We start from the raw sequence: 69,050 nt of genomic DNA, 5'->3' as shown, positions 1-69,050 counted from the left end.
AGAAAAGCATTTATGGAACAAAATTCTGTGAAAGATATTTGGGTCTCTGGGTATGATATAAATTCTTAGAAATTTAAACAAATACTCCTTAAGGCAGAACTGACATGTATTTCCTAAGGATAATGAAAACCAGATCAGTATTTTGTTGAAATAAGACCTATTAAAAAATTGTACTTGGAAGCTTTTCAATAAGTCAGAATCCAGATTCTTTACTAATAGGTAATAAAATTGCTTCTGGAAAGCTTGTCAATGAGGCATAATCCAATTCTTTAGTAGTCAAGTCAGCAGAATTGTAGCTAATATTAGCATTATTGAATAACATTCTTATTGACTCAAGAAATTAATTGGCCCTGGACTTTGGCAGAAAAGCTAATTTGAAGTCAGTCATGAGAATTACATTATCTTTGAGCCAAAGTTTAACAAATGTCAGCTATCAGAATTGGAACTTCACACTAATTTCATTTTATTTTCTATGTCAATAACACTTATTTTAAGGCAGATGGCATATATGTGAATTTATGATCTCATCTTTTGATGCTGACATGTCCCAGGTCCCTATGAAGGAGTATAACGTATTCCATTGAGTGTCTTGTTAGAACTCCTCTAACAATAAATGTGAACCTGCCACAAATTTCCAAAGTATAAACAATCATTTTGTCAAAGTGTTGCCTTAAAATGGGTAACATGAAACTGCCAGTATTTGTTCTAAAGGAAGCAATTTACCCTCTGGAAAATACTGAGATACATCCCAGCAGCTTGAGAGATAAAGTGAGGTATTTGAACATCTACATTAGTTTGGTAGGATACGCATTTGTACTGCAGAGCAGTTTTCTGATGATGAGTCAGAGCGGTAAATGTGTCAGCCAAAACACTGTGGCAAATATTTATATGTAAGAATTAAGTTATTATTTTTACTGAGACTGGATATCTTGCAGTTCCTGCTCTTTCTTTTCCTTGATATCCAAGTAAGCCTGCATTTTGCCAGCATCTAAGTAAGCCCAGTTGGAAAACAGTATCGTGTGAAAGTGAATCTTGAAGGAAAGGGTGAACATGATGACTAGTGAGCATGTGAGAAGGCAGAGCGAGGTGCTAGTTATATTAGATGGACTTGACTTTAAAGAGGATGAGGGCTATTTTTATTAATACTTACTCTATGAGCAGAGCTGTCAAATTGTTAAAGCATGCTGTGCTAGTTGGCTTCACATTAAAAGGCTGATGAAAAGTTAATACACAAACATTGCAAAGTATTTCTATTAACCACTGAATAATGTCTGTATACTCATCAGTCTAGATGAGGGATATATTAAACACCTCTCACTACACTTGGGATTTGTCTACATAAATAGATATCCACCAAATTTGCCCCAGGCATCTATTGAGACAGTGATACAGAGGCATTTAAATTTGTGTCTGTTATCTTTAAATTTTTTTTCATATTTTGATATTTCATATTTTGTCTGTCACTTTTTATGTTATCTACAATTGTCCCTCTTTATTCCTTGCATTTTTCCTAAAATTTTCTTTTGTCTAATATGATATCAGTGGCCTAACTTTTTTGATAAATAATTGTTAGTTTTCTCTAAACCTTTATTTTCAAAATTTCAGTGTGATTATCCCTAGGCAGAAGAAAATTTTTACTAATCCAATCTAATGTTCAAATATAAGTTTAAACAGTTTACAACTAATATGGTTACTCTTTTATCTACATAACTAATACCTACTTAGACAGTTTTTTATTTACCCTAGAATTTCTTTGTCTCTGGCTTTGTCTCCTGTCTATCTGCTTTTGTTTTTCTCTCCATCTCCTCACCTGTCACTGTTTTTCTAATTGTATTGATTTACTTTTCTTACTCGTATTTATTTATTTTCCTGCTTTTTACATTAATCACCATATTTCTCTGCTTTCTGTAATCAGAAGGACCCAGTTAGTTGACTTTTTTTAAACAAACTAAAACATATTTCTATCCCTCTTTAAAAAATTCTTGCATACCTCTTTCATGTTGGGATTTATTTTTCTCTTTGCTAAAAATAAAACTTTTATGCTTCTTTTCCATGGCCTTTTCAAAAGTCTTTAATATTGCCAAATATTAAAGTTGAAAAATGTTATTAAATATTAAACAACTTAGGTAGAATAATATCCTGAGTAGACATTATTTTCATAATTTGCATTTTGCCCTTTCTACCCATTTTTTTCTTCTGGTGTTTCTTATAAATGTATATGAAAGCTTCCAACTTTGAGTTCATCTTTCCTAACTTCTCTTCTATATATGGTCACCAGATATAATACAGGATTACCAATTGCATTATCATTTTAAATAAGCAACAAATAGCATTTAACATAATTTTCAATATTCTAGTAATTTAGTACTATTCTAAATATTGCATGGGACAGGTTTATACTAAAAATAAAATTCTTTGTTATTTGTCAACAAAGTATCAAATTTCTAATTGAAATATGACATTTAAATTCCTGTATTTTCCCCCTACACCTGGCAAACTTACCTTCAGATCTACTTAGGAAATTACTTATTCTTGCTATATTTGTGCTGAATCTACTGTAAAAGAAACAACCAAAAAAAGTTGAGTTCCTTTAGTATATGGTTCATTTTTCAATCACGTATAATTGTCTATTTAAAAAATTTATTTTTGTCCTCCTACCCACCTGTTTTGCTTTTAGATTCCATTTATTCATCTCAGAGAACACCTAAACTACTTATTATGATGACTTTTTTGATTCCATTTTTTATTCTTAAGTGTGACCTTTAAATGTGTCTTCCTTGGCTAACTCTTGGGGCATGGAATATCCATTCATGAATTAGTAATGTTGTCTTTGAGGTGGTAAAGCAATCTTAAATTCTTAAATGTGAAGTTATTCTTAGGGGGGTGCAGTTTTATGTTAATCTTTCCATGTTTTTAAGAACTTAATTGTTCAATCTAGTATTTTATACCAGTTTCTGCTTTTGAGGTAGTTATATATTGTAGACAATATGAAAAATCTAACCTCGGTCTACAATATCACACAGGTCAGCAGTTGAGATACGAATCTTTCCCCTCATGACTTTGAAGGAAAACTTCATTCTGTGTTAGATCGTAGTATCCATGGGCAATGGATTTCCGTATTGACACAAATATTTCAGCTAAATGTCTAAATAACACTTTCTTTCACCAATTATTAGGCAGGGAGCCCAGCCCCATTGGACGCAGAAAGGGTCTCTTTCCTGGGAATATATCCAAATTTACTTCTGAATTAACTATTTCAATGAACTGCAAAGTTTAATCTCAAATTAATAGTATTGGAGTCCAAACCTCAGAGCTGTTTTCTTTCTTGATACCCAGTTTGATTTTTTTAAAAGAAATTTCTTTTATAATCACTTGCTTTCATGAGATTATTTGCAACTGTTCATAAGATTTCATAAGATTATGTTGCAGCTGTTCACTTTGCAACAAAGACCTAGAAATGAGTGCTTGGTTTCTATTAAATCATGTATTACTTAACAAATAAAACCTATGAGAAAGATATTATTACTATATCTCTACTGCAGTTGAAAAATAACATATTTTTGGTTATATTTTCTGGAAGCATTGCTGACATTATTTTTCTCCCAAGTGTATGTCAGGTATTTCATTAGTTCTTCATTGACCAATATTATTTATGTGCTAAAAATCATTGGCTTTTTCACATATATTATAAAGACTTCTTTGAGATTATTTAATTTTAGTGAAGACTTTATTTTATAAAATCACTTCACTGTAGATATATTGTAACATTTCATTCTCTGTAATCATATCTTCCCACATTTTGCTTTACGGGATTTTGTCTGCATGATATTTTAAAAGCCTTCCTCAAACTTTGACTTCCTAGGACTTCCAGTTACAATGCAATACCCCGGTGTTTCCTCGTAACAGCTAAAACACCACAGACATAACAACAAGAAACAAAGACAGACTCTGAAAGGTAGAAAGAGGAAGATAGTTTGTCTAGGGTCTTTAGGAATTCAAGAGTAATACTATGGTAAATTTACTGGGTTTTCTTATTACCTTCAGTGTATCCCAGGTGATGGACTATAGAGGCTTCCAATCCAGAATCTCCATTAGGCACAGACTTCAAGGAAATCCTGTTCTCTCCCAGCCAAAAGACCAGGAGAGGATGACTTAACCACACACAACCACTCAAAACCCTTCTATGGGAATAACCGAGCTATTCCAGACAAACACCACAGAAAAAACTACTACGGCAGTTTCTGTGGAACCATGTACAGAGATGAGCTTCTTCCAGATCAGTGATGCTCTGATTCACTCTAAAGGCAGAGTAGGCAGCTAATCTTCTTTTACCCACCTAGAGTAAACAGAGGGCAGCATTCCAATTCCCTAACCAGGGTCAGCAGAGTCCAGTAGCAAGCTGAGCATCCAGGTCAACCCAACCATACAGTTTTTAAAGAGCCGGAGCTAAGTGGGGTTGATTGCACTGTGCTTCTTACCTGCCCTCCCCACTATCCTGTCACCAGGCTCCAGTGGGGAGTTAAGCATCTACTACCACCCAACCTCCTAGGCACTGAACAGTTGAAGTGAATCTAAACTAGTCAGCACTCTGCCATTTCCCCACAGCACAGGTCAGCAGTATCCCAATTTAGCAACAGTACCATCTACAACTGCTCCAAAGTACATGAAATGCTTTGTAATATATTAAAACAAAACAAAACAGATATGGCATCTGTGTGCTGAAACATATAAAACACTGGTGAAAGAAATCAAAGCAGAAATAAAGGGAGATACACTGTGTTCATGGATGGGAAGACTGAATATATTGTGTTAGTTGTCCCCAGTTTGATCTATATATTTGATGAAATTCCTATCAAAATCTCAGCAAGAATTTTTGTAGACAAAGCAAACTTACATCCTTGGATAGCTAAGACAGTTTTGAAAAAGAAGTATATAGTGGGAGGAATCCATCAGCATTTCAAGGAATTATTGCACAGCTAAATTAATCATGACAGTGGTATTTGCACAGGGATAGATTCATATAAAAATGGAGCCAAAGAGAAGGCCCAGAAATAGAACCACACTGGTATGGTTATGACCAATTGATACATCACAAAGCTGGCAAATACAAGTCAGTGGAAGAAAAATAGCCTTTCAACAAATGGTGCTAGGGCAAGTGAACATCAATAGGTTTAGGGAAAAAAGCCTTAATATAAACCTCATACTACAGAAATTAACTCAAAATGACTTATGAACTTGAATGTAGTATAAAATTATAACACTTTTTATGAAACATTTTAGAAAAATATCATAAAGAAAATTCAAGTATCTTAGATGTAGCAAAGAGTTACTACATTTTATACTAAAGGTATAAGCATAAAAGGAAAACTGATAAACTGGATGAACTCTAAATTAAAAACTTCTGCTTTGTGAAAGAACTTATGAAGAGACTAAAAAGCCAATCTGCTACAGAAAAGTGTACTTTTCCTGCTGATAGCTGGGGACAATGGGAGGACCAGCTGCAGAGAGCAGTACTTTCTCTGCTGAGAGCAGCAGCTACTGCAGAGAGCTTCAGAGACCTGCAGAGACATTTAAATAACTTACCTGCAGAGAGAAGCCACCTTCTCCAGGGCCTTCTCTCTGCTGAAAACTGAATGCTCCATGGGAGGATCTCCCTATAGAGAGGAGCTACCCACTCCTCTGAGCTCTTTTAACGCTAAATAGAACTTTTCTTCTTCTTCACCTTTCACTTGTCTGTGTATCTTGTTCTCCTGCATGCAGGACAAGAACTTAGGCAAATGCACCATGGCCACAGAGGTTTCTGGGCCAAAAATCAACATCTCAGTGATCCTGTAACAATAGCACTGACATTTCTGTGTTGATATTTATCATGTTGTTTCATTGATGTGCAGAGCTTCCTATTTCTTGTCAAGATGAGAGAATTTTTATTTTCAAGTTAAACATTTGGGAGACTACTAGGAGACACTGGGTCTTATTATGGCATTCTGTTTTTCGTTTGTACCTGGCTTTGTCTGAAACCAACATAACAGAGGAAAGGGTATGCTTGTCAACTAGGGGCACAATTTCAATTTCCCTTTTTCTGTTTGACATGCAAGGCAGGGCTCATTACTGATAAATAAATATCCAGATTCTAGCTTCAGAGGTCTGGGGTGCTTCATTACTGCCTGGTAGAATGGATGTTCCCATTTGGACTTTGTTGTCCTGGCTAGGATTTTTATTTTGCTTTGTTTTGTGCTGCGTAGTTTGGCTAAAGTAGGATGGTTATTATAAAAATTATTTTTGTCTTAGTAAAATGTTCCTTTCCTACCCCTTGGCTATAAAAGTTGGGCTTTTAGGGGAAATTTTTGTCTTGGCTTGCCGCAACCTGTGCCTCCTGGGTTCAAGCCATTCTCTGGCTTCAGTCTCCCAATTAGCTTGAATTAAAAGTGCCCACCATTATGCTTGGCTAATTTTTGTATTTTTAGAAGAGATGGGGTTTCACCATGTTGGCCTAGCTGGTCTCAAACTCCTGACCTCAGGTGATTTACCTGCCTGGGCCTCTCAAAGTGCTGGGACTACAATCATGAGTCACCATGTCTGTCCCAAATTTTTATTCTTTTTAACATTCTTCATGTTCAGCGTTTAACCGTGTATATCACAGTACCCTCTGAAAATACAGTTTGAGAAGTAAAATGTGGTATATATCGTAATACCCTGTGGACATAGGTGAAATGACCATTGTCTTGTGTCATGATATGCCAGGATAAAGAGTCAATATTCTCCGTGTACATAATTGATTCTGAACTTTTTCTATTTAGGCACAACTTAAAAATATATGCATATGGCAGGATGGCAGTAGTAGATTTTCAGCCTGAGGAATCTGGCTGTCCAAATCCATACCCCATTCCAACCCCAGCTTTCCCAGAAAACTGAGTGATAAATATTATTAGGCCTTAGCTTGTGACACCAGAAATTGTATAGTAGACCAAATCCACCATGAAGGCTGCTTTTGAAAAGCTGTGCAGCTGGGATCCCCAGTGTAATCCATTTCAGCACCACAGCTGGGAATCTCTGCTGCAAATAAAAGAAAGAGTGATAAGCACACACCTGGTTCTTTCAGGCAAAGACCTGTAAGTCAAAGCAGAAGATGAAAAATAAATTTGAGAAGAAGCAGGGGAAAATCAGAACTAGATCTAAAAAGCAAGCATGATAGAAGTGATAACCAATGACACTAGTTTTAGTAAGTCAAAATTATTACATCTGTAGTGAACAGTACTGTGACCTACCCTTTAAAGAAAAGTTGTGGTGAAGAACAAAGAGTAAAATGTAGCGCCGCAACACCATGAATATTCTTTTTTGACAATAAAAATAGATTCCATGGTTTTGAGTCCACAGTCAACATTGACTAATTCACATACATATGTGTGTGTATAATGTACATACATACAAACACACATACATACATATATCGGGTACTGTGTTACATCAGTGCTGAGTGTCCAAGACAGACAAGAAAACTAATCTGTTAGATAAGAAGCACCTCCTGGAAGGAGTGACGTCTGTGCTACAGGAGCCTTAAGCAGGCAAAGAGGGAGAGAGCTTTTTAACTCCAGGAAAGAAATGGGGCGAAAGCTACCAGATGAGAAAAGGCATGGCTGAAAGTGGAGTTGCCTGAATGTTGCTTCAAATGGACAGTGATGAAACAGAAACACATGAAGTTGAAAGGCAGAAATATATCAGGTCTTGAAAGGATTTGTTTAGTTATGCTGAGGATATAGGTTCAGAATATAGAAAGTATTAAATGCCAACAAAAGAATTTAAATCAGACTTTGGATGGAGCATGAAATCAATGCAATAAAAATGTGCATTTAAAGGCCAGGTGTCATGGCTGAAGCCTGTAATCTCAGCACTTTTGGATGCTGAGGTAGGTGGATCACCTGAGGTGAGGAGTTCAAGACCAGCCAGGCTAACATGGTGAAACCGCATCTCTACTAAAAATACAAAAATTTGCACGGTGTGGGTGCACATCTAATCCCACCCACTCAGGAAGTTAAGGCACAGAATTGCTTGAACTCAGAGGTTGAGGATGAAGCGAGCTGAGATTATGCCATTGCACTCCATCCAGCCTGGGCAACACAGCAAGACTCTGTCTCAATAAAACAGAAGGAAAATGTGCACTAGAAAAGGTGAAAGCTGGACTCTTACAGGAGGTAATTAAAGGCACAAGCCTGTTGGAATGCTCTGTTGGAAGATCAAAAAGGTCTACTGATAATGCCAGCTGTAAAATTCTACCATGTGCCTACAGTGATGCAATCCATGAGCAAAATATCATGTGAAGTTTATTACCCAAGTGATGACACAAATAATTGTGATCATGGTTACTGAGCTCACTAGGTATGAATTGTAATGAAGAAAATCTTTGCCAACTAAAATCGAAGTTTAAAATAACTAAGAAAAGGTAATTGAGAAAATAGTGAAGTATATAGTATGTATTAACCTTTCTCTAGATTTTCTGTGTGTGCACATCTATTCTTTTTTTGCCATTCTAATTTAGGCCATCATTTGATTTATGCCAGACTACTTGGAAGTCAGTTATTACTCTTTTCTAACTCCAATTCCTTCTTTTTCCCTTGCCTGCTGCAATGGTTTTAAATATATAAACATATGTGTGTGAATTAGCCAATGTTGACTGTGGACTTAGAAACCATAAAATCATGACGGTGCACCCTCATGGCTGGATTGATAGATTATCTGAAGAATAGGTTAGTTATTGTGTGAGTGGGCTTTGGAACAAAGGATGAGTTTGGCCCTGATTTTCTTTTTATCACATGTCCTTTACTATATGATACCCTCCTGCCATGTTGCAACATAGAAAGAAGATCTCATCAGATGCAGCCCCTTGGACTTCCCAGTCTTCAGCATAATGAGCAAAATAAGTCATTTTACAAATTACCCAGTCAGTGGTATTGTGTTGTTGCAGCAGCAAATGGACTAAAACACTCTATTATTTCTTCCTCTTTAGATAACTAAATAAACTAACTTACAAAGGGTCATGTCAAAAAGCCCATGTATTTTTTTAGAAATAAAGGGGAAACAACCATAAAGGTCAACATGTAATTTTACTGTTCAGTAAAGAGAATTGCAGGAATTTTTAATGTTTTTGTTAACGTAAATTTCAGTCTCTGTTGTCATGCATACTCTGGTACTCTTTTGGTGGAAGATCAGTTGTAACTAGGGTGATGTTTGTCCAGTAAAGATGGTTGAAGAGTTGGCCTGTAACGAAAGGCAACTGATGTATCAGCTATCGTAGTCATTCACAACCATGGGTTGCCTGCTGGTAGCAGGTTAGAGTAAGGAGCCTCATTGGCTGATAATTCAGGATATCTGTATGGAAAAGTAGGTGGTTTCACTATCAGCCCCGAAAAAGTGAGATACAATGTAGTATTGAGAAGCTGTGGTTGTAACAAAATTCACAGTTTGGCCATTTGCTTACATGTCACTGCTATGAGAATGCATATGAATATGCATCAACTGATTTAAAATAGCATGTTGATCTGTTCTAATTTGTCCTGATTGTCCAATTCAGTTTGAAATGGAAGAGGAGAGAAACCACTTCTAACTGGGTCAGGTGAACCAGCAATTCCCTGATTGACAGAAGATTTCCTTGTTAGAGTGATATTTAAATTCGTAGATGTTGAAAATGAACTTTCTCCACTAGTTTCAGCAGCTAAGACAGAATTATGTTTGTCTTTGTTAGCCCCTGCTCTAATGTGCTTTTTGAAATATTCAGTGAAGTAGATACAAGAGAAGCATTTTTAATCCTAATTCTTCTTGTCTTTCTTATTAAAAGTTGGAGACAGCCACATTTGAAATTTGGATGATAATACAACTTTAAAACCAAGGAGAAGGTAATTCAGTGCCATTTTAAACCAAGAGACAAGTAATAATAACAAACATAACACATAAAATATCACTCAATATCATCAAATAATGAATGAACATTGGTTACTATCTTTAAGAACATGCTTGTTGGGAAAAAAACACTCAAGTTTTGAAGCCCTCAAGTGAAAACATGTTATACATTAATAGTAACATTTCACTAAGTGACTTTGGTATCTTTATTTGGAGTTCACTGGTAAGATTCAAAGAACTCAAACAAATTTACAAGAAAAAAAAAAACAACCCCATCAAAAAGTGGGCAAAGGATATGAACAGACATTTCTCAAAAGAAAACATTCATACAGCCAACAGACACATGAAAAAATGCTCATCATCACTGGCCATCAGAGAAATGCAAATCAAAACCGCAATGAGACACCATCTCACACCAGTTAGAATGGCGATCATTCAAAAGTCAGGAAACAACAGGTGCTGGAGAGCATGTGGAGAAATAGGAACATTTTTACACTGTTGGTGGGATTGTAAACTAGTTCAACCATTATGGAAAACAGTATGACTATTCCTTAAGGATCTAGAACTAGATGTACCATATGACCCAGCCATCCCATTCCTGGGTATATACCCAGAAGATTATAAATCATGCTGCTATAAAGACACATGCACACGTATGTTTATTGCGGCACTATTCACAATAGCAAAGACTTGGAATCAACCCAAATGTCCATCCGTGACAGACTGGATTAAGAAAATGTGGCACATATACACCATGGAATACTATGCAGTCATAAAAAAGGATGAGTTTGTGTCCTTTGTAGGGACATGGATGCAGCTGGAAACCATCATTCTCAGCAAACTATCACAAGAACAGAAAACCAAACACTGCATGTTCTCACTCATAGGTGGGAACTGAACAATGAGATCACTTGGACTCGGGAAGGAGGACATCACACACCAGGGCCTATCATGGGGAGGGGGGAGGGGGGAGGGATTGCATTGGGAGTTATACCTGATGTAAATGATGAGTTGATGGGTGCTGACGAGTTGATGGGTGCAGCACAGCAACATGGCACAAGTATACATATGTAACAAACCTGCACGTTACGCACATGTACCCTAGAACTTAAAGTATAATAATAATAATAATAATAATAAACAAAGTTGTTAGCAAAATTTCTTAAAACACTGAAAGTTTAGTACTCAACCTGCAGTCAATAATTTCAAAAAATTAAATAATTTTTACCTTAATATTTTATGTAATTTTTAAAAGTTGATCTTACTGCATGTATTAACATAGTTACTGATGTACAAAATGAAATTACATATATACTCTATTTAAAGTGGTAACCAAAATATTTTGAATACCTTGCTTAAAACAGAAATTTTTTCTTCTGCCAGAAAGTTGACTAGAAAAGCAGATCTTTGAAAATTCTGTCGAATTGTACTAAATCCATAAAGGTTGAGCTGTAGAACTAAGCTTTTCATACTGTCAGTTTCAAATATTCTGTAAGGGGCCTTTGTTTACAAAATTTCTTTCTTGAAGAGTTCTTCATTAATCACTATACAAGTTTCATTCTTATCCCATGAATTAGACTTGAATTAGTCACTTTCAACTATTTTCCAAAGTTTACTGGGAAAAGTCAGAGAAAGAAAATCATTATCTTTATCTGACTCAGAGTCACAAAGTGTAACGTGGCCTTTTTATCAAGGATCCTTGTGGCAAAACCTGAAAATCATTTCTTCAATCTTTGTGCTTAAGGCTGAGTCCCCAGGGATTATGTGTTCACGCAATGGAGACCTAGTGGAGGCTTCTGAACCAGTTGATTCATCTTTGGGAGAAACATCTTGAGTTTCTGAAGAAACATGTGCCATCTCAAATAAGTAATTATTAGCTACTTTTCCAGCCTGCCTGTGTTTCAAGACTGCAGCTTCAAATGCTGCTTCAGTAGGTCTACTCAGGTAAAGTAATCTAGACCATCACAGGGGTTTCCAACCTGAGTAGCAATGGCATCACAAGAGGACTTTGGTCACCTAGTAACAAACATACAAATTTGGCCAAGAGTGTTTACTTCCCAGTCTTAGAAATGTATCTCGTGAAAATAAAATACAGAATGATTACTTACACAGTATATTCTGCAAAAATTTCATACCTGCAGAATCTTTTAAATTAATAAGGAGGGCCGGACATGGTAGCTCACACCTGTAATCCCAGAACTTTGGGAGGCCGGGGCAGGCAGATCATGAGGTTAGGAGTTCGCAACCAACATGGTGACAACCTGTCTCTGCTAAGAATACAAAACTTAGCTGGGCGTGGTCCATGTTCCTGTAGTCCCAGGTACTTGGGAGGCTAAGGCAGGAGAATTGTTTGAACTCAGGAGGGGGAGTTTGCAATGAGCCAAGGCTGCACCACTGCACTCCAGCCTGGGCAACAGAGTGAGACTCCATCTCAAAAAAATAAAAAATAAATAAGGAAATAAATAATATCCCCAGTCCCTGAAGTAAACATAACTTTCTCTTTGACACACGCAGTCTTACTAGATTGGTGCAAGGAGCCGAGGGCCTGGTAATTGGACAATGCAAAAATAAAAATAAAAATGAAATGATTTTAAAAGCTCTCTGTTTGGTGTGTTGGATTAAAAACTCATGCAGTGTAAAACTGCATTATGCATATGGTAAAAAGACATGGTCATAGAGATAAAAGGTAAGTTAATGGTTGTCAGGGGCTGGGGAATAGAAAGAACTGTTAAGTAGATGTGAGATTTCCTGTTTGATGATAGAAATGTTTGAATAATATAATTTTGAATAACATAATTTTATATTATGTGAAACTTAAAAAATTAAGATAAAATCAAATATGAATAAAACTGATTAGATTTCAGAACAAAAGGTTATTCATGTATATATCTATTCAAAACATTTTTTATTCATATCAGTAGAATAAATAATACTTTCATTTGGTATGTCTGTAAATATCTGACATGTTAATTATGTAAGATTTTGAAAGCAGGTGACCTACTGATAAGGACATCCCGAAGAGTGGGAGATTTTAAAATACAATAATAACAAGAAAGTGTTTTAAGTACATTTGTATGTGTGTCTAAGCAGAAAATTTTATTATTTGGTTCCAAGAGCCAAATATCTATTTTAAAAAGATTTCTTAAGGAATAAACTTTGTGTCCTGCAACATAAAGCTATCATTATAATACAGGACTCGAATTTTTGAAGTAATCTTAGTATTGAATAAAATATTTCTTCTCTTTGAAAAATAATCATGCCCCATTTACAATAAGAATTTTTATATGTTCATGGTTGTGATGTAGTATATTAAAATTCAAACTCCTTGGCTTTGGTAACTGTTGAATATGTATAGCAAAAAGAAATAATGAGTTTGATATTTCTCATACTGTAGGAGGCAGTTCTCTCATACTGGAAAGAGGTGTCATTGTTAGAAGGTTGTCTTAGTTTAATACAATTTAGGTTTTGGGGGTGTTTTTGTTTAGTTCAAAATTTTCCGTATTAATAGTAAGTAACAAAAATGTCCAGATCAAAAAACTCTTTGTGAAAATAAAACAGGTGCTCCTACCAAATGTGGTTCATCAATTTTGACAGTATTTTCATTTAAAAGAATGCAAAATTAAAATATTTTTAATTGTTTGCTTTCTGGGGAATTTTCATTCTGCTCTATCTGAAGGGAGTGCAGATTTCTTTTGTGATGGGAGAGGATGAATGGCTACTGACAGCAGCAAAAGATGGGCCGTGTGTGTGAAGAAAAGAGGGAGTTAATGGGAGAATCAGAAAAAAATCACTTTAAATATAGGACAATCTAAGTCAAATCGTGACTGAGCATTTTGGGGAGCTAAGATGGGTGACTGTGTAGGGAGGAAGAATGCCTTGGTGTTTTCAGGGGGAAGATGGCCCAGCTAGAGCAGTCACCTGACTCCAAACTGAAAGCCTAACTTTAGTCATCAAAAGGCAAGAAAATAAGCAATTTTATCTGAAAAACATAAATATAAAATTGTCTGTATCCACTTGGCTATGTAAAAGAGTAAGATGTCTGTCAGAGCTCTCAGATCTCTTTAGTGGCAGCCTGTGATACACATTATTTTCTTGTTAAATGTGTATGTAATTTCACAATAAATTTGTTTTCCTTTTCTCTCATCTTTGTGAAGAGGTTGTCTGGGTTGGGAGTAGATTTTAGTTTGGATTCTATTTTTCCATGGAGAAGGCTCAGTGGATCTGAGGAAAAAAAGTAGGAAGAACAGGCTGGGCGCAGTGGCTTATGCCTGTAATCCCAGCACTTTGGGAGGTTGAGGTGGGTGGACCACCTGAGGTCAGGAGTTCGAGACCAGCCTGGCTAATATGGTGAAATCCTGTCTCTACTAAAAATACAAAAAAAGCCAGGAGTGGTTGCTCATGCCTGTAATCCCAGAACTTTGGGAGGCCGAGGCAGGCAGATCACCTGAGGTCAGGAGTTGGAAACCAGTCTGACCAACATGGAGAAACCCCATCTCTACTAAAAAGACAAAATTAGTTGGCTGTGGTGGCAAATGCCTGTTATTCCAGCTACTCAGGAGGCTGAGGCAGGAGAATCACTTGAACCCCGGAGGCTGAGGTTGTGGTGAGTCAAGGTTGTGCCATTGCACTCCAGCCTGGGCACCAAGAGTGAAACTGTGTCAAAAAAAAAAAAAAAAGTTGAAGAACAGGATGTGGACAATGGGAATGGGAAATTGTAAAGAACGTAGTGTTGAAAACAAGACCAGAAATGGTGCTGTTAAAGAGGTGAACAAAATCATTTACTTTTAGAGCAAGTTTCAATATTGTGAGGGTGACAAATAGAAAAGGTAGGTGGGGGCAGCCCTCAACCATTTCAAATCAGCTACTTCAGCCTACCTTGACCTCTTCGTATTTCAGCTGGGAATCTTAACATATATCCCTTGATACCAGGGGTTGCTTTTCCCAAGTCTTGAGCCTAGAAACTCCCTCTCTTGATTCTGATTTTCAGAGAAGAAAAGCAGCTGCTTAGCATTTAGGTGGGACAGTGGTTAATTGTTACTAATATATTACAAATTTTAGCATGGTGTTAAATATCAGAAGGAGAAAATGCTTCCTATTTAAGTGAAATCTCAAACTGGCAGAAATCTACCATATTCTTTGTTATTCAGATACAGTGAGGTACTGGTTAAGTGAGTACAATAAACAAGTTCACTTAATTACAAACACATGCCTAAATTTCATTGTTTGGTGACTTGACTTTACTTTCACTTTCTACCTTTAATTTTAAACTCTGGAAGATCCACTTCTAAACTCTGTAGCCCTTTTGTATGTTCATATCTGGTAGCTGCAACTTGTTTATCTTCTTTCTGCTTTTCTTACTCACTTACTCTACTTACTAGGTATTTAACAATTGTCTTTAAAAGTAACATCCTTTCTTGCTTAAAATGTTATCCCTAGTGGACATTATTTGGAGAAAAAACATTTTTACGGCACCTCTAGATAAGTAATTATATCATCTGCACATGATTCCCATATTTTCTTACATGCCTGTTCCTCATAGGTGGAAAAGGGTACTTCATTGTACTCTTCTCTCTTTATTTGCAAGAGTGTTTTTTCTATCCCATCCCTTTAAATGACACATTGTCCCTCTTTTTGTCACATTGAATTAATTAGGTCAGATGCTATTTTTCTCATCTATTCATTTGAAGAATATTTCCTTTCATATTGCTTCCAGGGCCTGTTTGCAAGCAACAAATTGCTTTTTGTTATTGTTCTTTTCTTTTCTTTTCTTTTTCAACTATTTGTCTCATCACTCCAAGAAGCAAGAATTAGTTCTCATCATTAAGATCCCTTCAAGATTTCATTCACTTGTTTCTGCAGACTTGAATTATCATCACCTGGACCTGTTGTTACATCAGGAATCTCTAATTTCTAATGTTCTAATTTGGACACTCTGTTACCTGTCAGTTTGAATTTTTACATTTAAAGAAAACCTTTTAGTACTTGAGTACCCTAAAGTTTCATCTTTTGAATTGGTGTGAGATTTATTATTATTGATCTCTCCATTGATGAAGAAAATTAAGCAATACGTAAACTATATTCTTTTTGTAATTTATGTTTTCTGAATGTTCCACAGTAAATGTTTACTACTCTTGTGATACTGCAAATTCCCAATCAGATATATTTTAAAGTGACAAATTTACCCTGTTCATCATATTATGTATATCACACAGCTCAAAAGTAGGTATTTAAGTTCATTTTAAATGTTTTTCCCAAAAATTCTGCTTCTACTACTTTTCCAAGCTCTACCAGATAGACATTTAAGAACTGACCAAGGAAATCTCTTTTCTCATATTTCACTGTCAAATACTCTTAATCAGTGAGTCCTGTCAATTCTGTGTTTCTAAGAAATGATGATGGTGGTTATGATGATGATGATATCAATAGAAACACCTTTCCAAATTTGAGTATGTACTACAAACTCTTCTGCCTGCTGCCGATGTGTTACTTTCTCTACACTGCTACCTCCTCAGGAAGATTCTAATAATGTAATTATTACACAGATGTGGAAACCGTAGCTTTATGAGGTTTTAATTATATAATTCAAGGAAATGACAGGATTCTGGCAGTGTGGTAGCTCATGCTTGTAATCCCAACACTGGAAGGCTAAGGGAAGTGGATCATTTGAGCTTATGAGTTTGAGACCGGGAAGATGGTGAAACCCCATATCCTCAAAAAACACAAAAATTAGCTGCACATGGTGGCATGCACCTGTGGTCCGAGCTACTTGGGAAGCCAAAGAAGGAGGATCACCTGAGCCCTAGAGGTTGAGGCTTCAGTGAATCTAGGTCACGCTACTGCACTCCAACCTGGGTGACAAGGCAGACCATGTCTTAAAAAATAAACAAATAAATACCCACCAAAACCACAAACAAACAAAGCAAGCATAATAAACCAGTTGATATGCTTGTTAGCAATGTGGACATTTATTTTATAGTTAAAATAAAAAATAGAAAGAAGTGACAGTATTCTAATTCAGAAAGTCTGGTTCCAGAGTTTCTACTCCTAACCAGAACAACTTGAGCATCAGTTGATATTTTCCATTTTTTACTCTACTTTGTCTGATATTAATATAGCCATTCTTGCTGTCTTATCACTAGGGTTAGTAGTGCATATCTTTATTCCATCTCTTACCTAGTAATTGTGTCTTTATGTCAAATGTGTGTTTCCAGCAGGCAACATATAACTGGATTTTACTATTTTTATTTCTCTCATAGGATCTACCTTATAGTTGTGGTATATAAGCCATTTACAGTTAATGTGCTCATTGATGAAGCTTTCTGTTTGCCCCATGTGTTATTTGTTCCATTTTCTCTTATATGTCTTCTTTTCTATTATTTAAGTTTTTTGATTTTTTTTTTTAATTTCCTGTTATGGCCTTTGTTGATTTCTTAGCTGTTACTGTTATTTTAGTTCTTGGTTTAAGATTTGAAGTGTACATCTCAAACTTACCACAACCTACCTTGAAGAGATATTATACTTCTTTATGGACAATATTAAAATAAACACTAAAATAACATGTACCATTCTCCCCTCATAGCCTCTGTGCTACATGCATTTTTTAAAAATTACATAACCACAGTATTTTATTATGTCAACTGTCAATTGCATTTTTAAAAGATTTGATTGAAGAAAAAAGTCTAAAATTTACACACAAAATTGCCACTTTCAGTTTTGGACATTTTATAAGACCTACTATATCTTTGTGTCACCTATCATAGCCATTTGATAAATTAATTTGTAGATACAGTAAGAAGGTCAGGTATTTATTATAAAGTTTTAATAATGATTTTAAAATTTCTTATAATTATTAGGTGGCAAACAATAATAAAAATAAATGCCCAGAATAAGTATGTTATAAAAATAATCTCTAACTGTGTGTAACAGCTATAGCATAGTTCGTTTGAACTGAAATCCACATAAAATATCATATTGAAGTCCAAAAAAACTAAAAATTTAGTGTAAATTCAATTTATATAAAATTGAAGCACTAGGTTTCCTAGATACCTGCTGCCTACAGAGTTAGAATCTAATTCTCTCTGATTATTCTTGTAACAAAATCTTTTGAAATTCTAAATTCTGAAGCAGAACATACCAGTGAAACTCCCTACCACTGCCTCTTGTATTAGCATCAAGGGAGAGAGAAAAAATAAGGTAAAAAAACAGTCTGCTGTGTTTTTTTTTTTTACCTTCCAAATCTTGCTGAGTATTACTATTCAACAAATGAAAAAAAAATTCTGATCAGTTGTACCTGTTTATTGCCAATATACCTGGAAAGCAAATTCACTTTGTCTACAAAACTGCAGCTGTTTCCAGGTACTTAAACACAGTAACCAATAAAAATACTACTTATAATTAGGCCCTGGATTTTTGAGATTTTTTTTAATCTACCATAGTACTTTTAAGATAATGTGTTAGAATTATTTAAGTATTCTTTCTATTGATTTTTTTTAAGCGTGGTTGTACTGTCATAAATAGAGTTTTCTAGAAGGAAAGCAAGTAAAGTTGCTTAACAGCTTTGATATATATATATTTTTCAGTTAAGGTCAATGCTATCATAGAAAACTACATTTTATTTTTAAATTGTGGGTTGAAAGTCTACTCTGTGACTCTTAAACTTGAAGATATTGCTTAATATTATTAGTCTTAAACTTGAGCATCAGATGATATCAGAGTTGAATACTAACTTTATATAACATCTTTATATAATATCTAACATCTTTATATAATATTCTAACATCTTTATATAATATTTCCATTTACTTGAAATCTATGTCAGTCATATATCTTATTTGTCTTAGTCATAATTGTTTTGTGGATGACAATAGTTTGTGTTTTAGTTTTAAAACACACACAAAAAAGATATTCTATCACAAAAGAGGGGTATTCATGAAGGAGTTATAACTTACAAGAGATTGTGAAAAAGTCATCCTATTTCTAACATCTGTTAGGTTTGCTTTCTCATCTATAACTGTGCATGACATTTCAGGGGTAACATCAAATCTTTTTATAATAATAGATATATTATTGACCTGTCACCACAATTCTTTCCTGATTACTCTGTCATTTCTTAGATATTATGCAAGTATTTTTTTAAGTAAGGATAGTAAGTGATTGAATGAAAGAATGGTCTCAGTATTAGGTACCGGAGAGGGATGTCAATGAGATGGTGTACTGGGAAGTGTCAGGCCTTCATGCCTTCACAGAGATCGTGAATTAACAACAGTATTTGGACCACAATACCTTTTTGAGAGCTCCAGAGACCAGCTGAGAATCTTTAGCACCCAGGTCCATGTTAAATGTGAAGAAATTCAGCCAAATGAGTATGAACATTCATGTCATTTTGCATGTCAGTCTGTTTTCATTTCTCTATGTTGCATAGTGTGGCAGAAACAGGAGGAACACTTCCCTGCCAAGACTCCTCATTCAGTTTAACTCCCTGAGATTCTTTCAATTATACATACTAATAGTCTATTTCTTTTTTATTGCTGAGTAGCAACCCATGGTATAAATGTACCACAACTTGTTTGAACATTCACAATTGAAGAACACAAGGGATGGTTTTTAGTTGCCATATACCTTCATGTACAGTTTTTTTTGCATAAGTTTTATTTTCTCTAGGATAACTGCACTCAGTTGCAAGGTTATCTGACAGCTGCATGGCAAACAGTTTTGGACTGACCCTACCATTTTACCTGCCACTGAGCAATGCATGAGTGGCCTATTATTTCTGCATCTTCACCAGCATTTGGTGTTGTCATTACTTGTTAAAATTGTAGATGTTTTAATAGACGCAGTGATGTAGCTAATAATGTTCAATGGCTTTTTATGCATTTATCTCACACAGTTATATCCTTCTTGATGAAATGGCTTTGTGCCCTTTGTTCATTTGCTAATTTTTACCTAAGTATAGTAATCAGGTACACATTTCATAAATGCTTTCTTGCATCTGCACATTGGCTTTTTAGTCTCTTCATGAGTTATTTCACAGAGCGGAAGTTTTAAATTTTGATTTGATCTAATTTATCAGATTTTTTTCATGGCTTGTATTTTTGGTATCAAATCCAGTAACTCTTTGCCACCCCTAAAAGGGTTGAATTTTATTTATTATTTTTTAAAGTTTCATAAAAAGTGTTATGATTTCCTACTGCATTCAAGTTCATGAGCCATTTTGAGTTAATTTCTGTAGGGTGAAGTTTATGTTAAGGCTATTTTTCCTTAACCTGTGGATGTCCACATACCCCAGGACCATTTGTTAAAATGCTATTTTTCCTCCACTGATTTGTATTTGCCAGCTTTGTGACATATTGCGTTATGTCCAAATCAGTGTGACTCTATTTCTGGGCTTTCTCTTCGGCTCCATTTTTACATGAATCTATCCCTATGCAAATACCACACTGTCATGATTACTTTAGCTGTGTAATACATCTTTAAAATATTGTTGGTAGATTCCTCCCATAATATACACTTCTTTTTCAAAATTGTCTTAGCTGTCCAAGGATGAGAGTTTGCTTTGTCTGCAAAAAATCTTGCTGAGATTTTGATAGGAATTTCACCAAATACATTGATCAAGCTTGGGAAGAGTAACACAAGATATTGAGTCTTCTGATCCATTAACACAATGAATCCTTCTTTATTACTACTTTGATTTCTTTTTTTTTGTTTTTTTTTTTTGTTGTTTTTTTTTGAGACAGAGTCTCGCTCTGTCGCCCAGGCTGGAGTGCAGTGGCCGGATCTCAGCTCACTGCAAGCTCTGCCTCCCGGGTTCCCACCATTCTGCTGCCTCAGCCTCCCAAGTAGCTGGGACTACAGGCGCCCGCCACCTCGCCCGGCTAGTTTTTTTTTTTTTTTTTTTAGTAGAGACGGGGTTTCACCGTGTTAGCCAGGATGGTCTCGATCTCCTGACCTCGTGATCCGCAACTACTTTGATTTCTTTCACCAGTGTTTTATATGTTTCAGCATACAGAGCCCATACTTGTTTTGTTTTAATGTATATCAAAGCATATTATATTCTTTGGAGCAGTTGTGGATGATACTGTTGCTACTTTGGGGTCCTCTTGACCTGTGGCATAGGGAAATAGCAGATTGCTGACTAGTTTACATTCACTTCAACTGTTCAGAGCCTGGGAGGTTGGGTGGTGGTAGATGCCTAACTCCCCAAGGGAGCCTGCTGACATAATAGGGTAGGATAGTGGGGAGAGCAGTCAAGAAGCACAGTGCAATCATCTCTACTTAGATCTGGCTCTTTAACCACTATTGTTGTTGAGAGAACTTAGATGCTCAGCTTGCTATGGACTCTGCAGACACTGGTTGTGGAATTGGAATTGGAAAGCTGTCATCTGTTTTCTCTAGGTGGGAAATAGAAGATTAGCTGCCTACTGGGCCTTTAGAGGGAATCAGAGCATCACTGACCTGGGAGACACTTGTCTCTACATGGCTGCAGAGAAACTGAAGTAGCAATTTTTTCTGTGGTGTTCCTCTGGAGTAGTTTAGTTATTCTCCATAGAATGGTTTTGTGTGGTTATTCTCCATAGAACAGTTTTGTGTGGTTGTTTGTAGTTAGGTTATACTCTCCTTTGGCTGGGAGAGAACAGGATTTTCTTGAAGCTCTTTTTGTCTACGCCTATTGGAGATTCAGAATTGGAAGCTTCTATAGTCCATTATCTCGGATACATGGAAGGCAATAAGAAAGCCCAGGAAATTTACCATAGTATCAATTTTCAAGTCCTGAAGTCCCTGGACAAGCTGTCTTCCTCTTTCTTCCTTTCAGAGACTGCCTTTGTTTCTTGACATTATGTCCGCGGTGTTTTAGTTGTTCAGAGGAAACACTGGGGTGTTGCATTGTAACTAGAAGTTCTGGAAAGTCAAAGTTTGAGGAAGACTATTAACATTCCATGCAAACTAAATCTCATAAAGACAAATATGGGAAGGTATGATTGCAGAGAATGAAATGATATCTGTAATAAAGTTATTTCATGAAATAAAATCTTCACCAAAATTAAATAATCTCAAAGAAGCTTTATAATATACGTGAAAAAGCCGATGATATATAGCATATAAATAATACAGGTCAAGGAAGAACAGATGAAATACCTGCCATACACTTTGGAAAAAAAATAAAGTTGGTAATGCTTCCAGAAAATATTACCAAAAATATGTTATTTTCCAACTGCAGAAGGGATATAGTAATAACGTCTTTTCATAGGTTTTATTTATTAAGTAACAAATGTTTTAATTGAAATCAAGCACATATTTCTAATTCTCTGAGGCAAAGTGAGCAGTTGCAAAACCAACTCTTATGAAAGCCAAAGATTAAAAGTATAATATAATATTCTTTTTTAAAAAATAAAAATGGCTATCAAGAAAGAAAACATCTGTGAGATTTTAACGCCAATATTATTAATTTGGGATTAAACGTGGTAGTTCATTGAAATAGTCAAGTGAGGAGCAAATTTGGATATAGTCCCAGGAAAGAAATCATTTCTGAGTCCAGTGTTTGGCTTCCTGCCTAAATAATTTGTAAAAGAAAATGTTGTTCAGACATTTAGCTGGAATATTTGAGCCAATTCAGAAAGGCATTGATCACAGATACTAGGATCTAACGCAGAATGAGGTTTTTATTCAAAGCCTTTTATTCAAAGGGGAAAGATTCATGTCTCAACCTCCATCCTATGTGATATTCAAGACTGAGGTCAGATTTTTCATATTACCTATAAGATATAACTACCTCAAAAGCAGAAACTGGTATAAAATACTAGACTGAACAATTAAGTTCTTAAAAACCTGGAAAGGTTAACATAAAACTGTCCCCCTAAGAATAACTTCACATTCAAGACCTTAAGATTGCTTTCCCACTTCACGGAAAACATTGCTAATTGATGGACGTTCCATGCCCTAAGAAATAGCCAAAAAAGACACACTAAGGGGAACACTCAAGGATAAAAAGTTGAATTAAAAGATTCTTCATAATAAGTATGTGTTGTTATTGTATGAGATGAATAAATGGAATCTAAAGGCAAAACAGGTGGGTAGGAGGACAAAAATAAGTTTTTAATAGAGAATTATACATCATTGAAAAATGAAGCATATAGTAAAAACTAAATAAATGTTTGTTTATTTCTTCTGTAGTAGATTCAGCACAAATATAGCAATAATAAGTAATTTTCTAAGTAGATCTGAAAGTAAATTTGCCAGGTGTAGGTGGAAAATACAGAAATTTAAATGTCACATTTCATTTTGAAATTTGATAATTTGCTGACAAACAACATATAATTTATTTTTGGTATGAGTCTCTTCCTTGAATATTGAGGATATAATTATACTAAAATGCTATTTATTATTTATTTAAAATGAAAATGCAACTGGGAATTCCATGTTATATCTGATGACCATACATGAAAGAGCAGTTAATAAAAATTGAGCTCAGAGTAGATAACTTTCATATTAAATTACAAGATACACCAGAATAAAAAAAAAAAGTATAGAAGGGCTAAAAGGCAAAATACGAAAATAAATTCTACACAGGATACATAAGTTATCATTTAGTAAAAATATCATTTAATAAAAATATATTTTTCAACTCACAAAGATTAAGTAAATACTAAAGACTCTGTGAAAGACAAAGGAAAATAAGCATAAAACCTGTTTTTTTTCTTATTTTTTAGCATGGACAAAAACAAATTTCAAAATTAAAGTGGTATGTAGGAATTTGTGTGGGTTTTTTTTTTTATTTTGTGGAGCCTGGAAATACATTTTACTTTTTTAGGAAAAAAATGTTAATTAACTGGGTCCTTTTAATTAACTACACAAAGTATAGAAATATGGTAGTTAATGTCGAAAGCAGGAAAAATGGATATTTTTTCAAAAAAATGAGTGCAGAAAGTGTAAAAATATGGTAATTAATGTGAGTGCAGGACAAAATAAATGTGAGCAAGAAAAATAAATTAATACAATTAGGAAAAAGGTTTAGGGTAGGGAGAGGGATTGAACAACAAAGACTGAGAGACTGCAAAGGCAGAGACAGAAAATCTTGCATAAATAAAAAGCTGTCTAATCAGATATTAGTTATATAGATAAAAAAGTCATCAGATTAGATGTAAATGCTTCAAACTTATGTGTTAAAATATGAAATACTTTAACATTGGGTTGAGAAAAATATGCTTTTACCTGGGAATAATTACACCAGAATATTAAAACAAAGGTTTAGAGAAAATTAACAAATATTTATTTAAAAAGGTAGGCCACTGCTATCATATCAGACAGAAGAGAATTTTAGAAAAAATGCGAGCAATAAGGAGGGACAATAATAGATAACATAAGAGGTGACAGACAAAATATGAAATATCAAAATATGAAAAAATTTTAAAGATACATAACAGTCACAAATTTAAATGCCTCAGTAGCATTGTCACAATATACGCCAGAAGCAAATTTGATGGATATTTATTTATGTTGACAAATCACAATTGTAGTGAGAGGTGCTTAATATATCACTCATCTAGACAGATGAGTATACAGACATTTAGTTGTTAACAGAAATGCTTTGTAATTAACAATTAGCAAACCTTTTACATGTATATAAATGTTACCACCTTCACTCTTAAATAGTATATATATGACCCCAGAAAGCATTCTTTTTTAATAATGATTTAGTTAGTTTAAAAATGTGATGTCAACAAGTTTTAGATATATAATTTCAGGTAAATCTGATTTTATGGCCAAATGTAACCGATATGAAATTAACAGACTTTGCCACTCATTCTATGAGGCAAGTAGTACTCTGATAACAAAACTAGAGAAAGACTGTAGAAGAAAAGAATGTTGCAAACAAATATCTTTCATGAATACAGATAAAAATTCCCAAGGAAATACTAGCAAATCAAATCCAGCAATTTATGACAAGAAGTACATTCCATAACCAAGTAGAATTTATCTTAGGAATGCAAGATTAGCTTAACATTCAGAAATCAGCTGGGCAATACTGATACAATTAAGGAATCCAAACCATATGACAATCTTAACAGATGTGGTAAAATATTCTATGAAATCTAACACCTTTCTATGATAAAAGCACTAGGTGGGAATAGAAAGAAAATACCTCAGTCTGAAAAAGGGCATCTACACAAAGCCTGAAAAAGGGCATTTACACAAACCCCAAATCTAACATGAAACTTAATGCTAAAACCTGAATGCACTTTCCTCATGATTCAGAATAAGGCTAGGAAGACCACTGCTGCCACTTCTCTTTGACATTTTACTGAGAGTTTGATTTTGATGAAGGGCAATTGGGCAAGAAAATAAAAACAAAACCCATCTAAATTGGAAAGGAAAAAGTGAATCTCTCTCTGTTTGCAGATGACATGATCCTGTATACAGAAAATTCTGATAAATCAGAAGTAATAATTAAGTCCAGCACAGTTGCAGATAACAAGATCAGTAAACAAAAGTCAATTATATTTCTACACACTAACAAAGAGCAATCCAAAAATAAATGAGATTAAGAAAAACATTTCACAAAGACAGCAAGAGAATAAAATACTTAGGAATGAATTTAACAAATGTGCAAAAATTATAATCTAAGAACTCTAAAATATTGTTGAAAGAAATTTAAGAAAATTGAAATAAATGGAAAGATATCCAATATTCATGGATTGGAGGATAACATTAAGTGACAACACTGCAAAACTGACCTACAGTTTCAGTTAAGTCTGTAGCAAATTCCAGGTGGTTTCTTTACAAAAATTGCCATGACAATTTTACTATTCTTATGGACTTTCATAGGACCCAGAATAGCCAAAACAATACTCACACTTTCCATTCAAAATATACCACAAAGCTGCAGTAACGACAGTGTGGTACTGACACAATACACCAATGAAATAGAATTGAGATTTCAGAAAGAAGCCTTTCCACCTGTGCTCAATTGATTTCCAACAAAGGTACCAAGATAAATGAATGAGGGAAATGTAGTCAAAATTTCAAGAAATGGAGCTGAGACAACTGGATATTCACATGAATTTGGAACCCTGTCTTATACCACAATTATCTCAAAATGTATCAAAAACCTAAATTCAGAAGCTGAACACCATAAAATAAAACTCTTAAAAAAAGTAAATGTTAATCTTTGTGACCCTAGATTAGGCAAAACTTTCTTCAATATGTAACCAAAAACACAAATAATAAACGTCAGTTAAATTGAATTTCATTGAAATTAAATTTCTGTGCTTCAAAGAAATAATAAAGGAAGTAAAATGACACTATGAGAGAAAAATATTGTCACATCATATCTAGAGCTATGCATGTGAAATGATAATTATCTATCAGAAAAATGAAAATCAAACCACAAAGACATACAATGAATCTCTAACCACAATGAGATTTATTGAATAAAATAGAGTGTAATCAGAAAGAAATAACAGATGTTGGTGAATATATGGAAAAATTGGGAACCTTATCCAATTGCTAGTGGGAACATAAAGTGAGATTGCTTCTTTAGAAAATAGTCTGGTAGTTTCTCAACAGATTGGACATACATTCACAATATGTTTCTAAAATTAAGGTATAATTATGCCAATTTGTATATGAATGTTAGTAGTAGCATTATTCACAATATAAATGTTTCCATCAACTCCTGATACGGAGTTGGGCCTAGGTTGATGTTACCCTTGCAGTGGGTTTGCATCATACATTCACTCACCATATATCTGATATAATTGATGCAAATCCATATATTCTATAATAAAACCACCAAGATAAAGAATTTGGACAAATTACTTAAACTTTCTTGCCTCAGTATGCTTGGCTTAAAAATGGAACAGAATAGCAAACCTGTTATAGAAATCCCGAGTTTGGGAAAACCTAGCCTTTTAAAGGGAGGTAACAGCAAACCTGCTTAACCTTTGCCTTAGAAAGACACATTATCTTTATCTTCCGTGGTGTTTGGTATACACAGTTCCTTGAAGATAATCTGAAACAAAACGGTGTAAGTCACAAGCAGCATCATATTGTATAAGTCCGTTTATATGAAGTGTCTGTAATAGGCAAATCCACAGAGACAGAAGATGGCTCATTGGATACCAAGGACTCTAGAAAGGGGGAAGCTGATATAGAATGCTAATAGTACAGAGTTTCTTATTAAGGTGATGAAAATCTTCTGTACTTAAATAGTGGTGATATTTGTACAACTTTGTGAATACCCTTAAAATCACCGAGCATGTATTTTATTTTATTATTATTATTATTATTAGACGGAGTCACAATCTGTCTCCCTGCCTGCAGTGCAGTGGCACCATATCAGCTAACTGCAACCTCTGCCTTTAGGGTTCAAGTGATTCTCCTGTCTCAGTCTCCTGAGTAGCAGGGATTACAGGTGCACACCACCATGCCCAGGTAGTTTTTTATTTTTAGTAGAGATCTGGTTTCACCATATTGGTCAGGCTGGTCTCGAACTCCAGACCGCATGATGTTGATCTGCCTGCCTGCCTCAGCCTCCCAAAGTGCTAGGATTACAGACATGAGCCACTGCACCCAGCAAGTGTGTACGTTAAAATTGCTAATGTTGTAGTATGCAAGTTCTCTCTCAATTAAAAAAGTGTTTAAATCTTGGTTAAAGTTGTGCGCACTACAAGACTTAGAAGGAATGTATACGCAGGTTAAACACACAAACAAAAGTACTGAATGTGTCCCAGTGACATAAACTGGCAGGGAAGTGAACAACTGGAAAACAATGTGAGCTCAACTCAAAATGGGCATTGAATATGAAAGAATGCTTTCTCCAGTGTATGTAGGAAAAACTGGTGGAAGTGGTCATGTGGTTGGATAATTTTTCACTTATAACAAATACGTGTAAATATGTCCCTAAATATTAAACCTTTTTTGTTTTGTTTTTGTTTATTGTTGTTGTTTTTTGAGACAGAGTCTTGCTCTGTCGTCTCTGTTGTCCAGGCTGGAGGTGCAAGCTCGGCTTCCAGGTTCACGCCATTCTCCAGCCTCAGCCTCCGAAGTAGCTGGGACTACAGGCCCCCGCCACCATGCCGGTATAATTTTTTAGTATTTTTAGTAGAGACGGGATTTCACCATGTTTGCCAGAATGGTCTCCATCTCCTGACCTCGTGATGTGCCCGCCTCAGCCTCCCAAAGTGTTGAGATTACCTCCGTGAGCCACCGCACCCAGCCATATTAAATCATTTTTTTACAAGAAAGTTCACAATCTAGAAAGGATTTGGCAGTACCAACATTAAATTATAAATTATTTAGTGTACACGTGAAGAATATAACTTACTTTTTAGTTCACGTTGTACATAAATATAAGCAAACAGAATTTTCTATTTTGATAACAAAACCACCAGGATAAAGAATCGAGTCAAATTACGTAATCTTTTCTTGCTTTAGTCTTCTTAGTTTAATGAGAAGTCCGAATAGTAATCCTGTTATAGAAATTAAGTCTCTGGACCTTTTAGAATAAAGATCAGGCCAGCCATGGTGGACTCACGGTGAATCCAAACACTTTGGTGCGACCAAGGCCCCTGGACCACCTGAGGTCAGGAGTTTGAGATCAGCCTGGCCAACATTGGCAAAACCCCATTTCTACTAAAATTACCTAAAAAATAGCCAGGTCGGGTGGTGGGCGCCTGTGGTCCCAGCTACTCAGGAGGCTGAGGCAGGAAATCGCCTGAACCCAAGAGGCAGAGGTTGTGCGGTGAGCCAAGATCCTGCCACTGCAGCCTGAGCAACAAAGCAAGGTTTTGTCACTCCCTATTAAAAAAAAAAACAGAAGAAAGAAAGAGAAGGAGAAGGAGAAGGAGAAGAAGAAGAAGAAAGTGAAAAAAAAAATCAAAGTGAACTGAAAATATATCAGGTATTGTTTTCTAGAGTTCACCTGACAAAAGACAAAAATCCATGTACTGATGGAACTTACATTTTGGTTTTAGTAGGAAGTAGTGGCAACAACTATTGACTTTTTTTTAAAGTAAGAAGCATAAGGATTGTGGGTTCATGTATATGAAGGTGCATAATACAAACTTAAAGGAGATTTGAGCAAATTTTTTGAAATGGCAAAGAGAGCAAAACCTCTGAGGTTGTAGTATACACTGGGGTCCTGAACAAGAAAAAGAATGGTAGAAGAAGATATGTAAAGGATAGTAAGAATAAAGTTATCAATGTATTTTTGTTACATTATAAGGATCATGGTTTTAGCTTAGGAAAGGGAGAGGCTGGGATTGAATGTTAATGGGTAGAGTTTCTTTTTAAGGTGATGGCAACATTCTATATATAAATAGTGTTGATGGTTCCCATAACTTTGGGAATACCCTGAAAATCACTAAATATGTACCTCAAAATGGTTAATTTTACAGTATCTGAGATACAGCTCACATAGTATAAGAGGTAACAGAGGAAAGTAGGGGATCACTAAAGAGGCTGAGTTAATCTCCTGAAAAATGTGGATGGCCAACATCTGGGTGATAGCAGGAGGGGTAGGGAAAAGTGGTTAGATTCTGGATGTGTCTTAAAAGTAAAACACTCAGAATTTGAGGATTAATAGAAATTATGCAATGAAAAGAAAAGCATCAAGGATGACTTTAGAGGCCTTAGCAACAGGATGTAATTTTTCTCAGGTGAGATGGGAAACATTTGGGGAAAGTTGTTTGGAAAGTGGATCAGAATTCAGTTTGTAGCTTTGAGTTCAAATTGCCTGTTAAACTTGAATATGTGCAACAGGTTCCTGTAAGATAGGGGCATTGTTAAGAGATTGACTGGAGATATAAATTTGGGACTTTTAATACCATTCAGAAATCCATTGTATAGGAAGAGATAACTAGGAGATTGAGAGTAAATGCGTCAGGAATAATTCAAGTAAGAGGGAGATGAAGAAATAACTGTTTTAATTGGCCAGGTGTGGTGGCTTGCACCTCCAATGCCAGCACTTTGGGAGCCTGAGGTGGGCAGAAGGCTTGAGCCCAGGAGCTCGAGACCAGACTGGGCAATATGAAGAGACCTTGTCTCTACAAAAATACCAACATTAGCTAGGCCTGGTGGCCTGCAGTCACAGTCACTGGAGAGGTGGAAGTGAAAAGATAGCTTGAGCTATCTTGGGAGGTTGAGGCTGCAGCGAGTCCTTGATTGCACCGCTATACCCCAGCCTGGACAACAGAACCAGACCCTGTCTCAATAAACAACAATAAGAAATTAAAAAAAAAAAAAACTATTTTGTTTGGCAAACAGGAAGTTAAATATAATTCTTTTGGTGGACTGTTGGGGATGAAAGTCTGACGGGTTAATGTAAGTGGAATTTTCAGATGAGAACATATTAATGTCAAAAATGTTCAACTGAAGTTTAAGGTAATATGACCTTTGAGAAACGACTGTGACTTCACTGTTGTGGGATAAAACCTGAGAAAAAATAAGAACTGATGGAAAGGAAAAGCTAATAGAAATTCTCTGTGGAAATTAAAAGCAGAGAGAAAGCTCAGCACCATAATAGTTTTTGTTTTGAATTGTAAAATATGGTGTTTTTTTACATGTGTGATAAGGAAATCATGGCAATGACAAGGAGAATAAACAAACTATGCTAAAGAGAAAAAGATCAATCATATTTATGGATTGGGCCCAGGAGGACATATTTTAAAATGTAATGAAGGTTTTCTCTTTGAATAAATAAGTGCATACAGACAAAGGTATGATTTAGATCAGAGTAACAAAAAAAAAGAAGTTGAGGAATTTAATATTCTGCAGCATAAAAGTTAAAGAATTGGAGGAATTATATTTATGATAAATTATGAGAATTAAAGGAATGCAAAGAAAGTTCAAGAATTGAACATCTTATCAAATAAAATAGATAACTTCTTGCTTCTTCTCTCCACCTTTTTTAACTGCTACTTTTACTTTTCCCATTAATATGTTTTAAAAAACGACCAACATCTTCTGGGGAAATACTATCTTTCTTTTTGGAAATTTGCATTACTTACTCATTTTATGTGCTTTCATTATATTAACAGCATTTTTAGTCAGAAAAAAGTTTCTAAAAATATTTCTTTCTAATATTTACTAGATTTAAAAGTAGTGTTGCCTTTTATTTTCCATCTTATTCATTTTCTTTTATATTGCTTCCCACACATAGTGACTAATTGACATTCACAATATATCAGTAATTTTTCTGGCATATCTTGGAGATAGGACTGTCATCTCAGTGTTAAGAGGCAGTTGATTTCTCATGGAAGTTTGATTGCCTACTTCTTTAAAACAATGTTTTCTGAAGAAATAGTATGTCAAGTTAGACATTGTAGTTCAATATTTCCTAAACCAGTTATCAATTTTTCTATTGTGATTAGTGATCCGTATTTACCTGTTAACGTTTTCTGTGAATAGTGAATTATAGAGAATCTTGTTTTCTTCTGTTTAAATTTGATACCGAACTATACCGGATTCACTGACAAGACAACTTTGAATTAACAGCACCCTGAGAATGGACCCAGCGTTTGAAGAGACAGATGAAGAAAGCACAGGAGGAGTTTCTTCTTTGGAAGAAGAAATAGTCCTTGGCCAGAGACCCCATATAAGCTTTCCTTTTAGCATTCTCTTCTCAACTGTTCTCTACTGTGGTGAGGTTGTCTCTGCTTTATATATGTTTGAAATTTATCGAAAAGCTAATGACAGATTCTGGATGTCATTTACCATCGTCTTTATTATTGCGGGGGTAACTTTGGATCAGATTACCCTGATGTTTTTCAACAAAGACTTGAGGAGAAATAAGGCTGCATTACTTTTTTGGCACATTCTTCTTTTAGGACCTATTGTGAGGTAAGTGACACATATGTTTCTCATTCACTGATTCCAACAAGTAAATTGAATATAAATAGATGGCTAACAAAATTAAGGATGCCATAATTATCATTTCTCAAATTGAAATAGTTCCCTGTTTAGTTTTATTTAGTCTTCACACTTTTGAAACTGTTCCTATTTAATTGTCATCAATTATAATGTAATGATGGTTTTTTACTATGCAGCCATAACAAAGGATGAGTTTGTGTCCTTTGTAGGGACATGGATGCAGCTGGAAACCATCATTCTTAGCAAACTATCACAAGAACAGAAAACCAAACACCGCATGTTCTCACTCATAGGTGGGAACTGAACAATGAGATCACCTGGACTCGGGAAGGGGATATCACACACCGGGGCCTATCATAGGGAGGGGGAAGGGGGGAGGGATTGCATTGGGAGTTATACCTGATGTAAATGATGAGTTGATGGGTGCTGATGAGTTGATGGGTGCAGCACAGCAACATGGCACAAGTATACATATGTAACAAACCTGCACGTTATGCACATGTACCCTAGAATTTAAAGTATAATAATAATAAAAAATAAATTAAAAAATGCAAGTGTGAATAAGTCATTTCTTCTATTCTTTTTATGCATGTGTTGTATTCCACTCATTAGTATTTTTCTTATTCAGCCTAATGGGCATTTTAAATAGTTACGAGGACTAGAAATATAACCTTATATTAAGGAATGAGAGTAGAGTGAGTGAGAAGAGAGAAAGGCTTGAAAATAATCTCATAAATTTTATTTATCAACTCAAGCGAATTTAACTTTTTAGTGATAGATTCTCCAGACATCCTGAAATTTGTCGCTGTGACTTGGAATATCAAAATGTAGCTTACCAATTCATTTCCATATCACTTCATTCTGTTACTACACTGATTTGCATGAGTACTGTAAATTTTGTTATGTTAATCTGTCTTACTTATAGTTCTAAACTGTTAGTTACTATATATGAAGAAACATAAAATCTGACAGGTAAATTCTTTTAAAACTTTCTTTTCTCTGAGTGTTTTAGGTAAACTCAAGTTTATTTTTCTATGTGAATTTCAGAGCTAGGTGTTGATAAATTTTATGTTATCAAATTAAACTTATAGATTAACTTTAGGAAATACTAATGTACTTTTAAAGAACAATTCTTCATATTTATGGACCATATAGGAATTAATATTTATTTAAGATTGATGTCTCTTAAGTGTTTTTTTTTTTTTTTTTTTTTGGTGTGTTTTCTTTATTGAAGTTTTCATATCTTTTAGGATTCTTGCATCATGGATTTACATTTTAGGTTAATGCTATGCACAGTATATTTTCATTTTACTTTTTATTATTGTGAACTGTTTTGTTATTGATTTAAAAGTTAACTGTAGGCTGGGCGTGGTGACTTCACCTGTAATCCCAGCTCTTTCAGAGGCCAAGGAGGGTGGATCATTTCAAATCAGGAGTAGAGTTCAGCCTGATCAACATGGTAAAACACTGCCTCTGCTAAATATAAAAAAATAAAGATAGCTGGGCATGGTGGTGCATGCCTATAATCCCAGCTACTTGAGAGGCTGAAAACCAGAGAATCCTTCGAAACCAGGAGGCAGGGGTTGCACTCCAGCCTGGGCAACAGAGCAAAACTCTGTCTAAAAACAACAACAACAACAAAAATACCTTAACTATATTCCATCAAAAAATGTGATCTGCATTATAAAATGGAAATGTATGCTTACATATGAATTATATAAACACATAAATTAAAAAATAAAAATATATAAAGGGAAACTTAAATTATTACCAGATCTGATGTCAGCTGTTATAAAGGTTTTTCACATGAGCTAAATTACAAAGTATTGCCTAATTGACTTTCTTTCCTTTTTTTTTTTTTTTTTTTCTGAGATGAAGTATCATTCTTTTTCACCCAGGCTAGAGTGCATTGACAAAATCTTGACTCACTGCAACATCTGCCTACAAAGCTCAAGAGATTCTCCTGTCTCAGCCTTCCAAGTAGCTGGAATTATAGGTGCCTGCTTCCATGCCCAACTAATTTTTATATTTTTATTAGAGATAGGGTTTTCCAGGTTGGCCAGACTGGTCTCCAACTCCTGACCTCAAGTGAGGAATTGCCAGACTGTCAGACTGACATTTGAGAAACTCTCGGGCTGTTTATGGAAGTAGCTGTACTTTCTTACCCTTACCTCCCACCAGCAATAATTAGGAGTTCTTATTTTTCCACATCCTTCTCCACTCCTGCTATCTTTTTAAATCATAGCTCCTGATGTGAATGAATAAAATGTCATTGTGATTTTGGTTTCCATTTCATTTTTGAATGGTCCTGGAAGACTTGTTGAAAATCAACTGACAGTAAATATGAGTGCGTATTTTGGAGCGTCATATCTATCCCATTGATCTATGTATTAATCCTTATTACCAGACAGTTTGATGAATAATGTTTTGTAGTAAGTTTTTAAGTAGAAAGTATGAGTTAACAAATTATTTAAGTTGATATTATTATTTTTGCAAAATTGTTTGGCTATGTGGAGTCCTTTGCATTTCTAGAGAGATCAGTTGTTTGTTTCTGCCAAATATTATTAATGATAATAACAACAATTAAATGGCAATGAATTTTGATATGGAATGAATTGAATCTGTAGATAAGTTTGGGGAGTGTTGTCATCTTAACAATATTAAGTTTTCCAACCCGTGGTCCTGTGATACATTTCCATTTACTTAGGTCTTTAACTTCTTTTGCTGATGTTTGGTAGTTTTAAATGTACGGTCTTACATTTATTTGTTAAAGTTATTTCTAACTATTTTCTTTTTTAGATTATTATAAATAAGGTTTCTTTAAGCATCATTCTCAATTGTTCATTGCTAGAATGTAGAAACACAATTTGTTTTTGTATACAGATGTTGTATACTGAAATTATGCTGAAACTATTTGCAAGCTTTAATGTTTTTTGTGTGGATTCCTTCAGATTTTCTAGATACAAATTATGTTATCTTGAATAGAGGTAGTTTCACATCTCCTTTTTAAAATCTGTTTGCCTTTTACTTCGTCCCCAGTAACCCAACAACTAATTGTTTTGGTTAGAACCTCCAGTACCATATTGCAAATGACTTTACATGTTTCACTTTCTGATATAAGGGAGAAAGTTTTCAGTCTTTGGTTGATGAAAAGAGTTAAACTCTGTAAAATATTTTGAATGGATTTCTTCTGAGCTAGATATGAGTGACCATGGGCTATGATACAGTTCCCAGGAAGTCCTGAGTACATGTGCCCAGTGTGGTCAGGGTACAGCTTGGTTTTATACATTTTAAGGAAGCATGAGACATCAATCAGATAAAGAAATACATTGGTATGTTCCAGAAAGGCTTGACAGCTCAAAGTAGTGGGGTGGTTGGGTGGATTCTAGGCTATACATAAATGTAAACATTTTCTGGTTGACAACTGGGTGAATTAGTCTAAACATCTGGGATGATAGAAATGAAATAGGTTAAGATAAAATTGTGTGGAGACCAACGTTCTTGTGAAGTCTTATAATTGCTGCCCTTAGAGTATATATGACAAATGCATTCTATTCACACCTTTCAAAAGTGCTAGACTTTTAGTTAATCTCTTCAGGATTTGGAGGACCCAGAAGTAAGAGATCTAGGGAAGTTAACAGAGATTCGTTACAGATCCAAATTCTCCCCCACACGACAGCTTTGTAGGGCCATTTCAAAATATGCGGGAAAAATGTTTTGGGGTAAAATATTATTGCTCTCTTCTTTGTTTTGTTATGCCTGAGTCAGACTGGAAAGTAAGTCACGATATATAGGGTTAATTAAAACCCATCTGATGAGAATTTATGGTTTGTAGGGCATTAGTACCCAGACCCCTTATATGGGAATTTGGGCAAGATTACAAAATGAGAGCTTAGTCCTCATTTTTGTCATGAAATATTGTACTAACTTCTTTTTTCTTAATTGATGTTCTTTGCTAATCTGAGAAAGTACTGTTTGTCGATTGTTTTTATTGTGAGATGTCTTGGATTTTGCAAAATGATTTTTTCTGCCTATTGAGATGATCCTGTGATTTTTGTTCATTATTCTGTTAATGTAATATATTTCACTGATTTTTATATGTTGAATCGTTTTAGGAAAGTGAACCTGATCCAGACCCCAAGCGAGGGTTCTTGGATCTTGTGCAAGAAAGAATTCGGGGCAAGTCCACAGTGCGAAGGAAAGCAAGTTTATTAAGAAAGTAAAAGAATGGAAGAATGGCTACTCCATAGACAGAGCCGCCCGAAGGGTGCTGGTTGCCCGTTTTATGTTTATTTCTTGATGGTATGCTAAACAAGGAGTGGATTATTCATGCCTCCCTTTTTTAGCACATATAGAGTAACTTCCTGATGTTGCCATGGCATTTGTAAACTGTCATGGCACTGGTGGGAACGCAGCAGTGAGGATGATCAGAGGTCACTCTTGTGGCCATTTTGGTTTTCACGCATTTCGGCTGGTTTCTTTGCCAGAAACTGTTTTATTGGCAAGTTCATTATGACCTGTAGTTTTCATTACACACATTTTAGAACACATTTGTCATGTATCCTCTAAGGGCAGCCATTATAAGACCTCCTTTTTATCCTGTAACTTAGAATGCCTTAAATATCTGGGAATGCAGCTCAGTATATTTCACAGTCATTTTTCCTAGCTCCTGTTTAAGATGGAGTTGCTCTAGTTCACATGCCTCTGACAAATCTCTTCTTGTCACAGGAATAAATCCTATTTGGTTGTTGTGTATTATTGTTTTTTATATGTTGGTGAGTGTGGCTTTCCAGTGTGGGGTTGAGAACTTTTTTGTCCGTGATTCATAAAGGATATTGGTCTGCAGTTTCTTCTAGCTTTTCTCTCATTTTTGACATGCTATAGCATTTTTAATAGATTGTATTATATTTATGCCTTAAGACAAAACAACTATATGCAAAAGTGGAAAGGTAATTTATGAAAATATAATGATTGTTAAATTCTGGTCTACTATAAGAGGAAAATTGTGAAGTATATGTCAATTGAGGACACCTACCAACCTTAAGACGGATTGACTTGGAAGTCCCTGATTAACATAACTTTACAGCTTAACATCCTCTCGAAGATCTCCACAAGTTTTTAGAAAGTCTTATTTTCATGGTCATCTTTTTCACTTGTGTGACTATTTTATTTCAGCAAAGGTGTCTTAATGTCTTATTTTAATGTCAAAAAAGTAAAAAAAAGGATGAAGGAAAAATCTTTTTTTGTTTTTCACAAGCATCACCTTTGGTGTCAGTTAATGAGTTTGTAGAAAGACTGGGATGATTGCTGGGTGCAGTGGCTCATGACTATAATCCCAGCACTTTGGGAGTACCAGGCAGGCAGATCACAAGGTTAAGAGATCAAGACCATCCTGGCCAACATGGTGAGAACCTGTCTCTACTAGAAATACAAAAATTAGCTGGGTTTAGTGGTGCCCACCTGTAGTCCCAGATACTTGGAAGGCTGAGGCAGGAGAATCACTTGAACCCAGGAGGGAGAGGTTGCAGTGAGCCAATATCATGCCATTGTACTCCATCCTGGCAACAGAGCAAACTCTTTCTCAAAAAAAAGAAAAAAAGAAAAGAAAGAAAGATTGGGTTGGTTTACATGAATTATCTGTATCTGTTAGGATTAAATAATAGACATTCTACCTATAAATGTTCTCGGTTATCTTCTTTCTTTTACTCCTTATCTTTTATTTTTCCTTTTTGAAGCTATGACAATTCAATCAAGTATCTACAAATTTTTGCTTCCCCAAACTCTGATAAAATTCCTCAGATAAGACAATGAAAGATAAGAGATGGGAGAAAAACTGTTTTCTATTTGGTCAGAAACAAAAATAATGTAGAGAATAAATGATAGTGATACTTAAAGGCCAAAAGTATCTAAAATGTATAGTGATATGATTTTCTACTTAATTTATTATACATTTCGTAACTGCTAAGGAAGAGCTATTTAATAGGGTCTAATGGAATGATATGGCCATTGGATTATGTGGTAAGAGATAGGTACAATAATAGTAGACAACGACAGAGGAGACTTTGGAGATATTGAAAATATCCTGTTTGTCTAAAGAAGGGTGTTACTTACAATAATGATTTTTTAAAATTTTAACAATGTATGCTTTCTGAAAACTGCCATTTGTATTATAAGAGAAAATGGGCTCCAGACCATAAAATTCTATAGTAGCATATTTTTCTTTTAGATTTTTGCTAGATTTGTTCATTTTTGCAAGTTATTGGGTGTATAGCTTAAAATTAATACATTTTTCTGACAAAATATTATTTTGCACTGACGTTTATTATGCTGATGCTATTTTTGCATTGACATATTTCTTCTGATTTGATAAAAGCACAAAGAGTCTTTTCTGCTGTTTGTATTATGTTTTGTTTCTTTTTTCATTTTTTGCTGATTGCTTTTATTTCTTGTTCTTATGCTTTAATTGTAACTCTTTAACACGTGACAACTTATTTCTTGTTCTTATGCTTTAATTGTAACTCTTTAACATGTGACAACTCCTAGTTCTGAGCATGTAAGTTTAGTCTATTTGCCCGCATTGTGTTGTTTTAAAACTTGCACTTACTTATATATTTATTTTTTTGAGATGGCATCTTGCTGTGTTGTGCAGATTGGAGGGCAGTGGTGTAATCTCAGCTAACTGCAATTTCTGCCACCCAGGCTCAAGTGATACTCCTGCCTCAGCAATATCTGGGACTACAAGCACGCACTGCCACTCCAAGCTAATTTTTGTATTTTTAGGTGAGACAATGTTTCACCATGTAGCCCAGGCTGGTCTCCAACTCCTGAGCTCAAGGGATCCACCTCTCCTCGACTTCCCAAAGTGCTGGGATTCCAGGCATGAGTCACCGAACCTGGCCACATTTACTTAATTTTATTCTTTATAAGTCTTTTCTGCTTAGGATATATAAGACTTCTTTTATCTGAGAATTCACAATTGTAACAATTTGAAATTCTTTTTCTAATCATTATTTTAAAAATACTGCCACTTCCTGTATTCTTTTAAAATTCTGATCAGAAGTGTAGGCTTTGTCACCCTTTTCTTAAATGCCCTATAATCTCCATCATATATTAGATGCTTCTTTCTCTCTTTGCTACATTTTTTGTAGTTTGTTAACTTATTTTTCAGTTATGTAATTAGCTTTCAACTATTTAATTTACCCAGTGATTTTTATATTTTGTTTTCTAGACTTTCTGTTGGTTCTTTTTAAAACTTGTTCATCGAGAAGCATTCTTTTTTCATACTTCTGAGGTACTCTATTATTTCTTCAAAAAGTAAATATTTTTGATTCAGTAAATTTTACATAGGAAATATGTTGGGGTCATTTTTCACTTCTTATTCATGGTATCTTGTTTTTCTTCATGTTTTGTAATTTCTTATAAAGATCTGCTTATTTCCTATAGATTTTTATTTGTGAAAGTTCTTTGAGGACTACTTTGAAGTTAAACTCCACTATAGATCATATCTGTGTATGTTTTTGTCACTTACCTGGGACTGCTTTAAGCATTCATTGAGTGTTTTTAGACTGCTGTCTTAAAATAATGCTAAATGAGCTAAATTTCATCACTAGAGAAAAATCGTAAACCAAAATATGTTCCATTGGAAATTTGGGGTCCTTTGAGGCAGTTGACATTTGTATCATGGGAAGAACACCTAAAAACACTGATGTCTTTAAAAAGTTGTCAGAAGAGTATGTTTCTGGAGAAATAACTTTTGTATGTGTCAGAATATTAATGCGTTAGAAAAAATTTTGGATATAATTTAATCAAACTGACCTTGAGAAAGTGAATTGAATTGTGTATGAATGAAGGAATTTTTACTTTTTCATCTGTTGTTTAAATTTTTTTTTCAGGCTGCAGTTATACAATATTTCAAGTTGAAAATGAGGGGAAGAACTTCCATAAATAATAAGATTAGAAACTGTTAGAAACTTATTTTTTATCCAGTGTGATTAAGTTAATGATTGCCATTTGATGGTGTAATTTCAAAATTAAGAGTTCCTATACTGAAAAACTTTCAAATATTTCTAGATGTCTGACACTAATAAATGTTAATTTCAGATGTTGCTTCATGTTAACAGGTGTTCACAGGCCATTATAAATTACCACAAATTGTTGAAAAATCTTAAACAGGAGAAGGAAGGGAGTCAAGATAGCATCACAAAGAGAAACACGATGCTGAAAAGGGAGATTGCATTCTCAGTCCGGGATAATTTCATGCAGCAGAAGGCTTTCAAGTGCATGTCAGTGATTCAGGCTTTTCTTGGTTCTGCTCCACAATTAATTTTTCAGATATACATCACTCTCACTATAAGAGAATGGCCTTTTGGTAGAGGTAAGTTGAGTTATTTGGTGCTGAAAGACAGACAAAGGACAGTAAGGTGAAATAATACAACAGAATTTGAGAAGTTGAAATATGTAATCCCAAATTACAGTCGCACTGAATTTTTTATAAGATTGAATTTCCATGAATTTATTTTGTTAGCAGCTTATAAAAAGATGCTGTTGGAATCCATAAAAATTTTATATAAATAAAAGTTAGCATCAATTTATTTTATTGATCCTGAAGAGTTAAATTAAGCATGATATAATATTTAGATAAGAAGCGGAGGAATAAGTTTCTATCTAAAACATATTTTTGTTATAATCTGCCTTTTATAAATAGCATTGCTTTTTTTCCCCCCCGCTCACTGCAAGCTCGACTTCCGGGTTTACACCATTCTCCTGCCCTAGCCTCCGGAGTAGCTGGGACTATGGGCTCCCGCGACCACGCCCAGCTAATTTTTTTGTATTTTTAGTAGAGACGGGGTTTCACTGTGTTAGCCAGGATGGTCTCGATTTCCTGACCTCGTGTAAAAAATCCCAAAGTACTGGGATTACAGGCATGAGCCACGGCGCCCGGCCAAACAGCATTGCTTTTAATAGAAATAGCAACTGCATGAAAATTAGAATGTGCCTAAGACTATAAAATTTTATAAAAGTCACCAGGCAAATAGTTATGTATCTGTTATTTTAAATTTTTTACCTTAGATACAGGGAGTATATGTATAGTATATGTACAAGTTTGTTACATGAGAATATTGTGTGAGATGCTGAAGTTTGGAGTGTGGATCACATCACTCAGGAAGTAAGCATGGTACACAATAGGGAGCTTTTTTTTAGCCCACTCCGTCCTTCCCTGCACCCACTAGTGGTCCACAATGTCTGTTATTTCCATATTTATGTTCAGGAGTGCTGAATGTTCAGCTTCTGCTTATGAGTAAGCAAATCTATTTGCTTTTCTATTTCTGCACTGATTTGCTTAGGATAATGGCCTCAACCTACATTTATGTTGATGCAAACGACATAATTTATTTATTTTGTATGGCTGCACGGTATTCCACATACACATACATGGAATACAATGAAACCATACGAAAAAAATCAATCAATCATTTTCCTTATCCAGTGTACCATTGATGAGCACCTGAGTTGATCCCATGTATTTGTTACCATGAATAGTGCAGCAGTGAACATATGACTGCATGTGTCTTGGACATATAATGATTTATATTCCTTTGGGTACATACACAGTAATGAGATTGCTGGGTTGAAATGGTAGCTCTATATTAAATTCTTTGAGAAACTTCCAGACTGCTTTCCACAGTGGCTGATGTAACTTACACTTCTATCAGCAGTGTGTAAGCATTCCCTTATCTCAGCACCCTCATCCAGCATGTGTTGGTTTTTGACATTTTAATGGTAGCCATTTTTGCGGATGTGAGATACTATCTCACTGTGGTTTTGATTTGCATTTCTCTGATGAATACTGATGCTGAATTTGTGGAGGTTTTTGTTGTTGCTGTTTTTTGAGATGGAGTTTCACTCTTGTTGCCAAGGCTGGAGTGCCCTGGCATGATTTTGGCCCACTGCAACCTCCACCTCCCGGATTCAAGTGATTCTCCTGCTTCAGCCTCCCAAGTAGCTGTGATTACAGGCATGTACCAACATGTCCAGGTAATTTTTACATTTTTTGTAGAGACAAGGTTTTGCTATATTGGCCAGGCTGGTCTTGAAATCCTGACCTCAGGTTATCCACCCACCTTGGCCTCCCAAAGTGCTGGGATTACAGGGGTGAGCCACCACACATGGGCTGATGCTGAGCAGTTTTTCATATGCTTGTTGGCCACTTGTATGTCTTCTTTTGAGAAGCATCTGTTCATTTTCTTTTACCTATTTTTTAACAGAGTTATTTGTTTTGTGCTTGTTGGTTTGTTTAAGTACTTTATAGATTCTGGATCTTAGACCTTTGTTGGATGCATAGTTTGAAAATATCTTCTCCCATTGTGTAGGTTATCTGTTTGCTCTGTTTACAGTTTCTTTTGCTGTGCAGAAAACCTTTTGTTAAATTAGGTCCCAATTTTCTATTTTTATTTTTGATGCAAAATTGCATTTGGGGACTTACCTAAAGTTTTTTTGCCACTATTGATGTTTAAAAGAATACTTCCTAGGTTGTTTTCCACAATTTTTGTAGTTGAGGTCTTAGATTTAAACATTTCATCCATTTTGAGTTAATTTTTGTATATGGTGAAAGGTAGGAGTTCAGTTTAGTTCTTCTACCTGTGGCTAGCCAGTTATCCTAGAATCATTTATTTAAAAGGGAATCCTTTTCCCATTGCCTGTTTCATTGGTCCTATCAAAGATCAGATGGTTGTAGGTATATAGCTTTATACCTGGGTTCCCTGACCTGTTTTCTTGGTCTCTGTGTCTGTTTTTGCACCAGTGCCAAGCTGTTTTTGCTACTGCAGCTTTTAAGTGTAGTTTTAAGTCAGGTAGTATAACATCACTGTCTTTGTTATTTTTGCTTATGAATGCTTTGACTAATTCAGCATTTTGTTGTTGCTGTTCCACATGAACTTTATAATAGTCTTTTTTTCTAATTTTGTGAAGAATGGTACTGACAGTTTGACAGGGATAACATTAAATAATTTGAGCTTCTGCCCATTCAGTATGATGTTGGCTATGGGTTTGTTATAGGAGACTTGTTATTTTGAGTACATTATTTTGATGCTTAATCTGTTGAGTTTGTCATCAAGAGATGTTTGATTTTATCAATCCCTTTTTCTGTTTTGGCTTTTACCTTTGATTATGTAGTGATCACATTTATTGATTTGGATATGTTGAGCCAGCTTTGCATTCCAGGAATAAAGCCTACTGTGATTGTGGTGTACCAGCTTTTTGATGCACTGTGAGATCCAGTTTGCTGATATTTTGATGAGGATTTTTGCATCTGTTTTCATGAGGGATATTGGTCAGAAGTTTTCTTGTGTCTCTGCCAGGTTTTGATATCAGGCTGATGCTGGCCTCATAGAATGAGATGGAAAAAAGGCCCCTCCACCATTTGTTTGAATAATTTTAATAGCATTGTTATGAGTTCTTTGTACATCAGGAAAAAAATTGGCTATGAATTCATCTGCTCCAGGGATTTTTTAAAAAATTATTGGTAGGTTCTTAATTACCTAAACAATTTAAGGCATAGATATTGGCCTATTCAGAGTTTCAATCTCTTCTTGATTTAGTCTTCGGAGATTGTGTGCTTCCAGGAATTTATCTGTTTCCTCTAGATTTTCTGATTTGTGTACATAGAGTTGTTCATAGTTGTCTCTGAGGATCTTTTGTATTTCTGTGGGATAGGTCATATACTGCCTATGTTGTCTTTATTTTTTGGATTTTGTTGTCCCTTTTTTTTTTTTTTTTTTTGAGACTGAGTTTTTTCTGCCACCAGGGCTGCAGTTGAGTGGCATGATCTTGGATCACTGACACTTCCACCTCCCAGGTTCAAGCAATTCTCATGCCTCAGCCTGCTGAGTAGCTGGGATTACAGGTATGCACCACCATGCCTGGCTAATTTTTGTATTTTTAGTACAGACAGGGTTTTACCATGTTGGCCAAGCTGGTTTCAAACTCTTAACCTCTAATGATCCACCTACTTCAACCTCTCAAAGTAATGAAATTAGAGGTGAGTGATCATGTTGAGGTGGTTTTTTGTTTTTTTTTTTTTTGTTTGTTTTTTTTTTTTTTTTTTTTTTGGTCTTGGTTAATTTAGATGGTAGACTATCCATTTATTTATTTATTTATTTATTTTCAAAGGTCAACTCTTGGTTTGGTTAAGTGATCTTTTATATGTATTTTGCACCTCAGTTTCATTAAGTTCTCTAGGTTTAGTTATTTTCTTCTGCTGGATTTAATGTTTGTTCCCTCTCCCTCCCAGCTCTTTTAGGTGCAAAGTTAGATTGTTAATTTGAGATTTTTCTAACTTTTTGATGAAGACATTTTAGGGCTATAAACTTTCCACTTAACGCTGCTTTGGCTGCATCCCAGAGATTTGGAAAAGTTTTTCCTATTTTCATTTATTTCAAAGAATTATTGTAATTTCTGCCTTAATTTTGGTGTTCACCTAGGAGTTATTCAGGTGTAAGTTGTTAGATTTCCCTGTCTTTGTGTATTTTGAGAGAGATTCCTGGTATTGATTTCTATTTTTATTGCACCGTGGACCAAGAGTGTGCTTTGTGTGATTTATGTTTCTTTTGAATTTAATGAGGCTTGCCGTAGTAAATTGCTCAGAGTCAATCCTAGGCTATGTTCTTTATGCAGATGGGAAGAATGACTATTCTCTGTTTATTGGGTGGCATGTTCATTCTGTAGATGTGTGTTAGGTCCTGTTGGTCAAGTGTTGAGTTTAAGTCCAGAGTTTCTTTGTTAGTCTTTTCATAGGTCAAGAAGAACTAGTTCTGGGGGCCAGGAACAGTGGCTCAAGCCTGTAATCCCAGCACTTTGGGAGGCCGAGATGGGCAGATCACGAGGTCAGTAGATCGAGACCATCCTGGCTAACACGGTGAAACCCCGCCTCTACTAAAAAAAATACAAAAAAAAACTAGCCAGGCGAGGTGGCGGGCGCCTGTAGTCCCAGCTACTCGGGAGGCTGAGGCGGGAGAATGGCGTGAACCCGGGAGGCGGAGCTTGCAGTGAGCTGAGATCAGGCCACTGCACTCCAGCCTGGGCGACAGAGCGAGACTCTGTCTCAAAAAAAAAATAAAAAATAAAAAATAAAAAAATAAAAAATAAAAAAGAAGTTCTACAAATCAGGGTGTTCCATTTTTATATGTATGTGTATTTAGTGTCATGCACATCCATGTGAAGAGACCACCAAACAGGCTTTGTGTGAGCAATAAAGCTTTTTAATCACATTTACGTAACGTGCAGGCGGGCTGAGTTTGAAAAGAGTCAACGAAGGGAGATAGGAGTGGGGCTGTTTTATAGGATTTGGGTAGATAAAGGAAAATTACAGTCAAAGGGGGTTGTTCTCTGGTGGGCAGGGGTGGGGGGTCGCAAGGTGCTCAGTAGCAGAGCTTTTGAGCCAGGATGAGTCAGGAAAAGGAATTTCACAATGTAATGTCATCAGTTAAGACAGTAACAGGCCATTTCACAAGGTAATGTCATCAGTTAAGGCAGTAACAGGCCATTTTCACTTCTTTTGTGGTGGAATGTCACCAGCTAAGGCAGGAACCGGCAGTCTGGATGTGTATGTGCAAGTCACAGGGGATATGATGGCTTAGCTTTGGCTCAGAGGCCTAACATTTATGATAGTGTTTGATTGTACCCATTATTATTATGTAATGACCTTCATTGTCCTTCTCAATTTTCATTGGTTTCACATCTGTTTTCCTGTTCTCTTTGTTTTCCATTAGCATGATAGATCTTACTTGCTCTTTTACTTTGAGGGTATGGATGTCATTGGATGTGAGATGAGTGCTTTGAAGACAACAGATGGGTGGGTTTTGTCTTTTTATTCAGCCTACCACTGTGTGTCATTCAAGGTGAGTATTGATATGTGTGATTTTGATCCTGTCATCACGTTATTAGCTGGTTGTTAGGTAGCCTTTGTTGTGTAGCTGCTTTAAAGTGCCTGTGGGCTTGCACTTAAGTGCGCTTTTGTGAGAACAGGTATCATTCTTTGAAATTCATGTTTGGCATTCCCTTGAGGATGTCCTGAAAGCCTACTCTACTTGAAGTGTGTATCTTTAGCATTTGTTTGAGAAGAATTTTCTTTCTTTTTCGCTTGTGAATCTTAGTTTGGTGGGATATAAAATTCTTGGATTTTTTTTTTTTTTTTTTTGAGACGGAGTCTCGCTCTGTCGCCCAGGCTGGAGTGCAGTGGCCAGATCTCAGCTCACTGCAAGCTCCGCCTCCCGGGTTCACGCCATTCTCCTGCCTCAGCCTCCCGAGTAGCTGGGACCTCAGGCGCCGCCACCTCGCCCGGCTAATTTTTTGTGTTTTTAGTAGAGACGGGGTTTCGCCGTGTTAGCCAGGATGGTCTCGATCTCCTGACCTTGTGATCCACCCGTCTCGGCCTCCCAAAGTGCTGGGATTACAGGCTTGAGCCACCGCGCCCGGCTTTTTTTTTTTTTTTTAATGTTGAAAATAGGCCCTCAGTCTCTGGTTTCTGCTGAGAGGTCTGCTGCCATCCTGATGGTGTTCTCTTTGTAAGTGACCTGCCACTTCTCTCTAGCTGCATTTATATTTTCATTTTTTGTTTCCTTTCTTTTGTTTGTTTGTTTCTTTTTACACTGACCTTGGTGAATCTGATGACTATGTACCTTGGGAATGGTCATCTTACATAGCATTTGGCTAGGGTTCTCCATATTATTTGGATTTGGATGTTGACCTCTCTAGTGTGATGAGGAAGACCTTCATGACTGCCTCCTCAAATATATTTTTCAAGTTGTTTATTCTCTCTCCTTTTCTCTCTGGAATGCTGATGAGTCAAGTCATAGATTTGGTCTCTTTACATAACCCCTTATTTCTTGGATGTTTTATTCATTTTGAATTATTTTTGCTTTATTGTTGTCTGACCAAGCTGATTTGAAGAACCAGTCTTGGAGTTCTGAAATTCTTTCCTCAGCTTGGTCTATTCCCATTAACACTTCCATTTGTATGATAATGTTCTTATTGTGAAGTTTTCAGCTGAAGAAGTCAATTTTTGGTCTTTCTTTAAGTGGCTGTTTCATCTTTCAGCTCTTGAATTTCTTTACTTCATTGCTTGGCTTCCTTTGGTTGGTTTGAAATTTTAGTTACTTACAGTAACTAAAGTACTATAAAAGAGACCCAAAACTACATGCTGACTTTAGATTTTCAGAAAATTTGATTTTTAAATTCCCAGGTAAGGAGTTTTGCCTCTTTGGCAGCCTATTTGATGGTTACCACGTGGTCATTGCTCCCATTTAAATTCATCAGAGAAGAAGTTTTGTCTCTGGATTGTCTGTTTTATGATCGCCAGGTGATTTCTGCTCTCCTCAATAACATGATTGTAGAGGCAGTTACCTGAATCTACACCTAAATAGCATGAAATAGAACCCCCAACACACACACACACACACACACACACACACACATATATTGAACCAATGCCAGTTTCCTCTTAACATGTGTACTAGAATTATGAGAAGTTATTCAAAATGTAGCCTTTGGGGGAATATGTGTAAATGTATACTGAATATGTCTGCACCATTTTTGTACCTTTTCATTAACCTGTCACGTCAAATTTAAAAAATAGTCATTACCAGGGCTGGGTGCAGTGGTTCATGCCTATAATCCCAGCAGGTTGGGAGGCCAAGGCCGGCAGATCACCTGAGGTCGGGAGTTTGAGACCAGTATGGCCAACATGGAGAAACCCCGCCTCTACTAAAAATACAGAATTAGCTGGGCATGGTGGAGCATGCCTGTAATCCCAGCTACTGGGGAGGCTGAGGCAGGAGAATCGCTTGAACCTGGGAGGCTGTGGTTGCCATGAGCTGAGATGGCGCCATTGCACTCCAGCCTGGGCAACAAGACGAAGCTACGCCTCAAAAAAATAAAATAAAATAAAAACTAAAAAATAGTCACCAGGAATGTACACATTTAGATATATGCTCTTCGAATATACATGAAGAGGAAGATAACTAGTTGAACAGATGCATGTTGATTAGCTGCAAAGGTAAAATAAAATCAAAACATTTTTATTTGACGTTTAAGAGGGAAGTGCTGATTGCAACATGTAAAACGAAGGTAATCATTTTTTATTTTCAGAGTTGACAAATATAGACTTGAACAAAACATCGCTAAAAGACATGGAATGTACAATATTTCATTACAAAGATGCCATTTGACATCAGATGTCATTTGAAATTCTTTCGTAGCAAGGAAAGTTTTTAGCATATATGTGAACAACAAACTAAGACTAAGAAGTTGTTTGTCAAAGAAGCAGACATTTGACAAGTGGGCATTCAAATCAAATGAGAACCAGCTAGGTACACATTTGCATGTGTCTAAAATTATTGAATTATATATGATATTCAGCAGTAAAACAAATGATGGCTAAGTAAACCTATAGCTACACGACCATATCCCATTGGATAGGATCTATAGTTGGAAAATTTTTTACAAAAAGTTCTACTAGCTTCATGGCATTAGATGCAGTTTTCATTGTACTCACAGATCTGTAGACTGTGTATTTGTGTGTTCACTTGTCCTATTACCACCAGTTTTTAAATAAGATTCGTAATTATTTGCTTTCTATTAACTGACAAAATTTAGATGGACACCTATTTATAAACATATGAAAATTGTGTCAGTGTAGGCTGGGCACGGTGGCTCACACCTGTAATTCTCGCACTTTGGGAGGCCAAGGTGGGTGGATCACATGAAGTTTAGGATTTCAAGCCTAGCTTGACCAACATGGTGAAGCCCTGTCTGTCTCTACTAAAAATACAATAATTAGCTGGACATGGTGGCAGGTGCCTGTCATCTCACTATTCAGGAGGCTGAGGCAAGAGAATGTCTTGAACCCAGCAGGCAGAGGATGCAATGAGCCAAGAGAGTGCCATTGCACTCCAGCCTTGGGAACAAGAGCAAACCTCCATCATCTACAACAACAACAGGAGAAAACAAGAAAAAAACAAACAACAAAAAAAAAACAAAGAGAAAAAAAAAAAAAAACAAGAAAATTGTACCAGTGATCAGTGTAATGCAATTTTATGGTGTCGCTGTTTTTCCCCGTTAGTTTCAGTCTTTCTTTCTCTCTTTCTCTTTCTTTCTTTTCCTCTTTCTTTTCCTCTTTCTTTTCCTCTTTCTTTTTCTTTTTCTTTCTTTCTTTCTTTCTTTCTTTCTTTCTTTCTTTCTTTCTCTTTTTCTTTCCTTCTTTCCTTCCTTCCTTCCTTCCTTCCTTCCTTCCTTCCTTCCTTCCTTCCTTCCTTCCTTCCTTCCTTCCCTCTCTTTCTTTCTTTCTCTCTCTGTCTCTCTCTCCCTCTGCCTCCTTTCTTTCTCTCTCTTTTTTTTTACATTGACAGTTTACATTGCATGTTTTCATTGTGTACAAGATGATGTTTCAAGTGTATATAACATGGAATAGTTAAATCCAGAGAATTAACAAATGCATTTTCTCACGTAGTTCTCTCTCTCTCTCTCTTTCTTTTTTTTTGGTAAGAGCAAATAACATCCATTCTGTGTACATATTTCAACAATACACGGTCACTAACTGTAGTCAGCCTACTATACAATAGAGATCTTTAAATTTATTACTCCTATCTGACTGTAATTATAAATCTTTTGATAAAATTCTCCTCATTCTTTCTTTTCCCATAACCACTCCAGTCTCTGGTAGCCATTGTTTCACTCTGTATATCCGTAGACTCTTTTTTTTTTTTTCCTTTTAAAAAAAGGAAATAAAATGGGTTTAGTGATGTATAAAAGTGAGACTTTTTTTTTTTCACTCAACATAATGTCCTCCAAGTTCATCCCTGTTGCTGTAGATAAGAATTTCATTCTTTTTTATAGCTGAATACTATTCTGTTGTGTATAGGTACCATATTTGCCTTATGTATTCATTCACTGATGGACACTTGAGGTGATTCGTTATCTTGGCTACTGTGAATAATGCTGGAATAAATATGGGAGTGTATATATCTCTTCAACATACTGGATTCAATTCCTTTTGATACATTCTCAAAAGTGGAATTTCTGGAAAATGCATTAGTACTAATTTCTAATTTTTGAGGAAGCTCCAAACTGTTCATGGAATAAAATGGGTTTAGTGATGTATAATGAGTGTAATAATTTACATCATCACCCATAGTGTGCAAGGGTTTTCCTTCCTCCATAGTCTTTTGGTTTTTTGTTTCATCTTTTCTTTTTTCTTTTTATTCTTTAAATAATGATGATTCCACTCAGGATGAGGTAAAGTATCATACTGGTTTGATTTACATGTCTTCTTTTGAAAAAATATCTCTTGAGAAAGGCCTATTAAGAGACCTATTTTTTATACAGAAATTTTTTTTTCTTTCTAATTTTTAAAATTAATTTCTATTTTAGGTTTAGGGCCACCTATGCAGGTTTGTTATATAGGTAGACTCGTGTGAAGAGGGTTTGTTGTACAAATTATTTCATCACGCAGGTATTAAGCCTAGTGTCCATTAGTTGTTTTCACTGATGTTCTCCCTGCTCCCACTCTGTAGCCTCCAATGGGCAACAGTGGGTGTTGTTCCCCTCTATATGTCCCTGTGTAACCATCATTTAGCTCCCAATTATAAGTGAGAACATGTGGTATTTGTTTGTTTGTTTTGAAGAAAGAGGGAGACCCTATCATGTTGTTTTATATTGTTTTATACTCAGTACCTGTTTTAAGAAAAAAACACAGAAGTAAAACCAAAGACAGGCAGCCTGGCATCAGGCCCAAAACCAGGCTGGGGCCTGCCTGGCCTAAACCCAGTAGGTAAAAATCAACTCATAACTTAGAAACCAATATTATTCATAGATTTCAGACATTGTATAGAAGAACACTGTGAAACTCCCTGCCCTGTTCTGTTTCTCTCTGACCACCGGTGCAGGCAGCCCCTGTCTCGTAACCACTGCTTGCTCAAATTAATCATGATGCTTTCATGTGAAATCTTTAGTGTTGTGAACCCTTCAAAAGGACAGAAATTGTGCACTCGGGGAGCTTGGATTTTAAGGTAGTAGCCTTGCTGATGCTCCCAACTGAATAAAGCCCTTCCTTCTACAACTCAGTGTCTGAGAGGTTTTGCCTGTGGCCCCTCCTGCTACATTTCTTGGTTCCCTGATCCACCTGCTATTTAAGAAAAATTATAAAATATTAAAAAGACTCTATAAAATCTTACCTGATGGTCAAACATAAAAAATTAAATATGTCTACAAGGTTTTATTAAAATTAAGATTAATGTTAACACACTAATATAAAGGTAAAATTTAGCTTATCTGGTATAAATATCATATAAAAAGCATTATTAAATATAAAATAGTGTTTAGCTTTTCTTTGGTCTAAAAACTAATAAAAATAGATGCTAAAAGAAACATTCATTTTACTAGACGATCGTAGAAGTTAAAGACTTAAAATAAACTTTGGCAATTAAGACAGCATACCAAGATGCAAATGCCTGGTTAAAATGGATCAAATATTCCATCTGCACGTTAAACAAAAGCAATTGTTATGCTTGTGCACATAGCAGGCCAGAGGCCCTGATTGTCTCCCTTCCACTAAGGTGGTCCTCCAGTCGACCAGGTGTGGGCTGCATGGTAGCTCTTTTCCCGGATTCTACACTCTGGAGTAATAAGTCATGCCAGGCTCTCTCTGCTGTATCCCCAAGTCCCTGAGGGTCAGCCCTCGAGGACCTTCCATCTCCCAACATTAAGTTCACTTCATGTCTCTCATGGCAGGAAAGAGAATTAGCATTCCTTGGAGACCTGAAGGAATGCAACAAGATTAAGAATTTTCAAGAGTTTATCAATTAGTGAGCCCTTGTTTATCCCTGAGTGGATGTTTAGTGGTATTGTGGTGGACTTTACTGGGCACTCTACCAAATAACTATAGAGTGGCACTTGTGCTTTAGTCAATTTGGCTATCCCTTTCACCCTGGCATTTCATCAACCAGAGAAAATAATAATAATAATAATAATAAGACATCATATAGCGAGAGAAGCTCTTTATAAGTCTTTCAACTCTCACATCTATTTAGATGCAATTGGAGCCCCACAAGAAATACCAGATCAATTCAAAGCTTGAAATGAAATAGTTACAGTATTTAAATCAATATTTTAGTAGATGACAGTCAATAAAAATGTAGATTAAATAAACTACATCTGTTACAACCAATAGCAATGAGCTCCTCATGAGTTAAAAAGAAAACTCATGTTGGCCCCAGCCCTGAGGCTACCTGCACTGACAAAACTTTTTACACTCTGTGTGTCAAAAAAAAAAAAAGATGGCAGTTGGAGTTTTAACCGAGACTGTAGGGCCCTGGCCAAGGCCAGTCGCCCATCTCTCAAAACAAATACATGGGATTTCCAAAGGCTGGCCCCCATGTCCACGGGCACTGGCAGCAACGGCCCTGTTAGCACAAGAAGCAGATAAGCTAACTTTTAGACAAAACCTAAATGTAAAGTCTCCCCATGCTGTGGTAATTTTAATAAATACTAAAGGACACCATTAGTTAATAAATGCTGGACTAACTAGATACCAAAGCTTGCTCTGTAAAAAATCCCTGCTTAACCCTTGAAGTTTGCAACACCCTAAACCTGTCAACTTGCTCCTGGTATTAAAGAGCCCAGTTAAACATAACTGTGTAAAAGTATTGGACACAGTTTATTCTAGTGGACCTAACCTCCAAGACCATCCTTAAACATCTGTAGACTGGGAGTTGTACATGGATGGAAAGTGACTCTGAAAAAGATGACGAGCCCTTCTCCAGTCATACCCAGAAGCTGACTAGTCCACACATGGCCAAAGCATGAGCAAACTCATTGTGGGTCTCATTTTCCTTAAAATTTGGATGTGTACAGTAAGGACTTCAACTGACCTTCCTCAGACTGATGACTGTTCCCAGTGTATACATCAAGTACCTAAGGTAGGACAAAAGATTGCTACAGTCCTATTATTTTATGGTTATTATAAGTGAACCAGGACTCTAAAAGAAACTTGTTTGTATAATGCTATTCTATCCAAGGTATGTAGCCCAGGAAATAACCAACGTAATGTGTGTTTTGACTCATTTTAAGCCTACCATGATCACAGTTTTTAAAATAAAATTAAGGACTGGTCCTTTTCTAACTGACACAAGTAAAGTAATAGCTAGAACAGAAGAAAGAGGGGTCCCCAAAAATGTAATCTTAAAATTTGACGCCTGTGCCGCTATTAATAGTAAGCAGCATGGGATGGGATGTGGTTCTCTAGATTGAGAAAAAAGTTACACAGCAGAAAATAAGTGTATCTGTCAATAATCATATTTATGTGAAATGTGTCAATACTGGTCTTGTATCATTTGGGCTACTTAAAATAATAATAATAATAATAAAGGTCCTGTTTTGCTCCAAAAAGGAAAAGTCAGCCCCTCCTGCATGAGTGGGAGCTGCAACCATTTAGAATTGGTAATCACAAACCCCTCAGACCCAAAATGGAATAAAGGAAAATACGTAACCTTAGGCATTGATGAAAAAGGACCAGATCCTAGTGTAAGCATCCTAATGAAAGGAGTGGTTCAAAGACGCTCTCCAGAACCAGTATTTCAGAATTTCTATGATGAATTAAATGTGCCAGTACCTGAGATTCCAGGAAAAACTAAAAATTTTCTTTTGCAATTAGCCGAACATATAGCCCAGTCTCTAAAAGTCACTTCATGTTATGTTTGTGGAGGAACCGTAACAGGAGATCACTGGCCATGGGAAGCCCGAGAATTAGTTCCTGCAGACCCAGTTCCTGATGAGTTCCCAGCCCAGAAGAACCACCCTAACAATTTTTGGGTTCTAAAAACCTCAATTATTAGACAGTATTGCATAGCTAGAGAAGGAAAGGGATTCACTCATCCTGTAGGGCGGCTGACTTGTCTTGGGCAAAAGCTATATAATGGTACCACAAAGACAGTTACACGGTGGAGTTCCAACTGCACAGAAAGAAAACCATTCAGGTAAACTTCCAAAGTTGCAGACTGTTTGGGCCCACCCAGAATTCCACCAAGACTGGACGGCGGTTATACTGGATATGGGGACACAGAGCTTATGCTAAGCTGCCTGACCAGTAGACAGGTGGTTGTGTTATTGGCACTATTAAACCATCTTTCTTCTTACTGCCTATAAAAACAGGTGAACTTCTGGGCTTCCCTGTCTATGCTTCCTACGAAAAATGAAGCCTAGCTATAGGTAATTAAAAATATGATAAATAACCTCCTAAAAAATTATACAATACTATAGGCCTGCCACTTAGACACAAGATGGCTCATGGGAATACTGGAGCCCCATTTACATGCTCAATTGAATCATACAGTTACAAGCTGTTTTAGAAATTATTACTAATGAAACTGGTCAAGGTTTGACTATGCTGGCCTAGCAATAAACTCAGATAAGAAATGCTATGTATCAAAATAGATTGGCTCTCAACTACTTGCTAGCAGCTGAAAGAGAGGTCTATAAGAAATTTAACCTTACTAATTACTGTCTACACATAGACAATCAAAGGCAGGTAGTTAAAGACATAGTCACATGTGCCCTTACAAATGTAGCACAAATTGGACCCTGAAGCCACATTTAAAAATTAATTCCCAGCACTAGGAGGATTTAAAACTCTTATAATAAAAGTTATAATAATAATAAGAACCTACTGACTGCTCCCTTGTCTGATACCTGTACTTCACCAAATGATAAAAAGCTTTGTTGCTACTTTAGTTCCCCAAAATGCTTCAGCACAAGTGTACTATATGAATCACTATCAATTTATTGCACAAAAAGACATAAGCAGCAAAAATAAAAGTGAGAACTCCCGCTAATAAAAAGTGACAGTCTCAAAAGGGGGAAATGAGGAAAGAGGGAGACCCTCTTATATTGTTTTATGTTGTTTTATATTCAGTGCCTGTTTTAAGAAAAAAACAAGGAAGTAAAACCAAAGACAGGCAGCCCAGCACCAGGCCCAAAACTAGGCTTGGGACTGCCTGGCCTAAACCCAGTAGGTAAAAATCAATTCATAACTGAGAAACTTATGTTATTCATAGATTCCAGACATTGTATAGAAGAACACTGTGAAACTCCCTGCCCTGTTCTGTTTCTCTCTGACCACTGGTGCATGCAGCCCCTGTCACGTAACCCCTGCGTACTCAAATCAACCATGACGCTTTCATGTGAAATCTTTAGTGTTGTGAGCCTTTCATAGGGACAGAAATTGTGCACTTGGGGAGTTCCGATTTTAACACAGCCGTCTGCGGATGCTCCCAGCTAAATAAAGCCCTTCCTTCTACAACTCTGTGTCTAAGAGGTTTTGTCTGTGGCTCGTCCTGCTACAGTTTTGCTTTTGAATATTTTTAAAGTTCCTTGTATATTTTAATTAACCCCTTGTCTGATGTATAATTTGCAAATATTTGCTCTCATTCTATCATTTTGATTTTTTTTTTTTCCTTCTGTATGCAAGCTTTCTAGTAGGAAGAAACCTCATTTGTCTGTTTGTGGTTTTGTTGTTTCTGGTTTGAGCTCTTTTCCAAAAATAAGTCCTTGCCCAGACCAAGGACATTAAGTTTGCCCTGTGTTTTATTCTAGCAGTTTCACTGTTTAGGGTTTTTATTACATATTTACTTTTAAACATTTTTAAAATTGTAATTTTACAGATGAGTCACACATATTGCCTAGGGTTAGTGCAGTGGTGTGAGTGTGGCCTGCTACAGCCTTGAACTCCTAGGTTCAAGTGATCCTTCTGACTCAGACCCCCGAGTAGCTGGAACTACAGGTACATGCCACTACACTATGCTTTTTAATGCATTTGAGTTAATTTTTGTATGTGGTAAGAGATAGGGTTCTGATTTTGTTTTTCTGAATGTAGTTCTCTTGTTTTCCCAGCACCACTTATTGAAGAGATTGACATTTCTTCATTTTGTGCTCTTGGCACCTCTGTAAAGTATCAATCGGCTATCCATGTGTGGAATTATTTCTGCTCACTATGTTCTGTTGCATTGGCTTATAGCATTATGATGCCTCCAGCTCTGGGGTTTCACTCCCCAACCCCACAGCCATCTTCAGAATTGCTTTAGCTATTCAGGATTTTTTTCTGTTGTGTGGTTTCATATTAATTTTGAACCTTTTTCTATTTCTGTGAAAAATGCCATTGATATTTTGATAGAGATTGCATTGAATCTGTGGTCCTATTTAAGTCCTGTAAACATTTTAACCACATTACTTTTTCCAGTCAATTAACATAGATATCTTTCCATTGATTTACGTTATTTTAATTTTTTATTAATACTTTATAATTTTCAGAATGCAGATTTTTTTCTTCCTCCTTGGTAATATTTACTCAAAAGTTTTTTTTTGTTCATTCATTTTTCTCATAGCTGTTGTAAATGGAATTGTTTTCTTGAGTTTTTTTTTTTAGACATTTTGGTATTTGTATATGAAAATGCCACTTAATTTTATATGTTGATTTTGTAAACTGAAACTTTACTGATTTTCTGAATTGGTTCTAACTGCTTTTTAATGGCGTGTTTAGGGATTTCCAGATTATATCATTAGCAAATATGGACAATTTACTTCTTTCCTGCCAATTTGGGTAACTTTTCTTTGTTTCAGTTGCTCTGGCTGAAGACTTTCAGGATTATGTTAATATAAGCAGTTTAAGTGAACTTCTTAATCTCCTTTCAGATCTTCAGAGAAAAGCTTTCAGCTTTGAATTCCCATTGACTCTGATGTTAGCTATGGGTTTGTCATGTAAAGCATTATTTGGTTATTCTTGTTTATGTCATTTGTTGTGTTGAGTTACAATTGTTCTATGAATAATTTGTTAAGAGATTTTATTATAAAAAGATGTTGAATTTTGTCAAATGGCTTTTTTATTTATTGAAATGACCACTTAGATTTTGTTATTTATTTTGCTGATGTAATATATGACATTTAATGATTCTTACATATTAAACCATTCCTGCATCCCTATAATCTCACTTGATCATGGAAAATCATGAATGATTTTCTAAATATGCATAATAATTCCATTTCCAATATTGTGTTGAGGATTTTTACACTTTGTTAATCAGGTATATTAGCCTGTAGTTTTCTCTTTGTTGAGTCCCTGTCTGGTTTTGTATTGAGCATAATGCTGGCCCCACAGAATGAACCAGAATAGTTCGTATACTTTCTTTTTTTTTTTTCTGCTAGGTTAAAAAGAATTGGTAGTAGTTATTTTTAGGGGTAGGTAGAATGCAGTAGTTAATCCATCAGGTCCTGGGCTTTTCTTTAATGGGTTACTTTTTATTTTGGCTTTTTATTTCTCTAATTCTTTGACTTGGTATATTTGATATCTTCTTTTTGATGAAGGCATTTATTGCCATAACTTTCCCTTTAAAACTGCTCTGGTTGTGTGGCCAGGCGTGGTGGCTCACGCCTGTAATCCCAGCACTTTGAGAGGCTGAGGCGGGTGGATCACAAGGTCAGGAGATCAAGACCATCCTGGCTCACACGGTGAAACCCTGCCTCTATTAAAAATACAAAAAATTAGCTGGGCATAGTGGTAGGCGCCTGTAGTCCCAGCTACTCAGGAGACTGAGGAAGGAGAATGGCATGAACCCTGGAGGTAGAACTTGCAGTGAGCTGAGATTGTGCGCCACTGCACTCCAGCCTGGGTGAGAGAGCGAGACTCCATCTAAAAAACAAACAAACAAAAAAAACCAAAACAAAACTGGTTTGGTTGTATCCAGTAGGTTTTGATGTGTTGTGTTTCTATTTTTGTCCCAAGAAATATGGTATTTTCTTTGTAATGTCTTCATTGACTCACTGGTTTTTCAGCAGTATGTTATTTTTCAAATACTTATGAATTAGTGATAACAGAAGAGATACCTTATATGACTTTGATCTCTTCAAATTCATTAAGATGTGTTTTTTGGTCTAATGTATGACATATCCTGGAAAATGTTCCATGTGTGCAGTAGAGAAGAATGTATATCTATAACTCTTGGATGGATAGTTCTGTAACTGTTTTGTTCATTTGCCCTGCAGTGCATTTTAATCCAATGTTTACTTACTGATTTTCTGTCTGCATGATCTATTCATTGCTGAAAGTAACGTGCTGAAGTTTTCTATTAGTACCTTATAGATTTTTCTCCCTTTGAATCTATTAATATTTACATTATATATATGCATATATTAAATATATAGGTGTATTCCTGATGTGATATTTTCTTTTTTATCCTGCTTTTTTTTTTTTTTTTTGAGACGGAGTCTGGCTCTGTAGCCCAGGCTGGAGTGCGGTGGCCAGATCTCAGCTCACTGCAAGCTCCGCCTCCTGGGTTTACGCCATTTTCCTGCCTCAGCCTCCCGAGTAGCTGGGACCACAGGCGCCCGCCACTTCGCCCGGCTAGTTTTTTGTATTTTTTAGTAGAGACGGAGTTTCACCGTGTTAGCCAGGATGGTCTCGATCTCCTGACCTCGTGATCCGCCCGTCTCGGCCTCCCAAAGTGCTGGGATTACAGGCTTGAGCCACCGCGCCCGGCCTTTATCCTGCTTAATTCTGTATGCTCTCTTTGTCTTTGATATTTGTTGGTTTGATTATGTTAAGCCATGGGGTATTATTTGGATTTAATCTTATTGGAAGCCTTTACCTGAATATTCATATTTTTATTTAGGTTTGGAAAATTTTTGTTATTATTTCTCTAAATAGATCTTTTACTTTTTTTCTACAATATGCTTTTTTTTTTTTTTTTTTTTTTTTTTTTTTTTTTTTTTTTGAGTTGGAGTTTTGCTCTTATTGCCCAGGCTGGAGTGCAATGGCGTGATCTTGGCTCAATGCAACCTCCGCGTCCTGGGTTCCAGTGATTGTCCTGCCTCAGCCTCCTGAGTAGCTGGGATTACAGACATCCACCAGCACGCCCAACTAATTTTTATATTTTTAGTAGACACAGTTTCACATGTTGGGCAGTCTGCCCTCAAACTCCTGACTACATGTGATCCATCCACCTCCACCTCCCAAATAGCTGCGATGACAGGCATAAGCCACTGTACCCAGCTTTACCTTGACACCAGTGACTAATACATTTGTTCTTTGGATGTTATCCCATAAATCCTATGAACTTTCTAGACTTCTTTTTTTTCTTCTGATTGTATATTTTTAATTGACTTGTCTAAGTTTTTTTGCTTGGCCACTTTGTCAATGATCTCAATTGCTTATTTTTTAAATTTTATTGTGTTTTTGTCTTCAACATTCCTGTTAGTTTTTTCCTCCCATGATTTGAATCTCTTTAAGTTCCTCTGATAAATTTCTGAATTGTTTGTGTTTTCCTTAAGTCCACTACATTGTCTTAAAACAAGTATTTTGAATTTTTTGCCAAGCTATGTGTCCATGCCCATCTCTTTCGGGTCACTCACAACTGGCACCTTATTTTGTCTACTTGGTGCCATGATGTTCTCATCATTGATCCTGATCCTTGTGACTATGCATTGTTGTCTGCACAATGATATGGTGCCTGATTTGGTGTTCACGGTTGGGCTTGGTTTGGAAGCTTCCTTCTACAGTAAGCCTGCCCAGAGATTCAGGGCAAGAAAAAGAAGTAAATTAAGGTCTTTAAGTCTATGATAGCTTCAGCCCTGGTAGAAATAGGGGGAATCTGAATGCCTATACTTTGATGGCTGAAGTAATTTGACCACCAAAGCTGACTCAGTGCCAGGTTGCACCTGTAGCCCATAGTAGAGCACTGGAGGCACTCAAGGCCTGCAGCTACCATAGTCTTCCCTCTGAGGTTTATTGAGGACCTGAGGCCACTGTAGTCAACCAGTAGGAATATTGACTGTAACTTGACTCCATCGTGCTGTCTGCACAGTCTCCCATCTGTTGCTGGGATGGGTCTAGAAGTTTGCCTCTTGATATCATCCTCCCAAAGTGCTGGGGTAAGGGGACAGATAAACAAAAGTCCCAAGTGAAAGTCATGTTTCCTGGGTTCAAATAATCCTCCCACCACAGCCTCCTAAACAGCTGGGACTACAGGCATGTGCCACCATGCCTGGTTAAATTTGTCTGTGTGTGTGTGTGTGTGTGTTTATGTGTGTGTGTTTTGTGGAGACAGGTTTTCACCATGTTGCCCAGGTTGGTCTTGAACTCCTGGGCTCTAGTGATCCATTCATCTCAGCCTCCTAAAGGTCTAAGATTACAGGTATGAGTCACCATACCTGGCCAAATTTTACTTTCTAAAATTTAATTTTTAAGTCATTTATTATATTCAGTCTCATTTCTCAAAAATGCAGTTAAGAATGCTAATGTTTTAGAGTTTCACTTTGAGTATTCTGTAAGGAATAAATGGAGTGTTAATATTCATTTTCTAAATGGTGTCAGAAAGTGAATAATAAATTTAGATGAGGAATGACTATTTTGCTATCTGGCCTCTTCTTGTTTTCTGGCTTAAGTTCATCATGTATGAAGAGTGTTTTTTTGTTTGTGTTTGTTTTTTGAGATGGAGTCTCACTCTGTCACCCAGGCTGGAGTCCAGTGGTGCTATCTTGGTTCACTGCAACCTCCACCTCCCAGGTTCAAGTAATTGCCCTGCCTCAGCCTCTCAAGTAGCTGGGTGTACACCTGGCTAATTTTTTGTATTTTCAGGAGAGGTAGAGTTTCACCATCTTAGCCAGAATGGTCTTGATCTCCTGACCTCGTTATACACCTACCTCAGCCTCCCAAAGTGCTCACAGGTGTGCGCCACCACGCCCAGCCAAAGAGTGTATTTTTTAAACCTGCATGAATATGTAAAATGAGTTTTTACTCTTTCAACTTAATGTAGTACAAAATTGTTTAAACCGATTATTCATCTACTTCATAATTTTGCTTTTCTTCCATGTGCTTATTTGTCTAATTATTAAGAGAACAATATTGAAATTAATTTTGCTTATGAAAAAGTTTCTCGTAAAATTGCATGGATACACACACACACATGCACACACACACTTCTTAATTTCTGTAAATTTTTATTTTTTCTGCTTCTCTATTACCTTGTGTTCAGTCATTCAACAGAATCTGTCAGCTCCACTTCCAGGATTTACTTTAACTCCACAGCTTATTTTTTCTTTTCTGTTATGACCATAATATAAAACACAATTTATATTACATTAGTCTCTATTTCACAGGCTAACTTCCTACTTGACACTCCTAACTGTTTTTTCAATGTCTAATTCAGGTAATTTTTTTAAATTGACACTGCTTTCTATGTGCTATCACACCTTATAGCATCAGATCTGAATGTCTCTCTCCCATTTCATCTGTGCCAGTCTTCTCTTTGAGGGAATGTGTATATACATGTATAAATGTAGATATGTATGTATCTGCTTATTATTTGTTTTTTCCAGTTGTAATATATATTTTGCATGCATACACTTACTGTATCCCTGAAAATGGAAGATTAACAAATCTTTCTTTTTGTAAGTAAATGATTTTCTAAAGGAGGTGGGTGAGGAAGAATATATCTTAAAATGGCAACTTTAAAAGAGAAAGTGGTCATTAGTAATGAAAAATATTCTCTAACATTTTCATGTTTGTCTTTAATAGCATTCCTGATGACATGTTCCCTGTTATCAGTTACTTATGGGGCCATTCACTGCAATATACTGGCCATCCAGATCAGCAACGATGATACTACCATTAAGCTACAGCCAATAGAATTCATCTGTGTCATGATATGGCGTTTTCTGGAGGTTATCTCACGTGTAGTGACTCTGGCATTTTTTGCTGCATCTCTGAAACTGAAGTGCCTACCCTTTTTCTTAATCATATATTGTGTACCATTGTTGGCACCATGGCTGGAGTTTTGGAAAAGTGGAGCTCATCTTCCTAACAACACAGAAAATAATTCCCATATGGTGGGTACAGTACTGATGCTTATCTTGATCACACTACTCTATGCTGCAATCAACTTCTCCTGCTGGTCAGCAGTGAAACTGCAGTTGTCAGATGAGGAAATAATTGACAGGAGACAGAGGTGGGGCCATAGATTCCTACACTACAGCTTTCAGTTTTTAGAAAATGTGATAATGATATTGGTATTTAGGTTCATTGGAGGGAAAACTTTGCTGAATTGTTGTGACTCATTAATTGCCATGCAGCTCATCATAACCTACCTATTGGCCATTGGCTTTATGCTCCTCTTCTATCAGTATTTGTACCCCAGGTGGTCAGCTAAAGTGTTGCCAGGACGTACTGAAAATCAACCAGAAGCACTGTAATATTATGTAAACATCTAGAGAAAACTCAATTAAAAGAATAAAAATAAGCAGCTGAGGAATTACGATCACTCCTGGAGTAGGGCTGAATATTTTTCAATCAAAAGTATGTCATATTCATAAAATATACATACATACTTTCACAGAACAATGAGTAAAGATGCTGAATGTGACTTTATTTAGAGGCTCTTAAAATAAGTTATACACAGAAAAATCTTGGAAGTGGTTTCTAATAAAATTCATTTTTCTCCTGTGAATGTGCAGTAGTAATTTTTGTTTCCTTAGCTATAATTATACAATTCATTAAATAAAACAAAATAAAAAATCCATCTGGATCCAAAAACTGAGCAAGAAAAATAACCATAATGCATTTTTCACCTACTACATTTTTGGAAATTATGCCTTTAACAAGTATTTGTAGCATATACATTATCAGTGAACATTTTTCCTTCAGAAAGAGTGTTTACCACAGGTTTTATTCTGTACTTAAGGAGAACCTGAAAGATCAGTCTTATGAATCTGCTCCTATTTATATTAATTTAGGATAACTAAGGTATTTCTCATTGAACTTTGACTAACAGAAAGCAACTCATATTAATGAATCTTAAAGCACAAAAATTTTTTCAATTAAAAATAATCATGTTAATAATTTGAAATACTAATTTACATTTCTACCAACAGTGCACAAGGATTCTCTTTGCTCTAAATTCTCAATAGCACTAGTCATCTTTCATCTTTATGGTAATAACTGTTCTAACAGTTTTGAGAAAAGTGTGCCTTGTTGGTTTTAATTTGCATTTCCCTGATATTGGTGGTGAAGCATCATTAAATATACGGTCATTCAAAAATTGCCCAGGCATAGTGCACAACTGTAATTCCAGCTACTAGGGAGGCTGAGGCAAAAGAATTGCTTGCACCTAGTGGGTGGAGGTTTCAGTGAGCCGAGATCGCACCACTGTACTCCAGCCTGGGAGACAAAATGAGACTCTGTCTCTAGAAAAAAAAAAAAAATGAGTAAGGCCGGGTGCAGTGGCTCAGGCCTGTAATCTCAGCACTTTGGGAGGCCGAGATGGGCGGATCATGAGGTCAGGATATGGAGACCATCCTCACTGACATGATGAAACCTCATCTCTACTAAAAACACAATAAAAATTAGCCAGGCATGTTGGCACGCGCCTGTAGTCCCAGCTTCCTAGCAGGCTGAGACAAGAGAATTGCTGGAACCTGGGAGGCAGAGTTTAAGGTGAGGTAAGATCGCACCACTGCACTCCAGCCTGGGCGATAGAATGAGACTCCATCTCTAAATAAATAAATAAATAAATAAATAAAATTAAACATGGTTAAACATAGCCTTGTTGGCCATTTTTATGTCTTTTTTTGAGAAACATAAATTCAGGTCCTTTGCCCATTTTTAATAGGTTTGATTGTCGTTGTTGTTAAGTGGTGTGAGTTTCTTGTATGTATTTGTTATTCACCCTTTATCATACATATGATTTGCAGACACTTTCTCCCAGTGTGGGGGTTTTCTCTTCACCCTCTCTGCTAATTGTTTCCTTTGCTGTGCAGAAACTTTTTAGTTTGATGTGATGCAATCCAATTGCTGTTTTTCTTGTGCTTTTGTAGCCTGCACTTCTGGGTGACAGAAATGAGGTTTCAAAAATAAAATGACATTAAAAATAGAATTACCACATGGTCCAGCTACTCTACTTCTGAATATTTACTCAAATGATACAAATTAGTATTTCAGAGAGATATTTGCAGACCTATATTCATGTCAGCATTATTCACAATAGCCAAGATAAGGAAACAACTGAAGTGCTCAACAGAGCAACAGATAAAGTGTGTCACATATACACAATGGAATATACTATACAGCCTTTAAAAAAAGGGAGAATATTCTGTTATTTATTTATGATAAAATCAATGGAATTGGAAAATATTATGCTCAGTGAAATATGATAGGCACAGAAAAACAAATATAGCATGGTCACAATTATATGTAAAATCTAAAAAAGTTGAACTCATAAAAATAGTGAATATGCTGGGTGCGGTGACTCATGCCTGTATCTCCAGTACTTTGGGAGGATGAGGTGGTTGGATCACTTGAGTTCAGGTGTTTGAGGCCACAGTGAGCCATAGTTGTGCCACTGCCCTCCAGCCTGGCCAACACATCAAGATCCTGACTCTTTATACAAATTCACAGAAAGTAGTGAGAGATTGGAGTGTGGGGTCATGATAGGAATACATAGGGAAAGGGATGATATTTGTCAAAGGGTAAAAAATTTCTGTGAGGAAGGAAGAAGTTCTGGTGATCTGTTGCACAGAATGGTGATCACAGTTAAAAAATGTACACATCAAAATTGCTGAAAAAGGCAGACATGGTGCCTCAGGCCTATAATCCCAAGACTTTGGGAAGCCACGACAGGCAGATCACTAGAGGTCAGCAGTTCAAGACCAGCCTGACCAACATGATGAAGCACTGTCTCTACAGAAAATACAAAGAACTAGCTAGGTTTGGAGGCACATACCTATAGTCACAGCTACTCAGGAAGCTGAGGCAGAAGAATCACTTGAACCTGGACAGTGGAGGTTGCAATGAGCCGAGACTGCACCACTGCACTCCAGCCTGGGCAACAAGAGTGAAACTCCTTCTAAAAAAAATGTTGGAAAAGTAGAATTTAAATATTCTCACCACAAAGAAATGATAAGTGTGTGACGTGAGTATATGTTAACTAGCCCAATTTAATTATTTTGCAGTGTATACATGTATTATAAAATCACTTTGTGTCCCATAAATGTTTACAATTGTTAATTTAAAATAAAATTTCTAAAAGAATGAATTAAAGTTAAACTTGGCTTGATACACATAGACAGTAATATAGGCCTATGTGTCCTTCCATTTCTACTATTTTGCTTCCATTATTTCTTGGGGAAACGATCCCCATGAGAAATGATGAAGAGCACTAAAGCTTAATATTATATAATTCTCATTATTTTGTTGTTTTTGTTTTTCCTCCTACTTTTTTCTACCAAAGCAATGTAGACAATTTTCTTATTCATATTTCCTTTTATGTTTTTTTTTTTCCTGATGAGAAATCACCACCGAAAATTAAGCTTATGTGGATTTGTGTAATCTTTTCTGCTCCTACCTATAACCATCTTTACCTTTGCTTTAGATTTCACAGCTTCTTAAAATACCTATTTATTTATTATTTATTGTCTCCTTGTATCATTATTTTTTTTTCTTTCTTTCTTTTTTTTTTTTTTTTTTTTTTTTTTTGAGAAGGAGTTTCACTCTCAATGTCCTGGCTGGAATGCGAGGGCGTGATCTAGGCTCAATGCAGCCTCTGCCTCCCAGCTTCCCGGGTTTAAGTGATTCTCCTGCCTCAGCCTCCCAAGTAGCTGGGATTGCAGGCATGTGCCACCATGCCTGGCTAAGTTTTTGTATTTTTAGTAGAGACAGGGTTTCACCCTGTTAGCCAGGATGGCCCTTGTCCTTGTGATCCACCCACCTCGGCCTCCCAAAGGGCTGGGACCACTGTGACCAGCCAACTATTTGTTATTACATGAAAGAGAGAATGGCTCTCATAGTAATGATGGAAGCAGCCTTGGATGAAATCTTACTAAACAGGCTGAATGCCGCCTTAACATTAAAAAGCAAGGTAAATTTAAGCAAGTTTATATTTTATGCTCTCATTACATTTAATTGGGTTAAAAGTTAAGGGGTATAAGGCAGAGAAAGAAACCTCAGACTTGACTCTTGGAGCTCTGGAGTCTAATAACATAACTCAGGGGAGTGGTTAAGGAAGACCTTACCCCTGAGTTTGGGAAGACAGTATGTCTTTTTTTCTTCTTTTCCTTCTTTCTTTTTTTCTGAGACAGACTCTCCCTCTCTCACCCAGGCTGGAGTGCACTGGCACGATCTCTGCTTACTGCAACCTCTGCCTCCTGGTTTCAAGTGATTCTCCTGCCTCAGCCTCCCAAATAACTGGACTACAGGTGTGTGCCACCACGTCTGGCTAATTTTTTGTATTTTTAGTCAAGATGGGGTTTCACTGCATTAGCCAGGATGGTCTCCGTCTCCTTAACTCATGATCCACCCGCCTCGGCCTCCCAAAGTGTGGGGATTACAGGCGTAAGCCACCACGCCCAGCCAGTATGTGGTATTTTAACTGTCCATCATTACCCACTCCATGGCTTCATGGCAACAGTGAAGAAAATTAAGTTCTAGGTGCAGCTTTTGATGCATGTGGGAAAAATATGGAGCTTATCTCAAATAATTGTGGTTGTCATGGTGAAACACTGTCTCTACTGAAAATACAATAATTAGCTGGGCCTGGCAGAAGAAGCATGTAGTCCCACTACTCAGGAGGCTGAGGCAGGAGAATCACTTGAATCTGGGAGGTGGAGCTTCCGTTGAACTGAGATTCTCTCACTGCACTCTAGCCTGTGCAACAGAGCGAGACTCTGTCTCAAATAATAATAATAATAGTAATAATAATAGTGGTTTTATGATTTGAACTCTCTGAAGTTCTCTTGAAGATTATTAGCTGAGTCTTTAGCCCACCTCATAGCTTTCTTGGTGTCAGAAGTCAACTCCCAAGAGGCATTTGTGGAAGGGAAGTATACTAGTGAGCCACGTGGCAGTCAAGTCAAGCAGTACACAAAGAACATTTAGAAGGTAGAGGCTGGGGAAGCTGTGGAAATTCAGCTTTGAAAAACTCTCACAGTTTGTTGTTGTTTGCTTTGCTTTTGTTTTTAAATAGACAGTCTTGCCTAGTGGCCCAGGTTGGAGTCATGTGGCATGATCATGGCTCACTGCAGCCTCAACCTCCCTAGGCTCAAGTGATCCCACCTCAGTTTCCTCAAGAGCTCAACCTCTCTGGATTCCATGATCCTCCCACCTCAGCCTCCCACAGTGCAGGCATGGGTCACCATACACAGCTTATTTTTGTATTTTTTATAGAGACGAGATCTTGCCATATTGCCAAAACTCGTCTCGAACTTCTGGGCTGAAGCGACTTGTTCACTTCAGCCTCCCAAACTGCTGGGATTACAGGTATGAACCACCATGCCCAGCCTCCTACTGGTATATTTAGAAGGCTATAAATATGTCCAGTATTGGATGTATGCACAGAGAAGCTCCTGAAGCTTTCACTTTTCCTTGACCTTGGGCTAAACACTGGAGTTTCTCAAAGAGTCAATCTGCAAAGTCTGGGCAGTTTTTCTTTTCTTTCTTTTCCCTTTTTCCTTTTCTTTGCTTGGAGTGTTTTCTAAAAATGTGTCAAAAACAGTAGATGGCAAATAGAGGACAGAACACAGGTTAAGTGTCCATACATGACAAAGAATACAGAATACAAAAATAGCTTTAGAGGGTTGCAGAACAAGTAAATGACCCCCAAAACTAAGCAATTATGGAGGGCAGGAATCCGTTTTCTGGATATGCTGAATGATATCCAGTGTTGAACAATAAAATACAAGGCATTCAAAGGGAAGAAAAAAAATGGCAAACTCAATGGGAAAATAATAAACAGAAACTGTACTTCAGGAATCCCAGGCATGGTATATACTAGGCAAATATTTCAATTTACTTGACTTTAATTATTCTCAAATCCTAAGAGAAGCCAGGAGAACAGTGTTTCACAAATGGAAAATACCAGTAAAGGCCTACAAATTACTTTTAAAAATGAAATTAATAATCTGTATTAATTGCATGCATTTTTTAAAATGAAATTAATACCCTGTAATATGCATGAAGAGTATGCATGAGCATGCAGGAAGGATAATCAAGGAACTTGAAGATGGATTGTTTGATACTCAGGCTAAGGAAGGTACAAGAAGAGAAAAACAAGAAAAATGAATAAAACTAAGGTAGCCATGGAACAACATCAACTATATCAACATATTCATAATGGGAACCCCACAGGAAAAGGAGAGATAGAGATAAAAAGAATATTTGAAGAAACAATGGCTGAAACTTCCCAAATGTACTGATAGATACAAATTTACTTATTCAAGAATCTCAAAACAAAAATACTCAGAGAATAACCTCAAAGATATCTACACTGAAACACATACACTGAAACTGACAAAAGACAAATAGAGAACTTTAAAAGAAGCAAGACAGAAGTAACTGATCACGTGCAAGTTATCCTCAATGACATTAACAGCCAATTTCTCATTAAAATTTATGGAGGAAAGAAGTCTCTGCGGTGACATATTTAGAGTGCTGAAAGAAAACATAAATCAATCATACACTCAATGTCTGGCAAAATCAAACTTCAAGTTTATGAGTAAATAATATATTTCCAAGCAAATAGAATTAAAGGGAGTACATTACTACTAGATCAGCCTTACAAAACATGATAAAGGAAGTAAGGAATGAAAGAACAATACACAGTAACCCATGTGCAAATAAATAAATAAATAACATCAATAAAGTAATTACACCAGGAAATAGAAAAGCCAATATTATTGTATTTGGGGTTTCTGTGACTTTATTTTTCTACTAGATTTAAATGACAAGTGGTATGGCATAGTATTTCACATCTGTAATCCCAACCAAGGTGGGAGGATTGGTTGAGCCCAGGAGTTTGTGACCAGCCAGGGCAACAAAGTATGACCCTGTCTCTACAGAAAATAAAGAAAATTAGCCAGGTATGGTGGCATGTACCTCTAGCCCCAGCTACAAGAGAGGTGGAGGTAGGAAGATCCCTTGAGCCCAGGGCTCGAGGCTGTAGTGAACCATGTTTAGCCTGCATGACTGAAGCCATGTCTCAGTAAAGTAACATAAAATAAAATAATAAAATAAAGAAATGACATATATAATAAAATAAGAATTATATATCTGTGCTATTAGTACATATTGTGTAAGAAGCAATTTTTGACCCAAAAAAAAGCATAGGAATGGAGGGACAGCAGTATGGGAAAATAACTTTTATACAATGTAAACACTCAGTTGTGATAATTCACACTATATTATTATAAATTTAAGGTATTAGTTGTAATACCTT

The 69,050-nt window shown here is 36.2% G+C and overlaps 1 protein-coding gene and 1 pseudogene across 1 annotated transcript; one reads left to right on the top strand and one right to left on the bottom strand.

Annotated features, from left to right (window-relative positions):
• Positions 1-9,200: 9,200 nt before the first annotated feature.
• Positions 9,201-11,748, bottom strand: LOC139360916 (heat shock transcription factor, Y-linked-like; annotated as a pseudogene).
• A 6,359-nt stretch (positions 11,749-18,107) lies between these two features.
• Positions 18,108-62,286, top strand: LOC139360915 (XK related 3). The gene is made up of 4 exons (XM_071089400.1): positions 18,108-18,246; positions 31,381-31,725; positions 39,876-40,129; positions 61,367-62,286. Exons 2-4 carry the CDS (start codon positions 31,391-31,393, stop codon positions 62,038-62,040), a joined length of 1,263 nt encoding a protein of 420 aa, XP_070945501.1. The 5' UTR covers positions 18,108-18,246; positions 31,381-31,390; the 3' UTR covers positions 62,041-62,286.
• Positions 62,287-69,050: the final 6,764 nt, after the last annotated feature.

The sequence above is a fragment of the Macaca nemestrina genome, chromosome Y, assembly GCF_043159975.1.
Source record: "Macaca nemestrina isolate mMacNem1 chromosome Y, mMacNem.hap1, whole genome shotgun sequence".
Lineage (NCBI taxonomy): Eukaryota > Metazoa > Chordata > Mammalia > Primates > Cercopithecidae > Macaca > Macaca nemestrina.
Note: the sequence above shows the minus strand (reverse complement) of the source record. Positions and strands in the feature narration are given on the sequence as shown.

Bases quoted from the DNA above. Each gene is read 5' to 3' on its own strand.
- LOC139360915 (XM_071089400.1), top strand. From the start codon at position 31,391: ATGGACCCAGCGTTTGAAGAGACAGATGAAGAAAGCACAGGAGGAGTT. The intron at 31,726-39,875 runs GTAAGTGACACA...TCATGTTAACAG, and splicing joins CTTTTAGGACCTATTGTGAG to GTGTTCACAGGCCATTATAA. The intron at 40,130-61,366 runs GTAAGTTGAGTT...TGTCTTTAATAG, and splicing joins AGAATGGCCTTTTGGTAGAG to CATTCCTGATGACATGTTCC.